Source organism: Macaca fascicularis, chromosome 5 (assembly GCF_037993035.2).
Source record: "Macaca fascicularis isolate 582-1 chromosome 5, T2T-MFA8v1.1".
Lineage (NCBI taxonomy): Eukaryota > Metazoa > Chordata > Mammalia > Primates > Cercopithecidae > Macaca > Macaca fascicularis.
The window spans coordinates 117,662,061-117,724,930 of record NC_088379.1 but is presented as its reverse complement, the minus strand read 5'-3'; the positions used below and the strand labels follow the sequence as shown (position 1 = coordinate 117,724,930).

The window sequence follows — 62,870 nt, the reverse complement described above, 5'->3', positions numbered from 1 at the left end:
AACACAACAGACTAAAGGTGTAGGTATTCCCCCAATTTGTTTTTGTTTTTGTTTTGAGACGGAGTCTTGCTCTGTCGCCCAGCCTGGAGTGCAGTGGCGGGATCTCGGCTCACTGCAAGCTCCTCCTCCCGGGTTCACGCCATTCTCCTGCCTCAGCCTCCTGAGTAGCTGGGACTACAGGCGCCCGCCACCACGCCCGGTTAATTTTTTTCTATTTGTAATAGAGACGGGGTTTCACCGTGTTAGCCAGGATAGCCTCTATCTCCTCACCTCGTGATCCGCGCTAACACCTAGGCCTCTCAAAGTGTTGGGATTACAGGCGTGAGCCACTGCTCCCGGTCAGTATTCCCCCAAGTTTTAAGCCATTTTAGTCAATGAGTTTATGATTTAAATTAGTGATTTTCATACAGCACTCTGAAGACTAAGGTTTTTGGAAGTGACTCAGGTACCATGGAGGGCAAGGTGAGAAAAGAATGAATTCTATAGTAGATGCTACATTGTGCTGCTCAAATCCTCCCTTCAGAACCGAAGGGTTTATTTTGATAGCTGCTGGGAGTGCCGCTTGATAATCCCCAGCTGTCAGTTCTCCCTGGGAATTGCTTTTGCAGAAGAAAGCTGTCTTCTCCCAGCATGAAGCAACTCTGAGGGATCATCCTAGCTTCAGACCATAGAGTTGTGGCCCTGTTGTGACTGTATTGCCTAACCCCCTCCGTCCAGTCTTGCGTCTTTTACTTTCCTTACAGGTGCCAATCCCAGAGCACTCCCTAGTAGATTTTCTGCATGCTAATTTCTTCCAAGTCTGCTTCCCAGGGAATTTTGACCTACCGCAAAATCAATCATAGCAGCTCTTTTATCATATAAATGATATTTAGGTATCCTATATGTGATATTTGTGTAAGATTTTATGTAAACTAAATTTAAAAATCTTTGAAAGCCACTGATCTATTAAACAAATGCTTCACCTCATACAAAAAATCATCATTAGAGTTTTGCGAAAGACGATTTTATTTAGGTTCATCTCTCCAAAGTGATACCCAGGGAGGGTGTTTTCCTTTTGTAACTGTTTCTTCTTAACCTTTGTTTGTATCTTCTGTTTACATACATACTCTTGTGCCCTTTAAGACAGAAAATATATTAAAAAGTTATGACATAAGGTCCTTCAGAGGTAGCCTGCTGTGGCTACCTGGTGCTGTGGTCTCATGGAAAAACTAATCATGACTATTTTTAGAATTTTATACCTAAACAATGAAGAAAACATTAACAAAAACAATCATGACAGACCAGGGAAGGGCATTCAGTAGATGGTACATATTTTCAAATATGGATAATGTCATTACATATCCTGCTACTCCCAGAAAAATCTCTTAAAGTTTTTGTCTTAACTGTGGTATTAGTAAGTACATTGTATATAAAATTTTCTTAAACAACCTCACATTAAAAATATACTATAAACTAGCCTCTTATCATACTGGGGGAAACCAATAGCAAAAAAGGTCCATGGTTTTATGATAGAAGTTACTGTTTTCGGTGGTGTTTTGGAAAACTGGCAAGGAAATTTCCAACTGAGTCGATGAAAGATTAAATGATAAACTTTAATTGCTGAAAAGAAAACTCAAATTTAATAAACATAAATGTGTTTTGGATCCCTAGCAGGCTTCTGCAGAGTTTATTAGATAATTCTAACTTACACAATAGTCAAGGCAACAGAAAGAAGAAAAATATAGCTTGGAGGCAGAGATTGGTCTTGATCTTGGTTTTCCCACTTTTCGTTTCCCGGGAAGCCATACACGTCAGGTCTTGGCATTCTGTTCCGGCAATAGGGATGAGGAAAAAAGATAACCTCTGTTCACCCTCAGGTGTGTTGTTGCTTTGGTCATTCCAAACTGGATGTGGCAGCCATTAACTGATAAGTAGAACATGTGATAGGGAGTGGGAAGAGACACTCAGAAGGTAGAGTTGTAAAAGAGTATTATTTATTAGAAAGAATAACAAAGTATAGACATGTCATTTAACACATATGTCTGGGCTACTAGGACAATGTAATAGTGAATTTCTTCTGCAGCCTAAAATACCACGCTTAAATACTTGAGAATTTCTGCTCACAAAAAAGCTTAAGAGTTTTTTTTTTTTTTTTTTTTTTTTTTTTTTAATTAAAATGTAGGCCAGGCGTGGTGGCTCATGCCTGTAATCCCAGCACTTTGGGAGGCCGAGGCGGGCAGATCACGAGGTCAAGAGATCATCCTGGCCAACATGGTGAAACCTCATCTCTACTACAAATACAAAAATTAGCTGGGCATGTGCCTGTAATCCCAACTACTCCTGCTGAGGCAAGAGAATTGCTTGAACCCAGGAGGCGGAGGTTGCAGTGAGCCAAGATCGTGCCACAGTCCTCCAGCCTGGCAACAGAGCGAGACTTCACCTCAAAAAACAAAACAAAAAATTAAAATGTAGTAAATAAAGTTCTTTTAAAAAATACTGAACACATGTGAAGTTTTGGTAGTATCAGTGACCATACGTATTGCAAAATATCCTTTTTGGAAAAATAGTGAATCAACAAAACACAACACTGAAAATACATTTTCTCCTAAAATACATGAGTGTATAGTGGAAATACTGTATATATATTTCCAAATAACAGCAATATTCTTTTACCAAAAGTGAATAACTTTACAAATTATTATGTATACATCAATCCATGCTCTTTGTGCACAGTAAGTATATTTTTGGAGTAAAAGAACTTCAAAGTACAACAACTCTAGATCTTTTTTGTTAGTGGTCTATATGGAGACCATGAGTAGATGGAGTGGGTTTACTTATTTGATAAATATTTTGAAGGCCTATTATGTCCCAGGCATTGTGTTAGGCACTAGCAATGCAATGACAGACATGTTCTCTTTCCTTGTGAAGCCTATTGATTAATGGAAGAAGCTGATAAATAAGCTATTGCAATATAGCATGAGAAGTGCTGACCTGGGAAGTACAGGGTTGCACATAATGAGAAACCAAGCTATAATGAAGAACCAAAACTGGATTTAAAGGAGTCAGAGAAGTTTCCCTGGAGGACATGATGTCTCACTTGAGATCTTAAGGCTATGTGGATGTTGGCCAATCTGGTGGGGAGCAGTTAAAGAAGGTAAAGCATGTACAAAGTTCTAGAAGTAAGAAAGCATGTCTCATTAAAGAAACTGGGGAAAAGTTCAGTATAGTTGAGTCTTGGAAATGGAGAGTGGCAGTATAGACAGATGAGGTATGCAATAACCAGTACGTGAAGAGCCTTGTAAAACATATTAAGGCATAAGGACTTTATCATAATGAAAACAGAAAGCCACTGAAGATTTAGGTCAAGGATATCAGAATCATATTAGAATAATGCTTTAGAAAGATCTGTAACTAAAAAGTGGAAAATGAAGGTAGGGAGGCTAATCAGGATTCTCAGCATGCCAGGTGAGATGATGGTAGAATGGACTAAGTTAGTGATGCTAGGAATGGAGAGAAGTAGAAAGATTAAATTTTTAGAAGTAAAATAGACTTGGTAATTGGTTACATGTAGGTAGTGTAGGAAATACAGAGTCAAGGATGTCACCTACAACTCCTGCTTGATCTGTTAGGGAAAGGATTGTGTCATTTGCTGAAATGAGAAGCAGGAATTAAAGATTTGGGGGAAGGATCTGAGCTCTTGTTTGGACATGCTGCATCTCGGGTACTATGGGATAACCAAGTGCAAATAAATATTGGGCAAGCAATTGAACATATGAGTCTTACATTCTGTACAGTGCTCTGATCTAGAGATGCAAATTGGGGAGCTGTTAGGGTGCAAATGGTAACTCTGCAGCCATGGGAGTGGTGACATTGCCAAGTTGCTGTGTGGAGTGATGTGAGAGCAGGCTGTTGGACTGAACTCCCAACGCATACCAAAAATTAAATGTTGGGTAGAGAAACAGGAGTTGCAAATGACCTCAAATCCACCAATACTCCTGAAGCCATAGTTTGTAAATAAGTTTATATTCTTTTTGGCCAACTCTATTACCAGGCATGAAAATCTTATTTAATTTTTTCTTGTTTTTTTTGAGATGGAGTTTCGCTCTTGTTGCCCAGGTTGGAGTGCAATGGCACAATCTCGGCTCATCACAAACTCTGGCTGCCGGGTTGAAGTGATTCTCCTGCCTCAGCCTCCTGAGTAGGTGGGATTACAGGCAACTGCCACCACGCCCAGCAAATTTTGTATTTTTTTTTTTTTTAGCAAAGACGGGGTTTCTCCATATAGGTCAGGCTGGTTTCAAACTCCCGACCTCAGGTGATCTGCCCACTTCGGCCTCCCAAAGTGCTGGAATTACAGGTGTGAGCCACCACCCCGGTCGTCTTGATTTTTTGCTTCTTCTCCCTTTAATTGTAAAGTCATAAATTGGCAATGAGAGCATTGAAAAAGCCTGAAACTAATAAACATTTGTGAAGTAACTATTAAAACATCATCTATGAACCACACAAATAGCCTTTGATTGCTCCATACCTGGCTTTGACTATTTTGAGCTTTCTATATTACAACAGATCTTTACTTACACTGTAATTTTTCCTCTATCAATCTGCAACTTTCACCTTTCCTGATTGCCTGGAGAGTCTTTAGTGGATCTGCAGCTTGGTAACAGCCTAGAGAGATTTTCTGTGGTCAAAACATGATTAAACAGAGATTTGTTGGTCAGAAGACAACCATGGACCATAATACCCACAAGGGAAAGATCCAGATGCAGTTTTGGGTGGGGGATTTACCTCATATGCTTTATTTCACAAAATGTGTTCTGTTCCTTACTTTCATATCTGTAGGAACAGACATGTGAATGTGGCCTCTAGGGTGTGCTCATGTATGTTTAACAGCTGGCTTTGAAGGGAAAATAAAAGATCTGATTTGTAGTGTTTACTAATTTTTTTGGTGTAAATACTCCCACCATGCCCAATTTCAAACTACCAACTAGACAGCACTGAAGCCAGAAAAAATGTTCACAGTTGGCTCTTGTAAGCCGGTGCAAGCTCGCTCCAGCACACTACTGGACTAAGAATGATCTGCCTGTAGCCAGGAATGGGAAAATACCTTGCCCATGACAACTTAAGGTATAAGAGAACAGAATTCTACAAAATACAGTCTTTACTTTAAGAAAAATGGATTTACTCATCTACAGTCTGTTTATCTGTAGACTTTGATCTTTTTTTTTTAATTACAGGCTGGCCATATGAGTATGCATTATATAATAACCTTAGCATTGTAACTTCTATTTCTTTATTCATAAGCAATAACAGTTTCTAAAACTGGCTTGTATTTGTGATGAGAATAATTTTCAATCTAATTCCTTTTTCTTTTTTTGAGACGGACTCTTACTCTGTTGCCCAGGCTGGAGTGCAGCGGCTCGATCTCGGCTCACTGCAAGCTCCGCCTCCCGGGTTCACGCCATTCTCCTGCCTCAGCCTCCTGAGTAGCTGGGACTACAGGCGCCCCCCAGCACGCCTGGCTAAGTTTTTGTATTTTTAGTAGAGACGGGGTTTCACCATGTTAGCCAGGATGGTCTTGATCTCCTGACCTCGTGATCCACCCACCTTGGCTTCCCAAAGTGCTGGGATTACAGGTGTGAGCCACTGCGCCTGGCCCAATCTAATTCTTTATACCATGAACCAAATAAATTACCAGTTTTATTTCAGGATATTAGTATAATCTGCATTCTATTTCATAAAAGAAAATATTTTATTTCCATTACATAGGCAAAGTTTGTTTTTTCTCATATCAAAGGCAAATATTTGATGGTATACTGTACTAACAACCAATAATAATATATGTAGAAAGAATAACAGCAAAATATCTTATTTCTTTATATAATTTAATATATACCCTATTAACACCAGTGTGCTGATGCATAGTATTGATAGTATACTAAATAGTTACTATTAAAAATTACTTTAAAAATGTTTTCAACATTAGGTACTGGTGGAACCAGAGCTATTATTTTGTACATAGTATTGTTGATGTGTTCCAAAGGAAAAGTAAAATTTCCAGTAGCATTAGAAAAAAATGTACTTATATTTTATGGAGATATACAAAATCTCATGACGTCTACTGAAAACCTCACAATTCTACTGTGCACTAATAAAAACACCTTTTCAAACAACTTGCACTTATACTGAGTTCATAAAGGTTACTATAAAAATATTGCAAACGCAATAAAAACACAATGATATCGTACAAAGTCTTTTGCTTTTTAAAAGTCAAATTTCAAAAGGCCTGTATTTATATAAATGCACAATACTTTTTAGTGACCCCGACTAACATTTTTGTTTAGGGTTATCTGATTTTAGAAATCTAAGTTGAATGTTCTTCCTTATTTTCTGCTTCAGAATGAGAAGACACTGAGAATGCACAGAGTTTTAGAAATAAGATTTGGTAAAAGCTTTAAAAAGTGGAATAGTGAGCACTCTACATGTTTTACTTGTTGCCCTACCAAAGATAAAAATGCCTGACTGCCCCAATTTTCTGAAATTTAACTTGAATTCTAAATGATCTTAACTACCTCTTTCCTTTATAGTCTTTGAGATGAAAGTGTAAAGATTTTAGGTTCTCTAACAAAATCCAAAATATCACTAAAGCCATTCCCCATTTTCAAATATTTAAAGAAATGCAAATTTCAATATAAAACCTAAAAATGCTGAATTAAGACACCTTAATAACATGGCTAGCCAATTGCTGACATGACTTTAGTCTTAGAAAAATATTATCAAAATTGGCTAAGTTCCAAATTTAAGCATTTAGTTTTATACTGTTAATATTGCACTTTCTGATATAGATATCAAAGAAAAATGATCTGATTTTTTCTTGAAAACAACAGTAAAATATAATTTGTTTTTGTGAAAAAATCCATGTCAAGATAGGAAATACATTGTTTTAAAACTTAGAATAATTGTTATGAAAGAACTATAAAATTACAAATTTCTAAAAAATATATACTGAAAATGTCTCTCTAGGAAAAAATATGCAACTTGTTAGACACAAGAAAATATGGCATTAGCATAGGGTGAAGTCAACTAGGCTATGAGACTTTAAAAACTCACAAAAAGTAGCACCAAATTGTCTGAAACTTCAAATGATATACTAAAGTAGGTCTAGGTCCAAATGTTACATTTTAAAAAAGTTATATTTAACCTGGGAACTTTCCCCAGCAATAATAAATATATTATTTTCAACCCTTAGAAAACATTCTATCTTTACTGATTCTCATCACAATCTTAAGGTAGTGTATGCTAATTATCATTTACCTTAGTTTAGGCTGGGTAGGGACAACTGAAATCCAAATATTTCCCAAATAATATGGGATTATTTGGTGGGGAGGGTTAGTGGGGAGCAGTTTTCTAAGTGAAACTTACTTGTAGCTTATTTCATCCTTTTTCTTCTAAAATGTTTTATTGGAACTCTTTGTAAGAACTAGATTGCTTGATTTGAATTCCATGTCCTGTTATTTTCCCTGTTCACTTTCTGGTGGTGTTAGTTAAGATTTGGTATGAGGATAGAGGTGTATAAAGGGGACAGAGATCATAGTAGTGAAACAAGAGTTTTGAATAAGCTAATGTATATTCAAAATATATATTCAACCCTGTTATGATCAAGAGTTTAGTTTTAAGTAACATCCATGTATAAATTTACTTACAAAACATCCAGCACACAATTTGAAACAAGGCAAACTTTTTCGGTTGTCAAAAAATGAAACATATAACTTCTTCAATTACATATATGGCTACCAAATGTCAAACAATTCCATTCAGCCATGTTTTACTGTTGCACATAAATAATAACAAGGCAAAGAACAGAAACTAGTCCAAGGGCTTGCAGGCCAAGGAACCACAGCATAACCCAAAAGAAAATGACTATTACTGGTTCCACAATTCGTTCACCAAAATACATCCTTGTGAAGCCCATGTTGATAAGGTTTTTGTTCAGTTCACCAAAAAGTGTTCCCATTTTCTTGTAGTCATCTCCAACAGGCTCACCAGTGTGGTTTTGTGAATCTTCAACATCCTTAAAAAAAAAAAAAAAAAAAAAGACAAAACATGAACATAACATGAGAAATATGTAAAGGTCTTTAAGAACCTTAGTTCTTCATCTCCCAAAGTGCTGGGCATACTTGTGATAATTATTCTATAAGTACCTGTTAACTTAATACAATGGGAATGTTCTTTTTGATCCTGGAACTGCACAAAAATGGCTGCTTAAGTGAAGAACCATGTTTGTATTTCTCTTGTGAGTGACCATGATTTCAGAACACCCTTTTCTGCCACTGTCCTGTTTTATGAGGCAAGGCCTGATTGCTCTGTCCTGGTAAGATTCTTTTTTAGACGGTTTATTTGACTCTAAGACTTTAAGAAACCGAGCCTCAGCTGACCAAAGCACGTTTGCTGTTACTATAGAGCAACCCTCAGCCACTACTGCTGTGATCTTTGTCTTAAGCTCAGCTAAGCAGACTTCAGAGCAGGCCCTTGCATAGTTTCCTGTTCATTATACAGACACCCTAAGTGGCTCTTACTAATTTCATCAGGAGAAACAAATAGTTTTAATAAATTTTTTTTTTTTTTTTTTTTTTTTTTTTTTTTTACAATAAGACCAAATGTCTACCCAGTAGGTAGTATCCCAGAAAATGTCTACATGCACCCAATTATACATACCAAAAGTATTATTTCTATTATCTTCCAGTCGTATTACAATTAAGGCCAAGACAGTAAGCTACTGTCTCTTGGCTTCAAACCGACTCTTTGGAATTCTGCAAGCATTTGTGTCTCCCTGTTAGGCTCTGCCAATACAGGGACCAGCGTGATACTTCACAAGTAGAGAAGGAAGAAGGAATTTGCTGTTTCCTTCAGATGGGTTTCTTAATTCTGTTAAGTCTCACTCTAGCAACAATTCTTCACTCTGACAGCAACAGTGCCTGCTAGTAGTAGCAGCTGATTGCAATTTGGAGGTTTTCCAACACTTGTAGAACCAATCTCAATGTGCTTTCTTGAGATGCCAGCACCTATTACTGGGTGCTTCGTCCTCAGATACCTGGTTCCCAGGTCTACAGGCTCCCTCCTCTGAACTCAGAGAAATCAGCACCAGGCAAGCAGTGACCTTGGCCTCCCAAAGTGTTGGAATTACAGTCATGAGCCACCGCACCCGGCTATTTTAAAAATTACTTTTGGATTTTCACTTATATCAGAAAAAGACAGAAAAACAAAATGTTGTAGAGTTATCTAGGGAGTTCACGTCCAGGCTGCAACACTTAAACTAGCTGAGTGACATGACCTTAGCCAAATTACTTCACTTTTTCTGAACTTCAGCTTTCTAATCCATAAAATGATTTATGTGATCCTTTTTTGATACTGATAGTTTTCTCTTAAGTTATAATTTGTGGATCTTTTTTTTTAAAAAAATTGATTTCTAAATTATTTTTTTCTTCACTGATATATTACAATTGGGTCAATTTTATGTTTCTTGTACTGTGATATATGATCTATAACAATATACTACATTTTTTTAAAAAAAAACCTTGTTCTTGCCTAACATTAAAGCTTTCTTTTCTTTAGGGTAGAACTTGAAGAGTCCTCGATTTAGTATGTAATTCTGCTGATCCCTCATCCCTCTCTGTTTCTCCAGTGTTTAGCATGTTGATACTGGTTCTGGCCCTTTTATTCTTCATTTTTTACTAAAATTCTTAAAAATCTTTTTTTTTTTTTTTTTTTTTTTTTTACTCTTCCCAATTTCTTGTAATCTATGCACTCACTGTACTTTGGGGTTTTTTTGTTGTTACTGAAGCTTTTTAAGACTTTTTTTTTTCAGTATTTTTGTGGTTTTAGTACGAAGAAAGTACCCTAATCTGGATATGGTAGGTACTGTCTGAAGGTTTAAATTCTTTGTAAAATAAATAAAATCTACAAATGCTTGTGGGTTTTTCAGGGGAAGAAGGAGGTGTTGCAACACTTAAATCAAAATAGAGAGTTAGTAAATCAGGCCAGGTGAGGAGACGGCAATGCTCACATTATCTCAGATCTTGAGAACAGCTGGTGGGATTGAGACTGGAAGTTGAAGACCCAGTAAGGACAGGTCTGGGAAAGCTGTGGCTGTCGCCACCTGCTTCTTCTTTTTTTTAATTACAAAAAATTTTACACACAAAACTAGAGAAAATAGTATAATAAACCTACATACCTATCAACCAGATTCAGTAATTTCTAAAACTTTGCCACCTTACTGAAATACTTCTTAATCTGGGCAATCTAACAAAGAAGAAAAACGTTTAAAAAAATCACTAGACTAATGCCTAAAAGTAACATATCTTCACAAATGAAGTTCTGTAGAAACATCAAATATATCCAGCAATGAATTGGATAGGGGGTTCAAACAACCCTAAAGGAAGACATTTAAGAATGTGGAAAGGGTATCAGTTTCCAGGCAGGCAAAAGAAAAAAAAAAAAAAAAAGAATGTGGAGAAGGAAAATAAGCACTATTCTTCAATCAGTGAGATTATAGTCAATCTCATTCCAGTATTTTATGTATCTAGGCTATCCTCTCAAATAACACAGTTCTAAAGGATACAAAGACTGGTGTGTTGGTAAATGTTTAACAATGGGCTTTGTTGGGGGTTGGGGGAAGCTCTATTTTACAGTGTTTGCCAATTCTGTTGTGATTTCCAGTTTCTGTAGTGTTAGTACTTCCACTGTGGCCAATTTCAAACTATTAACAGCCAATTCACAAAGTTCCTGAACATTTAACAACTTGCTCTTTGAGGACTGGTAGGAGCCAGCACCAGCACTTCACTGTAGGAATAAGAGATACCTGAAATAAGTTGAGGTAAAGAACTGCATGGTTACAGTTGATGAGTTTGATCCCTCCCTTCTTTCTGTCAATTGGTGCGTTTCTATGTTTTTTTTTTTAAGTTTACAAAATTGACAAGCTGAGATAATTAAGTAGAATTAACTCATTACAAATGTATTGCAATTGGGTAAATTGTATTAAGAAAGGACTATATTATGACTTGAGTTATGAGATACAATGAAATGCATGTGGTGTCACAAAACTACCACAAGTAACAGCATATTGCTTTTTCTGGATTGTCTCATGAGCTATCAAAAGGTCATCCAATTCAATTATTTTTAGAAGTTCTTATTTACAATAAAATTTAAACCATCTGGCTGATTTGTGAGGAAGAGGGCTCTCTTGATGCTCCCTAGGTTAGTGAATGGCACCATCATCCATATACCAGATCCAAAGGTCAGAACTCTAAGGCATTCTTGACCCCCTCCCTCTTTCTCTTCCTCATGACCCACATCGAGGTCATCACCATATCCTCTTTGTTTTACCTTCTAAACATTACTTTAAAGTGTATACACTATTCCATCTACTGCTATAATCCTAAGAATCTACTAAGATCTCTTGACTATTCCAATAGTTTCCTAACACTGCTATTGCACAAGTCCATTAGCTCCCCTATAATCTATATACCACAATGTAGCCAGAGTGGTTCTTTCCAAGTGCAAATTCAATCATGCCACCTCCATCCTGCTTTTAAGATCAAGGCCAAAATCTTTAACATGATCTATGAAGCCCTGCTTAGTCTGGCTTCTATCTGAGTCTCTGGTCTCATTCTGTCATCAGCCTTCCTCTGTCTGTTTTCAGCCACATAGGTCTTTCAGCTCTTGCTCACCACAAGGATTTGCACATACTATTTTCTCTGCTTAAAAAATTATTTCCTCTCTCCTTTGCTTAGTTAAGGCATCCTCTTCTTTTGGTCTTAGCTTAAGCTTCAACTCAGTCTCACGGCATCAGATAATACTCTTTCAATGCATTCTAACTCAATGCCAATGTGTGTTATTATTTGATTAATGTCTACCTGTACTATAAGCTTCATGAAGTAGGAGCAGTATTTATTTTTGCTGGCCACCGATAGCCTCTGATATGAATATGTAGCAAAGGCTATGTCCTGGGAATAGCAGCATATAGAAACATCTCAATAAATATTTGTCGAATAAACAGGAAGAATTTATCATGTGTCTTTCTGGCAGGCATTAGAGAAGTATTTGATAGAGTCTCTACTTTGCTCCTTTTTTTTTTTTTTGGCCAAACAAAAGATGGGCACTATTTTCCAAAATATTATTTACTACAGTAATCTGAAAACCATGTATATATTTTTATGGGATTAGCAGTATTTCTGTTGTGGATATTACTCAGCATCTAGTCTTCTTTCCTCTTGCCTATTAGAACCTTAAATCCAGCCTTCATTCTTCAGGTGAAGTGAATTCTACCTACTCAGTTCCAGAGATGATTCTAAGAATAATTTTCTCTTTACTAGAGCTAGTTTTGGAAAGTATGTGATTCACTTTGGAACAATGACTTTTGCATGTCTTTTGAAAAAATTATTCCTAGCTCTTCTGGGTCATCTTTGGAAAGTTATTCTTATTTTCTTTTATTTCTCCACATATACTCCTCAAGTAAAGAGAACTTGTGTTTAATATTAGTTTTCTATTGCTTCCATAAGAATTATAAATGTAATGGTTTAAACCAACATAAACGTATTATTTTATAGTTCTATTAGAAGTCATTTTTGCAGGACTGAATTTCTTTCTAGAGGCTCAAAAGAATCTATTTCCGTACTTTTCCAGTTGCTAGAGCTGCCCGTATTCCTTGGCTTCTGGGCCTCTTCTTTTATCTTCAAAGCTAGCAGTACTGCACCTCTTTGACCATTCTTCAGTAGTTAACATTTTCCTCTGACCATAGTGAGAAAAAGTTCTTTTTTTAAAATTTATTTTACAAATGTATCAGTCTGCAATGAATTGAAAAACAAAAACCTAGCTTTTCACCACATTTTGAGAAAACACTGGTATAACGAACACCTGTATTTTTTACTGCCTATATTTAATTGTTGTTAACAAACAGAGAAATACAGAATTCTTCATAGAGAAATACTGTATAAAGAGGACATAAAATTAGGGGCCTCAAAAGTTTTAATTTTAAATTATTTCTTTAGCTCTTTTTAAAATCATTTCAACTTTTATTTTAGATACAGGGGGTACATGTGCAGGTTTGTTACAAGGGTATACTGCATGATGCTGAGGTTTGGGGTATATATTCCATCACTCAGGTAGTGAGCATAGTACCCAATAGGTAGTTTTTCAACCCACACTCCACTTTCTTCCTCCTCCCTCTGGTAGTCCCCAGTGTCTACTGTTGCCATCCTTATGTCCATGAGTACCCAATGTTTAGCTCCTACTTATAAGTGAGAACACGTGGTATTTGGTTTTCTGTTTCTGCATTAATTTGGTTAGGACAGTGGTCTCCAGCTATATCCATGTTGACTGCTGCAAAGGATATGATTTTGTTCTTCAGGCTGTGCAGTATTACATAGTGTGTGTGTGTGTGTGTGTGTGTGTGTGTGTATATATATATATATATATATATCACATTTTCTTTATGCAATCCACCATTGATGGGCACCTAGGTTGATTCTGTCTTTGCTATTGACAGTAGTACTATGATGAACATATGAGAGCACGTGTCTTTTTGTAAAACAATTTATTTTCTTTGGGTATATATGTAGTAATAGGATAGATGGGTCAAATGGTAGCTCTGTTTGAAGTTCTTTGAAAAATCTCCAAACTGCTTTCCACAGTGGCTGAACTAATTCATATTCCCATCAATAATGTATAAGCATTCCCTTTTCTCCACAGCCTCGCCAGCATCTGTTGTTTTTTGACTTTTTAATAACAGCCATTATTATGCCTAGCATAGTATTTTCTTATAAAATTATTTCTTTATATATCTATGTTCTGTCACTAGCTTTGAACCCGCTAAGGGTATTAAGGGCAATAAACATGTCTTACAAATTTTACATTAGTACTTTGTATATTGCACTGTGCCTGGTCCATCATAGTCTCATAATAAGTATTCGTTGAAGGAAAAATGGAAATATTCTACAATAACATACTATGCAAAAAGCCCACAAAAATTTAAAACAAAGAAAACTTAAATGTAATATCAATATTCATTGTATTCTCCCATGAGCATAGTTGTGAAATTTTTCAAATATTTATAAATTCTGGACTAAATTACAGAAAATGAGAGCTGCTAGCTAAAACTTACATGCTCAGTATAATTCCTAACCCACTGTGTTTTAAGGGCAGACACTAATATGAACAGATGAGTTCTTAGGGGTCTGATTCTCTGTCAAGATGCCTGTAATTTTCAGAGTAATAGTACTGGTAGTGTTATTAATGGTAGAATAGGAAAGCTAACCCAAGTGCCTCCTATGTAACATGCACTGTGTTTTATGTGCATTATCTTGTTTGATCTTTGCAACAATCTGTAAAGGAGGCACTATTATTTCCCCCCATTTATAGATAAGGAAACTGTAAAGTTTAAGAGGAATTAAATGTCTGGACATTGACCTATACTTAGTAATTGAAGGATCTATGACATGAACCTAGATATTCTTACTCCAGGGGACCCACCATTAATCCCTACACTGTACACCCTCCAGTTATTATTACATTAGTAACTAGCATCTAGTTAATGCTGCTTAGTTTTCAGAGAAATTTTTATGTACTCCACCTCTGAAAAAATAAGCTATATAAATACACTTTTACTTTACACAGAATGAATACATTTTACACAGCAAAATGAATATTACTTTTTTCCTTTACATCTTTTCTCACAGTTTACAGAATACCTAAAAGTATTCAAGCAGAAAAGTTGTTCAAATTTTTATTTTCGTCTTGTACAAAAATTTAAACTATGTAAAGCTATTTGCAGCAGGTTAGTACATTTTCACAGCTTTTAAAAGTAGTAATGAATTCAGATTCAAATGTGAAAAAAAAAGACTCGGCAAGAATGAAGAGATACGTGGTTGGCAGAATTGCAGTAAGACAACAAACAAAAAACCTCCCCTACAAACAATAAGCAAACCCATAAGACTTCACTAAACCAGTACATGAGTGCAGAAATACAGATGGAGCTTTTTTCCTGTTCTAACGTTAATCACCTTTGTCTTTGCCAAAATTTATTCTTTGTATGTGAGGTCCCAATGGAAAAACATTTGTCAAATGTAGTTTCCTTTGTGGTTTCACAGAGAGTACTGACTGTGACATGCACATGAAGAGTGTTCTCACCAAAACAGTGACATTCTTTTTTTTGTCCATGATTAAAGACATACGTAAAAATAGAGGGGTGTTCTAATTGATTCAAAATCCTTCTTAAAAGATACCCAAAATTAATCATGAGAAATTAAAGGCAAACCCGTAAGTAATCACTGGATTTTTGAGAAGCATCTTCAAAGATAATTAAATCACAGTCTCTTACTTTAGAAATTAGGAATGAAGAGGTTAAGTACCATAGCCCATTAACAAAAAACCAAGGCTTTGGTAGCAAACAGGACAGATTCAAATCCTGCTCTGTCATGTATCAGCTGTGTGACATTGGGCAAATTACTTAACCACTGACTCTCAGTTTCTTCACCCATAGAATGTGTATAATAATACCTACTTTATAGAGTTGTTGTGATAAGAAAACAGATAAAAGCTTTTTGAATAAGCACTCAATATATGGTAATTATTATTACTATATTTTTGGCAGAATTTGTATCTCGTGATTTTTACTGCTATTCTCTATTGTACCATGCTGCCTGAGATAATTAATGCCTTAGTGATCATCTTTCTCATGATAATTAAGTTCAGTTGTATTTTTTTCAAGTGTTATGACAATTTAATTATATAGAAATTGAAGTGGGATGTTTTCTATTGAACATCCCTACCCACAGAACAATCTGTGCACATTAATATTGGTAGAACCTGTTTACTCACTTTGGAAATGGCACAAGTTACATTCTATAAACAGGCTTTTGCTGAGTGAGTTGACAATTTAAGATTCACCAACTGTCTTCCTGTGTCCAGTATTACATGTTGTTGTGTTAATGCATATCATTACATATGCAGTACTGAAAGTCTGCTGTTTTTGCCTGCCTAGTATATATACCATATATTCTACTTGATTTAACTTTGGGGAAGCCATACTTTACCTGCTCTTAGTCCATGTGTTGGTTGAAGATGTCTCCATTCCCCAGCTCCAAGCCTGACCAATAAGAACATTTCATTTTCTTTCCTTTTTTTTGAGACAGAGTCTCGCTTTGTCGCCCATGTTGGAATGCCACAGTGTGATCTCGGCTCACTGCAACCTCTGCCTCCCGGGTTCAAGCGATTCTCCTGCCTCAGCCTCCTGAGTAGCTGGGATTACAGGCGCCCGCCACCGCACCCAGCTAATTTTTGTATTTTTAGTAGAGACAGGGATTCACCATGTTGGCCAGGCTGGTCTCAGAACTCCTGACCTCAGGTTATCCACCCACCTCAGCCTACCAAAGTGCTGGGAGTACAGGCGTGAGCTACCACGCCTGGCTGAACATTTCATTTTCTTGGGCATGTACTTACTTAATGAATGAGTATGTAATGCAAGACAGGTCAATGAAAGCTCTAGTCAAGACTTTACTGCAACTATTGAAAAAGAGACAGGTTTTTGTTTTTTTTTTGAAAAAAACAAACAAATTATAGTTAGATAGCTGGTGAGATGTAGGCCATATTACTAGGAGGGGAAAAAGCTTGCTAAGAACAAAGCCAACATAAAGTAAAGCCAAGAAATGGATAGAGACAGTTTCATTGACACAATTTCAGTACTCGGATATAGCTAGCATATCTACTTTTGGTCTTTTTCATAACATGAGCCAATAAATTCCTATTTTCCAAAATCTAGTACGAGTTGGATTTTTGTCACTTGAAACCAAGAGTTCTGACTATAGATGATGATAATAATAATAGCTACCACTAATCAGAATTTACCCATATGCTAGATATTGTGGTAAACACTTTACACATTCAGCCAGGGACTAGTAGCTTGGAGATTCCCACTCTGGCAACTGACAGAGAAATGCCTTGGGCATATACACAGTTTTTCAGACTGCCAGGGATGACTGTGATGTCATTTTAAAGCCTGGCTTCCAAGGAGTAAGGGGTCAGAATAGTTTATTGTTCAATTGGTGTTTGGTCAGATGTTGAATTTAAGCCCCTTGTGCCATTGAGGCTATTGTCCTGTGTTGATGGGTCTATGTACAGCACGGAGAATGCTTTCAAGTCTACCCCATATCCTACTATAATTGCTCCTGAGTGGGTGTAGCCTAGCACATGAGCCCTGCTTTCTCAATTCTCACAGTTGACTTTGATCCCAGGAAGGCTATTCTTGGCTCTTTCCCTGGTTCTCTCTTTAAAACTTCTGGCTGCTGTGTTGTTTTGATGGTGCCACTAGTAATATGTTTTGATATATTATGGCGCTATCAGCCTCCTTTTAATTGCTCTTCACCAAGCTCTGTATTGCTTTCAACAACAAATTTAGTCATGAAGTTCTCCATTCCCTTTCCCAATTAAACAAAGTCCTCTCAGGGAAATCTATGGAGCTCTTCACTCATAAGATCTGCATTTCCTCCTGGGCAGGGCTCCTGCACCATTGCACTAGTTTTCCCTGGGGTGACACCCTGCTGTAAAATTACACACTTGAGGTTGGGGAGCAGCCCCTGGTTTTCCTGGGTTACCTCTCCTGGGAGGGAACCTCTGCCCTACAATGAGTGCAGGGAGGGGAAGGCTGGGCCTCTGTGTTCTCGACTTGCTGTGCCTCACTTAGAGACTGGTTGGGGGAACACAGACTTGGTCCTCTCAGCTATGCCTACCTGGAATTGAGATTCCACAACACAGAGCTAGGAGGAGGAGGGGCAGAGAGCTGAGAAACACCAGAGGCCTACTCCTCCAGGGCGAAACTGTAGTCTGAGATTTAGTATATTTTCTTGAATGAATAATTCTCTATTTGCTGAATACCTCGAGGATGGTTCTTAGAGACTTTAAAAGATTGCTTTATTTTGTTTTGCTTAATAATTTTCAACAGTTAAATTGCTGCTTTGCATTCCTTACCTCATTGTTCTGGAAACCCTACCTTGGTTATTTCTGGACATTACTTTTGATGGTGAACTGTGGGACAACTTCTGTGAGGCTGAATCAGAGGATGCTATATGGTAGGTAGCTAGTTCTCTGGAATGAGTACTGGGACCGTAAGCACCTTCAAGAGTGTTTATTATTCTTCACATGTCCTGTGATCAAATTCTCAGTATAAAAGTTTGACTTATGAGGATCCATTTAATCAGGCAGTTCTTACTAACATTAAAAAAAGGCTTTAAATGTACACTTGAAGATTAAATGAATTAAAAAATGGCTCCCTTTTTCTCCTTCTTCACTAAATTTTCACAAATATCATCAAGTAGGCAATTTTCCGTCATTATGCAGTAGTCTGCCAAGTACTTTAGCTGGTAATTAACTCATTTTTTCATTAAGCCTAAAGAAAGTTAACCAGAAACCCAAATCTCAGAATAGTCCTGTTTTTTCCTTAGTTGCTTTCAATACATTAAATGTCACTCTCAAACCTATTTTTTAGAAAAACTTTTAGCACAATTAAAATACTTTCTATCATTATATATAACTCTCTGGAGAAGTTCTTTAAAAATGTAGAACTATAAAAAGTAAATCAAGAATGCTCTGCGAACATTAAAATGGTCTCCTCTTCTATGGCCCACATTAAATCTCTGGCAGGGCAGGGCATAGTGGCTCACACCTATAATCTCAGCACTTTGGGAGGCTGAGGTGGGCAGATCATTTGAGTTCAGGAGTTCAAGACCAGCCTGGGCAACACAGTGAGACCCTAACTGTACAAAAAAATACAGAAATTAGTGGGGTATGGTGGTGGGCGCCTGTAGTCCCAGCTGCTCAGGAGGCTGAGGTAGGAAAACAGCTTGAGCCCAGGAGGCCGAGGCTGCAGTGCACCACTGCACTCTAGCCTGGGTGACAAGGCCAGACCTTGCCTCAAAACAAACAAAATATCTGGCAGCCCAGAAAGAAAAAAAAACAGCAAATATAAACATATTAATGTACAAATGAACAAATAAAACTATGCTGTCATTTATATTCAGCATAACATTTATGATTATTTTGCTTTAAAAACTCTTTACTCTCTAGAACCAATTCAACAAACATTTTTTCTGGTACCTATAAAGCATTAAATAAGACTACATCCTTAACTTTGAGAAAGCTAATAATCTAGTGTGGAGGTTAACATTTATAAACAAATACATATATTTTAAGGCAAAATGTGATCACCATTTAAGAGCTGCAAAATGCTTGGCATTTAGTTCAAGAAAGGTCAATTTGGTCAAAAACTAAATCAAAAGAATTGGCAAAAACCCCACTAATGCACTGCTTTCAAGTATGTAAATGATGCTGTAAAAAATGATATGGTGGCCGGGCGCGGTGGCTCAAGCCTGTAATCCCAGCACTTTGGGAGGCCGAGACGGGCGGATCACGAGGTCAGGAGATCGAGACCATCCTGGCTAACACGGTGAAACCCCGTCTCTACTAAAAAATACAAAAATCTAGCCGGGCGAGGTGGCGGGCGCCTGTAGTCCCAGCTGCTCGGGAGGCTGAGGCAGGAGAATGGCGTAAACCTGGGAGGCGGAGCTTGCAGTGAGCTGAGATCCGGCCACTGCAGTCCAGCCTGGGCAACAGAGCAAGACTCCGTCTCAAAAAAAAAAAAAAAAAAAAAAAAAATGATATGGTGTGTTTAACCGCTTTAGTATTATTATGTAAAAGGATAGCTGGTTATAGCTGTCCTATACCACGAACTGATTCTGTGGTTTACAAAACATCTTCACTTCAGAATTTAGTCACCTGCAAAGACTCATTTCTTGCTTTTTATTCCTCTTTATCTCAAAGGCTGTCCCTATGTAGATATGCTCTGAAATATGTAAGCCTTGAAAACAACAATGCTTAAATGAAATTTTTAACTTATTTCATGACACATTTATTAATTTAAAAAATGAACATTAATTGAATAGTATGTGCTGGGCAATGTTTTCAGTACTATGATCTTCAAAACATAAAGGAAATTGAGGAAGAAAGATTACATAATTTAGTCAAGATCTATTAGTAATTGGTGGAATCTAGACACATTCAGGCAATCTGGCTCTAAAGCCTATGTTCTAAAGCCTACATTATATGCTTCATTATAAATATAAAATCAGCCTTGTGATGATTCACATTCTAATTGTTTCAATGTATCAGTTTTTAAAAGCAGTTCAGTTATACTTGTCTTGATTCACTTATATTCAGCAAAAATAATCCTTTTTTTTTTTTTTTTGAGATGGAGTCCTGCTCTGTCACCCAGGCTGGAGTGCAGTGGCACGATCTCGGCTCACTGCAACCTCCACCTCCAGGGTTCATGCCATTCTCCTGCCTCAGCCTCCTGAGTAGCTGGGACTACAGGTGCCCGCCACCATGCCCAGCTAATTTTTTATATTTTTAGTAGAGAAGGGGTGTCACTGTGTTAGCCAGGATGGTCTAGATCTTCTGACCTCGTGATTCACCTGCCTCGGCCTCCCAAAGTGCTGGGATCACAGGCGTGACCCATCGCGCCCAGCCATAAACTCAAGATTTTACAATCTTCATAACAAAACAAACGATGATACTTAGAACTGAATCACTTGGGCCTTTCTCTCCTTATCTCCTCCCAGTTCAAAATGCTTGCATCTTTTAATAGCCAGCATTATCTTAGATCTGCAGTTGGCTCATCACACTCAAGCCTTAGCACAATCTTCTTTGTAGTTTTTATTTTTCTGGAAAATTGGCTTAGCTTGCTCCCCATAGCCACTCTGTTTCCTGTCATAACACCGCTTTCCCTGGGCATACAGAGAATCATCACCCTTCTTGTACTGTGTCATTTTGTGGGGTTGGTGCTTGCCACACTTCATACAGAAGTCCAGTGGGTTTTAGGAATGTTTACCATGTTTGTGGGGGTGCTATCGGCACAAAAAGAAAGTAAAAATAATAATTTTAAAATGGTTTTGTGGTTTTTGCATTTTTTTCCTGTACAATAACAGCTTCTTGTTTTATACACACATCTGGCTCACTATAGTATAGCACCTGGTCTCAATTGTCATACTTACTATTTGACCAGGATTTTAAAAATTTCATCTTTTCTTAAAAATAAAAAACAAAACCAATCTCTAACCTTTAATCCCATTCCTACCCCCAGAAGAAAAGAAAAACTACAGAAGTTGGCACAAAGACTAAGCACAGTGAGCACTTCAAAGGTGGGCTTTTTTTTTTTTTTCCCTATTTCTAACTGTATCCAGTTGAGAGAGAAAATGTATCATATTTGGCCAAAAAATAACTGCTTGCTTTCCCCTGAAATTTTCTTGCCTTAATACTATAGTTGTCCCCCTTACCCAGTTTCTCTTTTCCCAGTTTCAGTTAGCTATAGTCAGCTGTGGTCTGAAAATATTAAATGGAAAATTTCAGAAATAAATAATTTGTTAAGTTTTAAATTGTGGGCCATTTTGAGTATAGCGATGAAATCTCACACCATCTTGCTCTATCCTGCTTGGGACATGACTCAAGCTTTTGTCCAGCGTATCCATGCTGTTGACACAATCCACCCATTAGTCGCTTAGTAGTCACCTCAATTATTAGATTGACAGATCACAAGAAGGGTGAGTATGATACAATAAGATTATTTTGAGAGAAAGAGAGACCACATTCATACAACTTTTATTACAGTGTATTATTATAATTGTTCTAATTTATTCTTATTGTTAATCTCTTACTGTGTCTTTACTTATAAATGAAATGTAATCATAGCTATGTACACATAGGAAAAACAGTATATATAGGGTTCAGTACTATTATCAATTTCAGCATCCACTGGGGGTCTTCGAATGTATCCCCTGCAGATAAGGGGGGACTACTGTATGTGCTTAATGACTAAGAACGATGAACTTCTAACATGAGCAGAATGTGCTCCAATGATCATGGAAAGGCGGCCTTTCTAGAAAACATAATTTTAAACTAAATTTAGTTATAGAGAGACCGAAAGAAGGAAGAAGAATGACAGAAAGAAATTAGTTTGGAGTGAGTCTCAGAGGGATTTTAGACTAAAAAATATTTTCCCAACAAACAACTGGAATTTTGTTCCACTTAATCCACTCCACCATCCCACTCAACCTCTCCAAAGAAAGGCTTTTTGAAAAATGCCTTGTTACCTTCTTATAAAAGGTCAGGAGTCTCACATTTGTGAAACACAAGTAAGACACAGTATCATACAGGAAAAGAAGATAAACAAATACATGACAATACACACCAAGAAAGAAGCAGAATTTTAAAAGCCTCTGGATTAGTTATATATTTAGTCCTTTTGGCTTCTATTTTCTCCTTGCAGTTGAGAATACATAGTGTCTACCATTTCAACTATGAATTCATAGCTATGTTTTCTCCCCATGCCCTGACTTCCTACAGTCTCCAATTTCCCTGTTTCTTTTAGGCTGCTAAGTGTTATTGGTAAAAATTGTGTTGAGATGCTTCACTATAAAATTATGTTGTCTCAATGTTCCTGGTACTCCTTCCATACTCCCAAATCCTTTCAGTCACCTCTTGATAATTGTCCATCCAATTCCTGAAGGTTGTTTTGGATCTTTCTCACTCTTTTGTTGTCTCTTTCTTAGAGGTGTTGCCATTTCTTTTTAAGATTAGCATTTACTCATAATCCCAACTCCTCTTATTCATGCATCTAAGTACAAAAATAGATTTTACACTGTAACATATACCTTTTCATTCCTTAAGCAAAATATAGATCCTGATTGGAACTGGATTAGTTTGTGTGTTTGATGAGTCACTTCCTTTTAGGACAAAATGAAGAAAAGCAATAATATTCAAAATCAGAGGCACCAGAAAGAATCTGAGGCACTAACTAGATGAGGACTAATTCTTAAAAACATTGAATGTATCACTGATGCCGCTCTTCTAGTAGTTTGGCCAGCATCTGTTGAAAGAATTATCAACATTTATGATTTTTTTTTTTTTTTTTTGAGACGGAGTCTTGCTCTGTCACCCAGGCTGGAGTGCAGTGGCGCAATCTCGGCTCACTGCAAGCTCCGCCTCCCGGGTTCACCCCATTCTCCCGGCTCAGCCTCCCGAGTAGCTGGGACTACAGGTGCCCGCCACCGCGCCTGGCTAATTTTTTTTTGTATTTTTAGTAGAGACGGGGTTTCACCGTGGTCTCGATCTCCTGACCTTGTGATCCGCCCGCCTCGGCCTCCCAAAGTGCTGGGATTACAGGCGTGAGCCACTACGCCCGGCTAACATTTATGATTTTTGTAAATACTTCTTTTAAATTAAATTTTAGGATAGGAGTTTTAAGTTTGTACCTAGTCCAAGGTAAAGCTATATGGAAGATTGAAGACTATTTTGCTTATGCTGTTGTATCTTTTCCATATTATATTTAAAGAGTTGAACATGTAGGCATGACTAATAGAAGTATCAAAGGCTGGGTGCCAGGGCTCACGCCTGTAATCCCAGCACTCTGGGAGGCCGAGGCAGGCGGATTACTTGAGGTCAGGAGTTCAAGACCAGACTGACCAATATGCTGAAACTCGTCTCTACTAAAAATACAAAATTAAGCCAGGTGTGGGGGCGCACGCCTGTAATCCCAGCTACTTGGAAGGCTGAGGTGGAAGAATCGCTTGAATCTGGGAGGTGGAAGTTTCAATGAGCTGAGATTGCGCCATTGCACTCCAGCCTGGGCAACAGGAGCCAAACACTGTCTCAAATTAAAAAAATAAATTCAAATATAGGAACCATCCTTGTTAGAACTAAGTTTCTTTTAAAATTAATTTATCAATAATTTCTTAGTAAGATCTATGATGGAATTTTGTCTCATAGCAAAGTTAACAGTACTTACAAATCTGACAATTTTTCAAAAAGCTATGAAAATGCCATTCATATATATTAATTGTTTGGGAGTTTATTGTTTCCTGTACAATAACAGCTTGTTTTATACATTCCACTTTCTGTCAAACCCATTGACTTGGCTGATTTTTTTCTTTGCAGTTCTGAAATAACTACTGCTGGACAATTCTTATTAAATGAAGTATCTATTAAGCTATCAATCATTTGAACTAAGTAGGGAAAAAAGTTTAATTGCTTTTCATTATTTATAGGACTAAAGAGTCTGTAGGAATCTAGTCTTGTAGATAAAGAAATGTGTGTGAATCTGTGACATTTCTTGTGAAAAAACTCTTTGAAAAACAGTATATCTACATAAAGTCACCTTATTTCATAACGAAGTATATTAGTTGTTTTAATTTTAGGTGAATGGTGATATAGTGAAAATTATTAGAAGTTTTATGCTTACTGTAATACAGTTTGTGCTTACATACCAAAGTTATGATCCTCTCCTCTCAGCAAGTTTTGCACCTGCATTTTATGCAAGATGTGCTGTGCCCTACTTGTGGCAAGCCTGAACAGACCTGACTGATTTGCCAGACTGATTGCTGCTTACTTTCAGGAAGCCACACACTGGTTCTTGATGTCTGTCATGTCCTCCTTGAGAATCTTTGATTACTAAGCTTCAACTCAGCTAAATCACAATCCTTGATTCACAGAATAGGCTAGCTTGCAAAATAAACTCTTTAGTCAATTTAGTTCAATTCAACAAATAATTATTGAATGCTTACCAAGAGTAAGGTTAAGTGCTGTAGGGTATACAAAATAATAACCCATATTCCCTGCTATTAAGCTACTTAGTATATAAAGATATGTACCCAAATTACCATATAAAACACTGCTGCACTATCCCTTCCTAATTAAAATGACCCATATTTTCATAAAGATTCACAGTTTTCTTCTTATCTTTCAGAACATCACTTCTCAGCTCAGGCAACTCTTCAGATTTCTAGACTAGAATGCTCAACTACATATTCAACATTTCTATATGAATGTCTTATAGGAACCTCAAATTCAACATGCCCAGTACCAAATTCATAATCATCTGCTCTAAAATTGGTCTTCCTCCAGTATCCTCCGCCTCAATAAATGGCACAACCTGCAGTGCAAGCCAGAAGCCTACTAGTCATTCTAGGTGTCTTCATCTCCCTTTTTCTCTTTGGTCTACTTCCGTTGGCCCATTCCCTTCTGAGTTTATAGTTAGAACTCCTCAGGGGCTTATCTAGAGGGCATCTTATCTTTTTACTCTATGTTCTCTTCTGATGGAGAGTTCATCTTCTCTAATGATTTTTATTAATACGTATATAGTTTATATGCTGAAGACCCAATTTTTAAATCATACCTTGGCCAAGAGAAAATTATTAGTATTTTTAATATCTTCAGAAAAAAATCCTTCTAATTTTGATCTTTTTCCATCTTCCTTTGCTTACAGCCATTTGTTCAATGAACTATTAAACACATATATTCCAAGCATTAGCTCCACACAAAATCACAGTCGGGTGGGTGCTATTAGAGTCTAGAGGTCTAACTGACTCCAGAGGACTTCCCCCAAATCAGCCAGCCAGGATTTGAAGGCAGTAGTCTGACAACAAATTCTGAGTTCATTCCAATAAACTGTAGTACAGTTTATAGGAAAATTTCTTTTTCAGAAAACATGCTTTGCCGTAAATAACTTACATTCTCCATCTCAACCTCACCCCTTCACATCAAATAATCAAATTTCTAAATCTCTTATTGTAAAGGAGTTGAACCAGGTATTAAAAGGAAAGCAGAATAAACAAATTCATTGTAAGGTGTGAGTATACAATCTTCATTAAGAAATGTACTTTTAAAAAACATTTTTAAAAAATTTCCCAGGACTTTGGGAGGCTGAGGCGGGCAGATCACAAGGTCAGGAGATCAAGACCATCCTGGCTAACACAGTGAAACCCTGTCTCTAATTAAAAAAAAAAGAAAAAAAAAATTAGCCAGGCGTGGTGGCAGGGCTGTAGTCCCAGCTACTTGAGAGAGGCTGAGGCAGAAGAATGGCGTGAACCCGGGAGGCGGAGCTTGCAGTGAGCCGAGATCACACCTCTGCACTCCAGCCTGGGCGACAGAGCAACACTCCGTCTCCAAAAAAAAAAAAAAAAAAAAAAAAAAAATTTCTGAGCACATAGTAGGTGTATATATTCGTGGGGCACACAAGATATTTTGATATAGGTATACAATGTGAAATTAGCACATCATGGAAAATGGGGTATCCATCCCCTCAAGCATTTAATTTTGTGTTACAAACAATCCAATTACACTCTTTTAGTTATTTTAAAATGTACAATTATTTTGACAACAATCACTCTGTTGTACCATCAAATACTAGGTCTCATTCATTCATTCCATTCTTTTTGTAACCATTAACCATCCTCACTTCCCCCTCACGCCCCACTACCCTTCCCAGCTTCTGGTAGCCATCCTTCTACTCTCTACCTTCATGAGTTCAATTATTTTGATTTTTAGATCTCACAAATAAGTGAGAATATGCGACGTTTGTCTTCCTGTGCCTGGCTTATTTCACTTAACATAATGACCTCCAGTTCCATCCATGTTGTTGCAAAAGACGACCTCACTCTTTTTAATGGCTGACTAGTACTCCCTTGGGTATAAGTACCACATTTTCTTTATCCATTCATCTGTTAATGGACAATTAGGTTGCTTCCAAATCTTAGCTATTGTGAACACTGCTATAACAAATATGAGAGTGCAGATATCTCTTTGAGATACTAATTTCCTTTCTTTTGGGGATATACCCAGCAGTGGGATTGATAGACTGTATGGAAGCTCGATTTTTTAGTTTTTTGAGGAATCTCCAAACTGTTCTCCATAGTGGTCATACTAAAGTACATTCCCACCAACAGTGTATGAGGCTTCCCTTTTCTCCACATCCTCACTAGTTTTTTTTTTTAATTGCCTGTCTTTTGGATAAAAAACATTTCAACTGGTGTGAGATGATATATCACTGTAGTTTTGATTTGCATTTCTCTGATGCTCAGTGATGTTGAGCATCTTTTCATATGCCTGTTTGCCATTTGTATGTCTTATTTTTGTTTTTGCTTTTGAGACAGGGTCTCATTCTGTCATCCAGGCTGGAGTGTGGTGGTGTGATCACAGCTTACTGAAGACTTGAAGGAACTCCTAGGCTCAGGTGATTCTCCCACCTCAGCCTCCCAAATAGCTGAGCCCATGCCTGGCTAGTTTTCTTGTATTTTTTGTAGAGATGGGGTTTCACCATATTGCCCAGGCTGGTCTCAAACTCCTGAGTTCAAGTGATTGGCCTGCCTTGGCCTCCCAGCGTGTTGGGATTACAGGCATGAACCACGGCACCTGGCCTGTATGTCTTTTTTTGAGGAATGTCTATTTAAATCTTTTGCCCACGTTAAAATTGAATTATTAGACTTTTTTCCTATAGAATCATTTGAGTTCCTTATATATTCTGGTTATTAATCCCTTGTCAGATAGGTAGTTTACAAATATTTTCTCCCATTCTGTGGGTTGTATCTTCACTTGGTTGACTGTTTCTTTAGCTGTGCAGAAGCTTTTTTTTTTTCAGTTTATTTTAATTTTTATCATTATACTTTAAGTTCTAGGGTACATGTGCACAACGTGCAGGTTTGTTACGTATCTATACATGTGCCATGTTGGTGTGCTGCACCCATTAACTTGTCATTTACATTAGGTATATCTCCTAATGCTATCCCTCCTCCCTCCCCCCATCCCACAATAGGTCCCGGTGTGTGATGTTCCCCACCCTATGTCTAAGTGTTCTCATTGTTCAATTCCCACCTATGAGTGAGAACATGCGGTGTTTGGTTTTCTGTCCTTGTGACAGTTTGCTCAGAATGATGGTTTCCAGCTTCATCCATATCCTTACAAAGGACATGAACTCATCCTTTTTTTTTTAAATTATATTTTAAGTTCTAGGATACATGTGCGCAACGTGCAGGCTACATATGTATACATGTGCCATGTTGGTGTGCTGCACCCATTAACTAGTCATTTACACTAGGTATATCCCCGAATGCTATCCCTTCCCCCTCCCCCCACCTCACAACAGGCCCCAGTGTGTGATGTTGCCAACCCTGTGTCCAAGTGCTCTCATTGTTCAATTCCCACCTATGAGTGAGAATATGAGGTATTTAGTTTTCTGTCCTTGCAACAGTTTGCTCAGAATGATGGTTTCCAGCTTCATCCATGTCCCTACAAAGATGATGAACTCACCCTTTTTTATGGCTGCATAGTATTCCATGGTGTATATGTGTCACATTTTTTTTTTTATCCAGTCTATCATTGATGAACATTTGGGTTGGTTCCAAGTCTTTGCTATTGTGAATAGTGCTGCAATAAACATATGTGTGCATGTGTCGTTATAGCAGCATGATTTATAATCCTTTGGGTATATACCCAGTAATGGGATCACTGGGTCAAATGGCATTTCTAGTTCTAGATCCTTGAGGAATCACCACACTGTCTTCCACAATGGTTGAACTAGCTTACAGTCCCAACAGTGTAAAAGTGTTCCTATTTCTCCACATCCTCTTCAGCACCAGTTGTTTCCTGACTTTTTAATGATTGCCATTCTAACTGGTGTGAGATGGTATCTCATTGTGGTTTTGATTTGCATTTCTCTGATGGCCAGTGATGATGAGCATTTTTTCCTGTGTCCGTTGGCTGCACAAATGTCTTCTTTTGAGAAGTGTCTGTTCATATCCTTTGCCCACTTTTTGATGGGGTTGATTTTTTCTTGTAAATTTGTTTAAGTTCTTTGTAGATTCTGGATATTAGCCCTTTGTCAGATGGGTAGATTGTAAAATTTTTCTCCCATTCTGTAGGTTGCCTGTTCACTCTGATGGTAGTTTCTTTTGCTGTGCAGTAGCCCTTTAGTTTAATTAGATCCCATTTGTCAATTTTGGCTTTTGTTGCCATTGCTTTTGGTGTTTTAGTCATGAAGTCCTTGCCCATGCTTATGTCCTGAATGGTATTACCTAAGTTTTCTTCTAGGGTTTTTATGGTTTTAGGTCTAACATTTAAGTCTTTAATCCATCTTGAATTAATTTTTGTATAACGTGTAAGGAAGGGATCCAGTTTCAAAAGCTTTCTACATATGGCTAGCCAGTTTTCCCAGCACCATTTATTAAATAGAGAATCCTTTCCCTATTGCTTGTTTGTGTCAGGTTTGTCAAAAATCAGATGGTTGTAGAGGTGTGGTATTATTTCTGAGGGCTCTGTTCTGTTCCATTGGTCATCTCTGTTTTTGTACCAGTACCATGCTGTTTTGGTTACTGTAGCCTTGTAGTATAGTTTGAAGTCAGGTAGCGTGATGCCTCCAGCTTTGTTCTTTTGGCTTAGGATTGTCTTGGCAATGCGGGCCTCTTTTTTGGTTTCATATGAACTTTAAAATAGTTTTTTCCAATTCTGTGAAGAAAGGCATTGGTAGCTTGATAGGGATGTCACTTAATCTATAAGTTACCTTGGGCATTATGGCCATTTTCATGATATTGATTCTTCCTATCCATGACCATGGAATGTTCTCATTTGTTTGTGTCCTCTTTTATTTCCTTGAGCAGTGGTTTGTAGTTCTCCTTGAAGAGGTCCTTCACATCACTTGTAAGTTGGATTCCTAGGTATTTAATTCTCTTTGAAGCAATTGTGAATGGGAGTTCACTCATGATTTGGCTGTTTGTCTGTTATTGGTGTATAGGAATGCTTGTGATTTTTGCACATTGGTTTTGTATCCTGAGACTTTGCTGAAGTTGCTTATCAGCTTAAGGAGATTTTGGGCTGAGACAATGGGGTTTTCTAAATATATAATCACGTCATCTGCAAACAGGGGCAATTTGACTTCCTCTTTTCCTAATTTATTTCTTTCTCTTGCCTGATTGCCCTTCCAACACTTTGCTGAATAGCAGTGGTGAGAGAGGGCACCCCTGTCTTGTACCAGTTTTCAAAGGGAATGCTTCTGGTTTTTGCCCATTCAGTATGATATTGGCTGTGGGTTTGTCATAAATAGCTCTTATTATTTTGAGATACTTCCCATCAATACCTAGTTTATTAGAGAGTTTTTAGCATGAAGCTGTTGAATTTTGTCGCAGGCCTTTTCTCCATCTATTGAGATAATCATGTGGTTTTTGTCTTTGGTTCTGTTTATATGATGGATTATGCTTATTGATTTGCATATGTTGAACCAGCCTTGCATCCCAGGGATGAAGCCAACTTGATCGTGCTGGATAAGCTTTTTGATGTGCCACTGGATTCGATTTGCCAGTATTTTATTGAGGATTTTTGAATCGATGTTCATTGGGGATATAGGTCTAAAATTCTCTTTTTGTTGTATTTCTGCCAGGCTTTGGTAACAGGATGATGCTTGCCTCATAAAATGAGTTAGGGAGGATTCCCTCTTTTTCTATTGACTGGAATAGTTTCAGAAAGAATGGTACCAGCCCCTCTTTGTACCTCTCGTAGAATTTAGCTGTGAATCCGTCTGGTCCTGGACTTTGGTTGGTTGGTAGGCTATTAATTATTGCCTCAATTTCAGAGCCTGTTATTGGTCTATTCAGAGATTCAACTTCTTCCTGGTTTAGTCTTGGGAGAGTGTATGTGTCCAGAAATTTATCTGTTTCTTCTAGATTTTCTAGTTTACTTGCATAGAGGTGTTTATAGTATTCTCTAATGGTAGTCTGTATTTCTGTGGGGTCGGTGGTGATATCCCCTGTATAATTTTTTACTGCATCTACTTGATTCTTCTCTTTTCTTCTTTATTAGTCTTGCTAGAGGTCTATCAATTTTGTTGATCTTTTCAAAAAACCAGCTCCTGGATTCATTGATTTTTTGAAGGGTTTTTTGTGTGTCTATCTCCTTCAGTTCTACTCTGATCTTAGTTATTTCTTGCCTTCTGCTAGCTTTTGAATGTGTTTGCTCTTGCTTCTCTAGTTCTTTTAATTGATGTTAGGGTGTCAAGTTTAGATCTTTCCTTGTGGGCATTTAGCTTTCTCTTGTGGGCATTTAGTGCTATAAATTTCCCTCTACACACTGCTTTAAATGTGTCCCAGAGATTCTGGTATGTTGTGTCTTTGTTCCCATTGGTTTCAAAGAACATCTTTATTTCTTCGCAGAAGCTTTTTAACTTGATGTGATCCCATTTGTACATTTTTGCTTTAGTTGCCTGTACTTGTGGTATTACTCAAGAATTTTTTGTCCAAACCAATGTCCTGGAGCTTTTCCCCAATGTTTTCTTGTAGTAGTTTCATAGTCTGAGGTGTTTCAGTATTAATTCATTTTGATTTGATTTTTGTATATGGCAAGCGATAGGGATGTAGTTTCATTCTTCTGCATATGGATATCCAGTTTTCCTACAGCATCATTTATTGAAAATACTGTCTTTTCCCTAGTGTATATTCTTGGCACCCTTGTTGAAAATGTGTTTACTGTGGGTGTGTGGATTTGTTTCTGGGCTCTTTATTCTGTTCCACTGATTTATGTGTCTGTTTCTATGCCAGTACCACACTGTTTTGGTTACTAAAGCTCCGTAGTATAATATGAAGTCAGGCAATGTGTTTCCTCCAGTTTTGTTCTTTTTGCTCAGGATAGCTTTGGCTATTCTGGATCTTCTGTGATTCTAAATAAATTTTGGGATTGTTTTTTCTATTTCTGTGATGAATGTCATTGGTATTTTGATAGAGACTGCATTGAATCTGTAGATTGCTTTGGGTAGTATGGACATTTCAACAATATTGATTCTTGCAATCCATGAACATGCAATATCTTTCCATTTTTTGGTGTCCTCTTCAATTTCGTTCGTCAGTGTTATACATTTTCCATTGTAGACATCTTTTACTTATTTGGTTAAATGTGTTAATGTATTCTTAGGTATTTAATTTTATTTGTAGCTATTGTAAATGGGATAAGTTTTAAAAATTTTCTTTTTCAGACTGTTCACTGTTGGTATAGAGAAATGCTACCGATTTTTTTTTTTTTTTTTTTTTTTGAGATGGAGGTTTGCTCTGTTGCCCAGGCTGGAGTACAGCGGCGTGATCTTGGCTCACTGCAACCTCTGCCTCCTGGGTTCAAGTGATTCTCTTGTCTTGGCCTCCGAGTAGCTGGGGTTACAGGCATGCATCACCATGCCCAGCTAATTTTTATATTTTTTAGTAGAGATGGGGTTTCACCATGTTGACCAGACTGGTCTTAAACTCCTGACCTCAAGTGATCTGCCCACCTCGGCCTCCCAAAGTGCTGGGATTACAGGCATGAGCCATTGTGCCCAGCCAGAAATGCTACTGATTCTTGTGTGTTGGTTTTGTATTATGCAACTTTATTGAATTTATCAGTTCTAATAGTTTTTTGATGGAGTCCTTAGGTTTTTCCAAATATAACATCATATCATATACAAACAAGTATAATTTGAATTCTTCCTTTCCAATCTGGATGCCCTTTGTATCTTTCTCTTGTTTGATTGCTCTAGCTAGGACTTCCATTACTAAGTTGAATAACACTGGTGACCAGTGGACATCCCCCTTTCATGTTCTACATCTTAGAGGAAGGGCTTTCAGTTTTTTTCCATTCAGTATGATGCTAGCTGTGGGTCTGTCGTATGTGGCTTTTATTATATTGAGGTATTTTCTTTCTATATCCAGTTTTTTAGTGTTTTTTTTTTAAATCATGAAGGATGTTGAATTTTATCAAATGCTTTTTCAGCATCAATTGAAATGATCATATGGTTTTTATCCTTCATTCTGTTGATACATCACATTGATCATCATGTTGAACTATCCTTGCATCCCTGGGATAAATCGCACTTGGTCATGATGAATAACGTTTTTAGTATATTGTTTGGTTTGCTAATATTTTCTTGAGAATTTGTACATCAATAGTCATCAGAGATATTGGTCTGCAGTTTTCTTTCTTTGATGTGTCTTTGTCTGGCTTTGGTATAATAAATGCACCTTTTAAAAGAGGAAATTTGCTAACTGAAATAAGTCCATAGTTAGTTTACTTTTTCCTTCTATCTTTCCACAAAGAATTTGCATTTGCTTACAGTAGGAGCAAATAAAATAGCAACAAAATATAGAGAACTGGAAGTGGGGATTGTGAGAAAGAATTGAGAATCTAGATTGAAGACAGGTATGTTATCATAATTACTAAGACTGGGACTTAAATTGCTCTACCCTACTAAAGAGTCAAAGCAAACAGAGGGGCACAGTCAAGTAGATAATTCTCACTTCCTTTGGGTCTTTGCTCAACTATTACCTCAGTGAGCTCTTCCATGACCACTTTATTTAAAAGTGAAATAAGCCAGGCACAGAAGGACAAATATTACATATTCTCACTCATATGTGGGAGTTAAAAAGGTTGATTTTTTTGGAGACAGAGTAGAATGACAGTTAACAGAGCTGGGAAGTATGTATGTATGGGGGGAAAGGGGGTGATAAAGCACAATCATACAGTAAGAAAAAATCTAGTGTTCAATAGCACAGTTAGGTGACTGCAGTTAACAGCGATATATTGTATAGTTCAAAAAAGCTAGAAGAGAATATTTGAATGTTCCCAACACAAAGAAATAATAAATGTTTGAGATGATGGATATCCTAAATACACTGATTTAATCATTACACAATGCATGCTTCAAAATATCACATGTACCCCATAAATATGTTCAAATATTATATATCAATAGCAATGAAAAAATAAGAATAACAATAAAAATAGCAATCCTAGTTCATATCCACACTCCCTGTCTACCTTCCTGCTTTTTTTTCATAGTGCATATAACCCAATGATTTACTTGTTGGCTGATATACTTGTTCATTTATGCATTGTCTCTCTTTCCCTACTACAACACAAGATTAATTAGAAATGAAATGTGGCCTGTTTTTATTTGTTTCCTTATATCTTGACTTAGATCAGTGCCTGGAAAAACAGTAGGAGCTCATTAAATTTTTGAAATGAATGGGTTAAAAGCTATCAAGAAAGTACCTGCTAGCCAGAAAAATAAATAATAATAAATACAGAAACATTTATATAATACAATTATTACAATCAGTTATTAAAACAATTTATGTTCAATATTATGTAAAAGGAGAAAGTATCTTCAGTATATAGCAAGATTGTTAGAGCAACTTGAGGTTGAAAATCATAGCCAAATATAGAGTGCCCAAAGACTTTGATTTCCAAATAGCGAATCATTTAAACTCCAAGAAGAAAATATTATCATCCAGAAATGGCAGAATCATTATACCTTTTTCAGTATATTACTGTTAAATAAACCATAATAATAAATTATAATTAATAAAATAAATAACAAATGACAAAGTTTGGTATCTATTTTTTTATGTAATTTTTCTCAAGGGTTTTACATTGGATATTTTTATTGATGCCAAAGATAGTCATGCTAATTGGTTAATTCCTTATGGAAAAAAATCATTTTGTTCCTGCCCTTCTTTAAATTTAAAAGCTTAAATGAAATGTGCCTCTACATTGCTGTGAAACTCTTGAATAGACAAAGTTGTCTCTGAACAAGTGACCACTCAACACACGGAGAAAATATGCTAGGATGACATGAACAAGCAATTGGGATTTCTGTGCTAAATAAAATCTAGACATAGATATGGAATCCTTTGAGCAGCAATCTTGTTCTCACCAAATTTTTTTTGTAAATGTTTGCGGTTTTTGGGAGTGATCTCAGATTCAGGTTAGTTTTAGTTGTATAATAACTCAACAGAAGAATGTCAAAAAGAAATCAATTTTTACTTTTTTTCATGTAAATTATGCACTTTCACATGTACACTGAATGTATGCATTCAACAGTACTAGAAAAGAAGACTGGAATATAATTAATATTTTCTAACATCACATGACACTCTAAAGAGACATACATAGCCCTGCTATCCAAAACTTAATCTACTGTGTGTAGCAAATTTTAGAAATTATCTTTGTCTATTACTAAATTTTCTTTCTCTATTTATCTATTTAGAATAAGCAAAAAAAATTATTGGGTGTCTCTACGGCATTGTTTAGAACATTGTTAGTCTTCATGGTCTTTGAGTTATTTTAAAGTCTATAAATTACAGATAATTGAGAGCAATGCAAAAATATTCTTATCTATAGGAATAAATTCTGTTCCAGTTAAGGTTCAATTGACTTCCCTCTCTCTGCCTGTGGAAAAAGCCAGTTTTGAAATCCATTTCAACGTATCTTCTCCATAAATGTTTTTAGTTCTTTGATTTCTTCTTTGAAAAGGTTGTAACATTTACTGGGTTCCCTCTAAATCATGAGTTACATAAAATATTTACCACGTGTTCCTTTTATGTTTAATGAGAGCCATACTTTTTACCTTTTTGAAAATTATAATTTCAATTTCAATTGTCACAATTGAAATGGCTGATAAGAATTTTATTCACTATCTTTCTACTAGCTCTGGGCTTCATTGACTATCTGGGTTTCTTACTATCCTATTTTCAAAAAAACAAAAAACAGAACTCAAAATTTAGAGCAATACAAGTTAATATGCCCAGTTTCTATATGTGTTAGCCTTTTACCTTCTTTATATTGTGATATTTTTAAATACAGCATTTCAAGGACTACATCCTTGCCTACAATTTTACAAATGTTTCACAGAAATCTTTTAAGCTCAATGCACAACTAACATCACTAGTTCCTCTTCTGTTAATTCTGATAAAAGGACATGTTCCTGTTATACACAAAGTCCAAGTTTCTCCCTCTTGAAAACTAATTTCAGTCATGGTAATTTCACCTGGGAAGTCACACTTCTTCAGCAAAAACATCAATTGAGTTTTTACTAGCAAGTATGTTTTTCAATAGAAGTTTTGACAGATTCATCTCTAGTAGCTCAGAGATGCCCAAATAATTTTCTGAAACATTTGCCATATAATGTAATCTCTGTCCTCATGGGGATTGGGCACACACTCTACATTTTAGAGTGTGCCTGTGGAGAGGTCAGTGAAGAGTGGCAGAGAATAAACATATTAACTAACAAGGAAGATAATTTCAACTAGCAAGAAGAGCTATGAGGAAAAGAAAACAGGCTAGTGGAAGAGAGGATTATGGGGTGGGAGGTTCTTTCCACAAAGTAGTCAGAGCTGAACTTTCGGAGGGAGTAATAGATATGCTGGGATATGAAGCTCTGCCAAGGGAAGATCTGGGGGAAGAGTTCCAGGTACATCACCTGAGATAGAATTGATCTGTCTGTGCTACTGCAGTGATCGTGACTGTCATCCATAATAACAAATATAACCTAAACTAGTACATATTAAGTTCTACAAAGTGACACTCATACCATGTGTGATGCATTCTAATAATTTCCATATTATCCTATCCTGTTTAAAATCCACTAAATTGATTTCATGGCCAAACACTAGCTTGGTAGTTTAGGGCTTTTAAGCATGGGTTTGAATCTCAACTCTGCAACTTACTAGCTGCTATTACTTTCACTGTTACTTAACCTCCTTGCTCTGCAATTTGTACATGTTAAAGTAGGGGCAATAATAGTATCTGTTCATAAGGTTTGATATCATATTTCCTTCTAGAAATACTGAACTAACTTATACCTCTAATTTTTAGTGTATTTTATACACTATATCTCATATAGCCATATAGTATTTTATACACTATATCTCTAAACCCACACCTTTCATCTTTTTAATCTTTGACAATTTGATAGGTGAAAAATCATTCCTAATTGTTTTAATTTGCAATTCTTTTCTTTCTAGTGAGGCTGGACATATTTTCCTATTTATCGGACTCTATAAGAAGTTGCAGTTTTCATTTTCTACAAAACATTAAAAAAGATATAATTAAATGTAAAAATTTACTACCTATATAAGGCTTCATCTAATAACAGCATTATATTATATAATTTATAACTTCTTTATCATTATAACTTGTTTGTCATTTATCAGTAAATGAAAAATTATAGCATTGTTTTATACTTACCTCCCACTAAACTACATAGAACCAATAAAAGAAAAAAGATTTTTTTGAGGGGATGGATAAAAACCAATGAGACTATCAACTAGAACTTAGTCTTTGAAATGATTATAAACTGAAAAATATCAAAATTTGCATTCATTTTTCATTTTAACTACCGGGATTCAGTATTTTTAAAATTATAAGTCATAATTGCAAATACACAAATGAAACCACCAGGTAGTCAAAAAGATACACTCAATTTCCGTAATATCTAACAGACGTATTGGAACAACTGCCTATTGTAGTGAAAGAAATGGTTATACAATGGAAAAATAATTAAATAAGAGAAGGGCTTTTCATAAACTAATGATATATAATAGTGGGCCACGAATTCAAGAATATGCCTAACTGAAGCCTCTTTTTTTGGGGAGGGGGTCTGGGGGTGGGGCAGTGGGCGCAGAGTTTTGCTCTGTCGCCCAGGCTGGAGTACAGTGGCTGATCTCAGCTCACTGCAACCTCTGCCTCCTGGGTTCAAGCGATTCTTCTACCTCAGCCTCCTGAGTAGCTGGGATTACAGATGTTCACCACCACACCCGGCTAATTTTTGTATTTTTCTGTAGAGGTGGGGTTTCGCCATGTTGGCCAGGCTGGTCTCGAACTCCTGGCCTCAGGTGACCCGCCGCCTCAGCCTCCCAAAGTGCTGGGATTACAGGCATGAGCCACTGTGCCCTGTCCAAGCCTCTTTTTGATTTCAAACTGCAGGTTAAGAAATTTCTACATTTTATACTTTTTCAAAAACCTCCTTTTTTTAATAAAAAAATATGAAATCTCTGGTGACATTACTTAGTACCTTGTACATGCAGGACAATATGCTAGATGCTACTACAAGATGGGTGAACTTATTCGTTAAAAGTAGCCAGGGTGGGCATGGTGGCTCATGCCTGTAATCCCAGCCCTGTGAAAGGCCGAGGCAGGCAGATTGCTTGAGGCCAGAAGTTCATAACCAGCCTGGGCAACATGGCAAAACTCCATCTCTACTAAAAATACAAAAAGTCAGGCATGGTGGTACGCACCTGTAGTCCCAGGAACTTGGTAGGCTGAGGCAAAACAATTGCTTGAACCTGGGAAATGGAGGCTGCAGTAAGCTGAGATCCTACCATTGCACTCCTGCTTGGGCAACAGAGGAAAACTCTGTCTCAAAAATAAACAGAAATAAATTTTAAAAAATAAAGTATCAAACTTAGGGAAAAAAAGTAGTCAAAATCAAGTATCTCTCCTGAAAAATGACTTTCCTTCTCAATTCTCAATTTCTGGCAGTGAAAATTTCACTTCTGTTGCTATTACCTCTAAAACTCATGGAATAAGAAATCCTCAATTCAGTCAGACTGATGGAATTTGCAGTCACGCAACATCAAACTTAAATTCCCTACCTCTGTAGACCATCTGCAGACATTTAAGTAAAACTTTAATCGAGGATTAAATTTTTGTTTAATCAAAACAAAAATTAAATTATTTTGGATTAATTGGAAGAGGAAATAAAAGAAATTCTCAAACACAGATATTTAAAAAGTTACATGAAAATAAATATAGTAAAAACCACAATGGGAATTTAACTTTCTTAACATTATGTTTAGATATTAAGTATTAATAATAATTTTATCCTTTATTTTCCATAAAGTTAAAAACATTTGTACCATGCTTTCCTTTTGATTAGAACCCTGATAAGCTGCAGTTGTTGCCACAAGAAAATAGCAAGAAATAAAGCCAATCACTTTCTTTTCCTATGCCAAGATTAGACTCAGCTGCCAATGAAGTTAAATGGTTGTGGGGAGGGGGGAACACTGGGTATGGAGAAAAAGATCAGAAGATACAAAGTATCTTCTGCATCAGGTTAGTTAGAAACTCAGCTGATCTGCTCAAAAGAAGCTACACTTCAAGTATCTTATTAATTCTCTTAAACACACAAACACAATGCAATAAAACATAACTAACTAGTAGAAACAAGGTTTTTGGAGATAGGTGGCTGTTACTGCAAGATAAGATTATGACTCCAGAAAAGACAGAAAATGAGGATAGTTTTGCTAAGTCTTAAAGAACACATGAATGGAGACACAGAATTTCTACATATTTTGGTTACAGCAAGACTGATGCCATGGTACTTTCAGTTTTTCCCTTTAATCTTGCCTTATCACTTCTTTTGAATAGGAAACTGAGAATAGTTTGTACAGAGAAGGTGGGTATTTTTCCTTTCAAGGATTAGTGAGCAACAAGGGGAAAAAAAACCAACTAGAGATCTACATAAAAAAACAACATAATTTAGGTTGACAGGTTTAATTTTTTCTTTAGAGATTGTGAAACAATGTATTTAATGTTTAGAAAAGACAATCTTAACACTTTGTTCAATAAATATTCTATAAATTTGAGAATTACATGTACTAAAAACACAGTTCTATGATGTGTTAGTTGAGGGAAATAAGAGGAGGAAAATCAGAGAAAAAGATGAAAAATAGAAAAGGTGAGGGAAAAATAAGGAGCAAATATTTATTGAGGGCCTACCTCCCATGTGTTAAGGCATTTTACATACAAAATGAGACTGAATCTTCATAAAAACTTTAAGAGGTGGGTAGCATTATACCCATTACCAATAAGGAAACTGAATCTCTGAGGGATTAAGTAATCAGGATCATGGGGGCTAATAAAGTAGTAAAACCAGGATTCAAAATTAGATCTGTCATACTTCAAACCCCTTTTCGTTGTTTCATAATGCTCAGCTTCTGTAAAGACGTGGAAGAGGTAGGGGAAGATGTATGCAGAAGAAGAGAAAGTGGTCGAGATGGGTGGAGAAGGATAAAACACATGGGAGAATGAGACTCAACAGGGACAGAAAGTAGGTGGTTGGTAGGAAAGAAAGGCAGAAAAGGAAAGTGCGAGAAAGCAAAATACAGCAAGTTGCATTTGAGGAGTTGCTAGAAGAGACGGAGAGAAAAGGGATCATTTAGAAGTCTGTTTAAAATACAGGTTTCAAGCAAATAAACAATTTTAAACTATCTATTGGAGTATCTATTATCAGAGTAATTACTTTTGACAACTCAAAGGACTGTAACCCTTACATATTTTGAGTATTGTTTCTCAACTTTGGCACTATTGAAATTTTGTGCCTGACAATACTTCGCTGTAGGGGACTATAGCATTATAGGATGTTTAGCAGCATTCCTGGCCTTTTCATATTAGATGTCAGTACCACCCCCTTAGTCTCAACAATAAAAAAATGTCCAGACATTGTCAAATGCCCCCTGTGGACAAAACGCCCCCAGTTGAGAACCACTGATTTAGAAGTTCCAGTCGGGATGATTTAAAAAAATGAACAAAAGATGCCTATCAAATGCAAAATTATTCCCTGAGTTACTCTAGTGACTGGATGTCCTTAGGAACAAGATGAGATTAAGTTAGGGCAGAATTCATCTAAGCTCATAGCACTTGTTACAATATTGCTTGCAAACTGCTTTTAAAATATGTGAAAGGAAGTGAGTATAAACTAACATTTAGTTTTGAACTACACAATCTAAAGAAGGGCAGAAAATTTGTCAGACTGTTCTTCCATCATGTAATGTGCTTTTTGTATTTATGAAACAAAAAACACTAGCTTTGGTGTTCAGAAACCTGGGTTCTAGTCTGCTCTAGCATGAGTTAGCTGTAGGACCTACAGCAAATAATGTGGCCTAGGGAACAACTATTGGCTTCTCATATTTTACCAAGAGTTTAAATATACACTTCTAAGAAAATAGTTAAACAACTTCATATGTATGTATTACTGATACTATGTTGAAGGGCAAGTGTGGTAAACACAGTATATTGACTTGCTTATTCTCCATTCCCTTGCCAAAATGTGGTCCATGGGCACAGCATCAGTATCACTTAGGAGCTTGTAGAGATGCAAAATCTCAGATCTCACTCCAAACCAGCTGAATCAAAATCTGCATTTAATAAGAGATGATTCCTATGCACATTAAAGTTGAGGAATACTTGTGTCAGTTTCCATTGCTATAAAAAAATCAGACACAGATAATACAGCACTGGATAATTTATAAAGAAGAGAGGTTTATTTGGCTCATGGGTCTGCAGGCTGTACAAGAAACATAGTGCTGGCATCTGCTTCTGGTAAGGGCTTTAGGAAGCTTACAAGCATGGTGGAAGGTGAAGGGAGAGTAGGCAGTGTCACATGGCAAGAAGGAGGGAGAGAGGGAGGGAGGGAGAGAGAGAGGGAGAGAGAGTAAGAGATCCCAGATTCTTTTAAACAACCAGATCTCGTGTGAACTAAGTGGGTGACAATTTACCTATCATCAAAGGGATAGCACTAAACCATTTATGAGGGATCTACCCCCATGATCCAAACACCTTCCACGAGACCCCACCTCTAACACTGTAGATCACACTTTAGTATGAGATTTGGAGGCCACAAACATCCAAACTATATTAACACTGTTCTATTCTGCTTTTCTCCTAAGGTGTTTTTCTAATTGCAAAGGCTGGAAAACTTAAAATTGCCTTTCTCAGATTTTGTTTCAGTTAGGACTTTGGTTCAAAATTAGGTCTAACAGCTAACACTCACATGCTAGCTATATGCCAGAAACTGCTCTAAGTACATCTCACATATTATTAACTCATATAAAACTTCCAATAATCCTACGAAGTTGATACAATTATTCCCATTATACAGATGCAGAAACTGAAGCCCAGAGAGGTTACTTGCCTAAAGTTACAGTCAATAAAAGGCAAACCCAGATATCCCTGATCTAGAATCTGTACTGTTAATCATATTTCTACTGATAGATAAAAAGGCATGGGCCCCCTCACTGACCCCCCATTTTGTTTCTTTTTTACAGCTCATCTCATGGAACACACTTTGGCAAATGCTGTTACAGAAGTTCCTTCATTTATTTACTTAAATTTATCTATGAGCCAGCATTGTTCTGAAAGTTCTAGGCATTGCAAAAGGCAAGAAATAGAAATGAGACATTATCATTTGAAAGGAAGCAAAATCATTCTTATCTATAAAATGGATAATTATATACCTAGAAGATCAAGTCTAAGAGATACTAGTATTTATTAGTACCAGTATAAAAATTTAGAAAGGTGGCCAGTTAAAAATGAAATACATAAAAGCCAATATCTAGACACCAGAAATAAAATATGATATGGAAAAAATCCTTTTCATAATACCAACAAAAATAAAAAACTTAATATAGATTTTAATATAATGCTTAATATTATAAAAGATTATACAGCATGATTTATAAAAGAAAGCTTGAAGCAACTTCAATGTGCGGTGTTAGGGGAACGAATTATTTGGCAGTCCTAAAGAGAGTTTTCACATAGAATTTCCATAACATGGGAAAATGACAGAACCTTTTGTAAAAGAAGACACAAAATTCTATTTATATTAAAACATGTTAAAAATACGTGTGTGGCTGGACACAGAGGCTCAGACCTGTAATCCCAGTACTTTGGGAGGCTGAGATGGGAGGATTGCTCGAGGCCAGTAGTTTGAGATTAGCCTGAGCAACATAGCAAAACCCTATCTCAAAAAAAAAAAAAAAAGTGTGTATATATGCATATACACATAGACAAATGAATATACTGTAGTAATACCAAATGTTTCATATTTGATATCAAAATATTATTCAGAGTGGGATTTCAAAGGCTTTTTTCTTCTTTAGATCTTTTTATAGTTCTAATTTTCCAAAGCACACATTACTTTTATCATCATAAAGATGTTAAAACTTGAGTTAATAATTCTAAAGTCAATCTAAGGATAATGGGACTTCCCTATTCTCTAGGTAAGAGGGTCATGTTAGGTTATTTCAGATTGTAAGTGTACATTGTGCCACATCTAGTCAGATGCTATTGACATTTAAGATTATATAATAATGGACTGGAAATGTTTAGCCTTCCAGCTATGCATCAAGGCACAGAAATTTTTAGGTAAAGCCACCTGGCATTCACCCTCATGAACATACTTGGATCATCTCTCATGCACACTATTACCAACATATATATGGAATAGCTATGTCCTGTCTCTTCAGTTCTTTGGTCATTCCTTGAAATTCCTTCTTTCCCTTGCTTCTCTCTCTTTAGACACCCGATCCTACTTCAAACCTGGCACAGTTTCTTCATCTACGGGACTTGATTCATTCTCCCAATGCCTTCTTTCTTAAGTGACTTGATTTTAACCAGGCCTCCTTTGTCAGTCACCCTACCTGGAAAGACTCAGGCCAGAAGGACAGAGGGGAACCTTCTTTTTTTGCTCAAATGGAGTAGCATCTAAGGACAAATTGTAAAAAATGATGCAGACAATATCTTAACTAGTAATAAAACACCTATGTTAATACTAGCATTTCAGTATTATATGAAATAAATAACAAAATAAAGATACATTTTGTTCTGGTATTATAATAACAAGCTGATCAAACAGCCTTCCAGGTTGAGGAAAAGGAATGAACCTTTCAGATAGAAGTGGAAAGAAAAATCAGTGAAGGAAGGGATGTATGTGGAGGAGGCTTTAGCTTGAGAAATAGCCCAAGAAAGAAACCTCCATCAAATTATCAGGAAAGGGCAAACTCTGTGAGGGGAATAGAAATAGAAAGGGACTTAGTACAGAAAAGTAGGTGTTGACAAAATCACTGAAAGAGTTAGAGGAGCACAAGTCAGGTGCCTCTGGAGTTACCGAGTTCAAGAGCATACAACCATAGCTCTTTTCCGGGTTAGAAGGAGCGCCTCTGCTAGCTCCTGCCTCTAATTTCCTCTCAATATCCATGAGGCTATCCATGACTCTGGAACACCAAGTGAGCGTGCCAAGCAGAAAAGACGGCAGGAAGATGGCCTCTGTCTCATTTCTAGCTAATTAGTTTTGGTTCTGTTTCTGTTTATATCATGGTTTTCATGGAAAAGTTCACCTTAAGTTCTAAATCATTAACTTAGAAACCAATCTTTCAAAAATATTCCATTTGTAATCTGGCGTCCTTGTATCCTTAAAACCACCAAGAAGACAAACAAAAATCATCTCCTTAAATAAAAGCTAAATAAAACGAGTCCTTGGGATATGTTCCATTGTTGTTAATTACATTTCTCCCTCAAATATCTTTACACATGTAACGCATAACAGTTTTACATTTACAGGACTTGAAAAAAAACAGCAAGGCTTTATATAATATTACCAAGAAACGATTTATCAGAAAAGTTTGCTTTTTACACCAGTGGGTTGGGTTGCACCAAGTTTTTGCTTATTTTTGGCTTCTTGACAAATTCTTCTTTGCTGCTAATGTAGTAGGTAATGCCTATCTCAGAAGTGATTTTTAATTATTGTGTATGGGGGCTTCGAATACATTAATAAATCTTGAGGCAAAAAGAGAATGATAAAAATAACACTTCAAAAGAGTACAGGAAAATGAAAAATGAACTTTCATGACATTCAATGAAGGAGCAGGTATGCAAAGTGATATCTGTTTTCTAAGATATACATTTCATTTTTTGTTTTATCCTTTTACTTTGTAACATAAGCAATTTTGGAAAGACCACAGCTATTAGTGATGTCTACATAATCATACTAATGAAGTGCACAGAAGCTTAAATGAAGTATTTTATATGCTCCCTTACAACCATTTGAAAATTTACTTTGGAAACCCCTGCTCAAATGCACCCCCTCCCCACCCCCAAAGGAATTCTTGTGCTGTCTTCTTCACTTTTCCAGTTGAGCAATTTAAGCTAGAGGAAACCAAGCCCTTGAGCAACTGAGTACAGTTAACGGGAAAAACCACTAGGAAGGCAATCAGAAGAACTAGCTACCAAATTATTTGCTTGAGTCATTTTCTCTTATATTGTCACAGATGAAAAATTACACTCCACGTGGTGAACAAACCTAACGCTAAGGCATATTTTGTGTGCTGCACAGTGTTACTCTGTTTCCTAAGTAACCTATTGAAACAATATAAGGTATACATCTATTAACGCATTTAGTGATGATACTGGAATTTGTGAAATGTGACAGAAAGGATAGATGAAGAAAGATGAGGAGAGACAGGTATTAATTGTTCTAACAGTACAGGCTGTAATAAAGGCCAATAATCATTTGAATTCCTGCGCCTTAACGTGATTCTAAAGATTGGCTTACCTCAGGTATTTGGAAAGTCTAAATACTGTATTTGCTGTAGAAAATTCATCCAACATACAATTCAATTTTAAAATTAAACCTTTTGTCTAATCTTTAAGATATCTGATGTTATAATGCCCATTATCACACTTTATTTAAATGAGATCAAACTCAGCGAGTTTAAAAAATAACCCAACTTCTCTCTTCCCTTATTATGGCTGGCCTCTTATACTTCTTTCTCTTTAGTATAATGCTAACCGAAAGCAATATTCTTGCCTCTCCACTTCTTAACTGAAGCTTTGATCTCATCTGTGTTTATGTGAAGAACTCGCTCTGGGAGAGTCCCTGTCAAGACATCCATTGTAACACCCGCTCCTACTCATGCTTTCAGCGCTGCCCTTGGACGGAATCCACCCACACCTTCCAGACACGCTAGGTTGGGCTCGGAAACGCAAGATGGAGGGCGGGAGGGGAGTCCCGGCGCAAGGCACGGACTCGAAGTTGAAAAAGAAGTGTTTACAAGTGAGGCTTTTAAATAAATCACCACTATGGAGGGCATTTCCTCCGAGCCCTGGGCGCCGGCCTGAGAATCCTCTGCCGGACGCCAGGGGACTGGCCACACTGACCCCGTCAGACACGCGACCCCGCGGCTGGCGCTGGCGTCCGCACTCGCGCGACCCCGCGGTTCCTCCCGGGAGCGCCGTCTAACCGCTCCCGGCGGCGGCTTCCCAGAGAGCCGCGGAGCCAGTGCCCCACGCGGGGCAGAGCTGCGGCGCGGCCCACTGGCCTGATCCCTTCCCTCCACCGCTGGGCGGGGCTCGCGGCCCCAGACCCTGACGCTCCGCCGCCGCCCCTCCCCGCGCTCACCTGCTCGTTCTCTTTCGGCCGCTGTCCGCGCCGCCGCGGGCTCGCATCGGGATCCCGCTCGGTCCCTGCCGCCGCCTGCTCCGCCAGCGCGTCCCCGTCCTCGTCGCGCTCCCCGCCGTCGCCGCCCCGCAGCAGCTCCCTGGCTGAGCACATCCCGCCACCAACTCCTGCCGCCCGGGACAGCCGCCGGAGGACCACGCCGCGACGCACTAGGGAGCGCCGCCGCCCGAGGGCTGCCCTGCGATCTGCCGCACCCGCAGCTGACAGGAGCCTCCGGAGCGCGCCCCGCCGGCCTGGGCGCCTGAAGTACCAGCCCGGCCCCTCCTGTCACTGGCTCGCCCAACCCCCGGCTGTCGGGGCGGAGCCATACAGGGGAGGGGCCAAGACAGGGGGCGGGGCCAACGGGGTGTGTTGGGGGGGATGTGTGTGAGAGATTGAGAGGCCGACAGACTGAGAGAAGAAGGGGGTTGTGTGAAAAACTATGGACATAGACTGCATGAGGGAGATTGTACACGATGAGAGAGGCTGTGTGTATGTATGAGGGACATTGTGCGTGTGTAAGAAACCATTAGAGAGTGTGAGACAGACGTTGAGCGTCATTTGTGTGTGTAAGAGAGATTCTATAGAAAAGAAACTGCATATAAGAGATTGTATGCACTTTGGGAGGCCGAGGCGGGAGGATTGGTTGAGCCCAGGAGTTGGAGACCAGCCTGGGCAACCCCGTCTCTACTAAAAATACAATTAGCCAGGCGTGGTGGTGGCATTTTGATTCCAGCTACTCAGGAGGCTGAGGTGGGAGGATTTCTTCAGCCCGGGAAGTCGAGGCTGCAGTGAGCAGAGATCACACCACTGCACTCCAGCCTGGGTGACAGAGCCAGACCCTATCTCAAAGAGAGAGAGAAAGAGAGAGAGAAAGAAAGAGAGAGAGAGTGTATGTGTATGCAAGAGACTGTGTGAGAGAGAGACTGTATGAGGGAACAACAGAACACAGAGAGATCAAGTGTGAAAGAGAAACTAGTGTGAGAGAGCCAGTAGATATATTTAAGAGTGCATTTGTGTAAGAGATGAGTGTGTGTGGGTTTGCATGTGAGAGAGAAACACACATACACCCAGTTACACTCTCCAGCAGGGTCCCCCTGTTCTTGCCTGAGTAGCTGCCCATCCTTTTCAAGGAACACACATTTCACTGTCCCTCTTGTTCCTTTAGCCTCCTTTCCTAGTGTCTCACTGAAGGTCTGTGTATTTGTCCCTTTCTGTTGAGTGCTTCCTAGTGTGTGTAGTTTATTGGAGCCTTGGGTCGTTTGATGGTGTATCCAATGGTGTATCTTTCTATAACTGGGTAAGAATACATCTTTCTTAGTGGGTGGTAAGGGGAATATATCCAATTTGTAATTCTTTTTTGTACTACCCCATCCATTTTGTTCAAGGAAAATGGAGGGGTGTTTAAATAAAATATACTTTTTTCTGTGTATGCCTTATCTGTACATTGAGAAAGCGATGGGTTATTGTATAGGTAAAATATCAGAAAAGTAAATATGGAAAGTAAACATGTGTACACATGAAGAAGAGTAAGAGTTATTTGGGACCTTCTATTAAAATGTTTTCAGGCCCAGAAAAGGAATTAAAATAGGCAGAATCCCATAGGCTTATTTTTAAGACCTGTTTCCTGTTTTTTGTAGTCAGGAGACTCTCAGTCTTTCTCACACACCCACAATCTTTCATACCCACAATCTCTCTCATACACACATGATTTCACATACATATAGTTTGTCTCATATATATACAACCTCTCGCACACACCATCTCTCACACATAGTTTCTCACACACGCCCTCTCTAATTGTCTCTTCCACAAACAGTCTCTAGGGGCCAGAAAATATGCTATTGGATATCAAAAATTAGAAAGAAAATGAATCTGGCTCATTCCCTTTCTTAAAAGTCTTTAAAACCCCAGAAGAGAGTATTTAATATTATATACGTATAATCAGAAACAAATGTCACCATGGGAACCCAGTAGCCTCTCTGATGACCTCATTATTTTTCCCCTAAAGACAACATTTTCATTCTTGGAATTTTGGTTTGTCTATTAGTAGTGTTTCTTATAAAAACCAACTTTTTTTTTGGCTGGGCACAGTGGCTCACACCTGTAATCCCAGCACTTTGGGAGGCCAAGGCAGGCGGATCACAAGGTCAAGAGATGGAGACCATCCTGGCCAACATAGTGAAACCCCATCTCTACTACAAATACAAAAATTAGCTTGGTGTTGTGGCACACGCCTGTAGCCCCAGTTACTCAGGAGGCTGAGGCAGGAGAATCACTTGAACCCGGGAGGCAGAGGTTGAGTGAACCGAGATCACGCCACTACACTCCAGCCTGGCGACAGAGCGAGACTGTCTTAAAAAACAAAAAAATAAAAAATAAAAATCAACTTTTTTGGATAAAACTTTAGAATTATATACAGCAAACCAGAGAACATCAGCTCTTTATTGCCAACCCCATGAACTAAGGCACATTTTGAAGTTCTCTCTCTTGGCATTTGATTGGTAACTTGATAAGTCAAACAACTATTCACTCTTCAATCAGGCTAAAGTGAGCAGAAATTCTGTATATATAAAAAGATTCAGAAGGCACAGAATATTTATATAGCTGGGCAGGTACAATACAGAAGTTAGCTTTGTTCAGCTTAGGGGACAAGTCTTAAAAAGTCCTTTAGAGTATACTGTCTGGTCTTTTGTAGATTCTGACTTCTTGATTCTTTGAGAAGTGTATTCATTCAGTTTTTTAGCAGGTATTTATTCAACGCTAATAGGCCTTGGGTCCACTCTAAGTCCCTATTCTCTTATTGAACGCTACTAGGCTGTAGGCCCAAGTCTAGGTCCCTATTCTTGTGAAGCTTCATTTTAATCCAATTCTTGTGTTATTTTCTTGGCAGAAGTCAAGAACTTTCACCAAAGAGTAGCCAGAATCCTTAGATCTCCACCTAGCAGTGAACCTTTTTTTTTTTTTTTTTTTTTTCTAATATCATTTACCTTTAGTTTAGTGAGTGAGTTCTTCTTTAAACTGTTACTCTTTTGTTCATAGAGTCTGGTTTTTCCTGGAGATCTGGAGAACCACCTCTTTAAATAAATCTAGCGTTTTACACAAAAGACATTATCCAGATTACATCCTAATCTTATGGGAGACAAGAGCTATTTTCACTCTGCTGCACGATGTGAAAAATATACACATAAAGCTAGCACTGCCAGTTTCCCAAGGGAAATATAAGATTGTTATTACCTAGGCAACTATAACATGTTGCTCTCAAATCATACGTAGTTTTTTTGTTTGTTTGTTTGTTTGTTTGTTTTTTGACAGAGTCTCACTCTTCCGCCCAGGCTGGAGTACAGTAGCGTGATCACAGCTTACTGCAACCTCCGCCTCCCAGGCTCAGGTGATCCTCGTGCCCTGCCTCAGCTCTCTAAGTAGCTGGGACTACAGGTATGTGCCACCATGCCAGGCTAATTTTTCTATCTTTGTAGAGATGGGATTTTTGTCATGTTGGCCAGGCTGGTCTCGAACTCCTGCGCACAGGTGATCCACTCACCTTGGCCTCCCAAAGTCAAATCATATGGAGTTGTGACTTTATTAGTGTGTTTTGTGCTTTCCCAGAAATTAATAAGTGGCAAGAAACAGATGCATGTCTAAGGAATGGCCTGTCTAGTGCAAATGTGGTTTGTGCAGTTGCTATGGGAACAAGGACTTTTAATTCTTCACTTTCATGCCTTTATTATTTTTAATGTTCTTCTTATTTCATTTGTACATCTTTCCAGAGGGAGAAACGAGCAAATCAGAGAGTTCTGGACTCAATTGCTAATATAATCTTAGAAAAACAAATGCAGTTATTTGTGGAAACTACCCAAAACTTCATTTGTTGGTTTGATTTTTGACACGCTATAATGTTATTCTAAGCTTCCTTATATGCTTTAATTTTTCTCCTATGATTTTCATCTGCTTCCTTTCTATTTAGCATGGCACAGGGAATTATTTTTGAGATGTTTGGAATATGAACCAAAATTCCAGGAAACTGTATGGTTCTTGCACAATTTATGTAAATTTAGAGGAAAGGAAACTTGGAGAACCCTCACTTCCTTTAGTGTTCTTTCAGTTTAAGGAAGCTCTATTAGCTAAAACAATGCTCTATTAATGCTCTCTTTCCTTCCCAGACAGTCCATTCTGATGGGGAGAAGGAAAAATGTGCTCTTTCTGTTGGAATTAATTTTTGTTTTATTTTTTGAGACGTTTAGAGTCTTGCTCTGTAACCCAGGCTGGAGTGCAGTAGTGTAATCTCAGATCACTGCAAACTCCACCTCTTGGGTTCAACTGATTCTCCTGCCTCAGCCTCCCAAGTAGCTGGGATTACAGGCATGTACCATCACACTGGCTAATTTTTGTATTTTTAGTAGAGACGGTGTTTCACCATGCTGGCCAGGCTGTTCTCAAACTCCTGACCTCACGTGATTTGCCCACCTCAGTCTCCCAAAGTGCTGGGATTACAGGTGTGAGCCACTACGCTTGGGTTGGAATTAATTTTTATTCTCTCTGCTCTATTAACGTTCTCCAGTGTGATTTTGCTGCATTCAAATGTACTGCTGAGTTCTCTCCTTACAGTAGGAAGGTAGATTAACAGTTGTTTTATTAAAAAAAAAAATAAAGTATTGAGAAGGCTATTTAAAATTGCTAGAGAAGTGGAAATATAGACAATTATTGAGCACTATTTAATATCTGTTAGTAATTTTTAAAATGTTGAATAAAACCTGATGTAAACAATATTTTAGAGAGATGGTTAAACTCAGGCATTGCTAGGAGCTCTGAAAACTGATAGCATTCTTTTGGCAGTACATACTCAGAACCACAGAGATATCTGTACCTTTTGGCCTACTAACTCCAGTACTAGGAAAGGATTAAAAAAGGGGTGGGGTGGGGGACAGAGAGATGTTGTCCCAAGGGTACAAAGTTTCAGTTATATAGGAAGAGTAACTTTTTGAGATCTATTGCATAGCATAGTGACCATCGTTAATAATAATGCATATTTCAAAACTGCTAAAAGGGTAGACTTTGAATGTTCTTACTACAAAAAAAAAAAAAAAAAAGATGATATGTGAGCTGATGGGTAACTTAATTATCTAGATATAATCTTTCCACAATGTATATATATATAGAAACATCACATTGAACCTTGTAAATGTATACAATTATTATTTCAAATAAAAATGAAAATTAAAAAACAAAAAGGGAAAAGGGTTGTTTGCATAAAGATGTTCAAGGCATAATTAGTGTGAAAAGCTGAAAGTAGCCTAAATGTCTTCCTGTAAGAAAATGCCTAAGTAAACTGTGGTATACCAACATAAATATGTAAAGCCTTAAAATGGTAAAAATTTTGTATCAATGTGATAAACATTTAAATGTAATGCTAAGTGAAAAAGCGCAGATTGATAGGAACAGAGCCACTCAGTTATCCTGTACCCCAGGAGCTAGGCAAGTACAAAGAGTAATTCAGGACTTAGCTTCTCAGCTTAGGAAATAAGTCTCACAGAGGTGAAATTATGTGAACAAAAAGATCAAATTTGGAAGAGAAAATTTTAAAATGGCTTTTTGGACAATGTGACTCTGGGGGATGTGTTTCTTTGTAAAATTAATTTTAATGTTGTAATTTAAAAATAAATCATTTAAAAAGATCTATATCTGTTTTTCTTGTAAAATGGGATTGCTGGCACCCAAAGTCTGGTTGATTCAACTTCATAGCTGAAAGTTCTATTACCTTTTGTTGAATTATTTAGTTCTTGAATGGGTTTGGATCTTTTATTCATGCTGTTCTCAATAATTTAGAATCTTAGAGTTGGAAGGAATCTAAGAGGCAGTTTAGAGCAAGCTATCACCCAATGTAGAGATCCCTTCTATAACATTTCTGGTAGATGGTCACCCTTCTTCTGCTTGAAGGCCTTCAACTATGGGAAACTCATTACTTCATGATACTGCCCATTCAATTACCAAATAACTAATACTAATTGTTAGAAAGTTTATTGCATCTACTGAATTGAATCTGTATCCTTATGTCCTCTGCCTCTTGGTCCTAATTCATTTCTGAAGTACAAAAGAATAAATTAATCTCTTTTTTTTTTTTTTTGGTGACAGTCCTTTCAATTATTTTTTTGTTGTTGTTTGTTTGTTTTGAGACGGAGTCTAGTTCTGTTGCCCAGGCTGGAGTGCAGTGGCATGATCTCCGCTCACTGCAACCTCCGCCTCCTGAGTTCAAGCGATTCTCCTGCCTCAGCCTCCTGAGTAGCTGGGACTACAGTTGCCCGCCACCATGCCGAACTAATTTTTGTAATTTTAGTCAAGACGGGGGTTTCACTGTGTTGGCCAGGCTGGTCTGGAACTCCTGACCTCGTGATCCACCTCAGCCTTCCAAAGTGCTGGGATTACAGGTGTAAGCCACCGCACCTGGCCTCAAACATTTTTTAAAAGTGATTTTGTCTTCTCTTATACTTTATTCTTTTTACTGTTATTTATGGGTAAGTGTTGGGGTTTGGTATTGTTATCTGTACCTACTTTTTTCTTTTAGGCAAAGCACATTTGTTACTGACAGATGAGCAGTAAGGTGTACCTACTTCTTTGTTAACAATACCCCAGCTTTTCTTATTGACCAATCTCTCTCCCACTCCCAGCTGTGATTGGAATGGAGAATATGGCTTTTACTAAGTGAATTAAATGCATTTTACTCTCCCCACCTCCCATGGCCACTGTGATTGGTTCAAGAATAGGCAGAAGTCAGGCCAATCAGGACCAATAAGACTCAATTTGGGGACTTTTGTTTGTATTATAAGAAAAGTATTGTCTACAGGATTGGCCTGTGGTGGTATGAGCTTGGAACTGCAGAAGGACCACCATATAGGGCATAAGAATGAAGTCAACCCAGCAGAATATGTGATTGAGAGATGAATATTTTTAGCTAGCTACTCCAAATATTAGAGCTACACCTGTATGCTTTTTTCAGTTATGTTAGCCCATAAATCTATCACCATAATGTTGTCCCCAGTTTTTTTTTCATAAGCAGTGTTGAGTTAGCTCTTCATCACTTACTAAAGGAATCAGAATGATATAAGCTCTAAACTGGGATACAGGAGAAATGACTAGTTCTGCCACTCTCAGGCTGCAGAAATTTGTGCAGTTTATTTAAAATCTCTGCTATTGAATTTCATAGTGAGTAAAATGAACAGGCTGAACCAGACAATTTGAAAAAGCTCTCTCTCCTTTAAAATTCGATGATTTCGGCCGGGTGCCGTGGCTCATGCCTGTAATCCCAGCACTTTGGGAGGCCGAGGCGGGCAGATCAAGAGATCAGGTGATCCAGACCATCCTGGCTAACACAGTGAAACCCTGTCTCTACTGAAAACACAGAAAAATTAGCCGGGCGTGGTGGCGGCCGCCTGTAGTCCCAGCTACTCGGGGTGGGGGCTAAGGCAGGAGAATGGCGTGAACCCGGGAGGCAGAGCTTTGCAGTGAGCGGAGATCGCGCCACTGTACTCCTTGTCTGGGTGACAGAGCGAGACTCCGTCTCAAAAAAAAAAATTCTATGATTTCTATATGACTTTTCTCCTAGATCCAACCTGAGTGCCTTGGCTGCTGTTCTTTTCATTTATTCCAATTAGTCAAGTTGTTCTGATTGGAGATACTAATTCTCAAAAGCGAAAGGATAGAAGGAATTTTTCTTATGCTGTGTCTTAATCATCATAATGAAATTATCTAAGGTTATTTTTGCCAACGCCTCCCCAAAGATTTTTAACATGTTTTGATGCACATATAAGTTGTTCTATTATAATTCCAAGGTATCTATTATTTTAACACTCCGCAATGAGAAAAACCCTCTTTACTCAGTGAAAATTAGGTCTATTACATTTTTGCCTCCACATTTTTATTCTCAAAAAATTCACACCTTCAGAAAGGTTGCAATAGTACAGTGAATATTCACAGAGTCCAATTGTTAATATTTTTCTACATTTGCTTTCCTGTATGTGTTTTCCTGGCTAAGCCTATTGAGTTGTTTTTAAATTGAAATGGGGTCTCTGTCACTCAGGCTGGAATGCAGCAGTGCAATCTCAGCTCACTGCCACCTCTGCCTCCCAGGCTGAAGCAATTCTCATGCCTCAGTTTCTCGAGTACTTGGGACTACAGGCAGGTGCCACCATGCCCAGCTAATTTTTTGTGCTTTCAGTGGAGATGGAGTCTCACCATGTTGTCCAGGCTGGTCTCCAACTCCTGAGCTCAAGTTATCTGCCTGCCTCAGCCTCCCAAACTGCTGAGATTTTAGGCGTGAATCACCAGACCTGGCCTTCAATGAGTTTGTAAAAATGGTATATATGAAGAGAATCAAGAAATTCTGGAAGGAATGCTACTTTTCTCTGGGAACATTTAGAAGGATCTGGAGAAATGAAGGTGCAACAGTGTAGCAGTTAACAATTCTAAGACTTGAGACCTGACTTTGCCCCTAGATTCCAATCCTGGCTCTTTCTAATCCTCAGGTTTTTTATTTGCAAAATAACGGGTATTATTGGTATCTAAGTTTATACTAAAAATATATTGGTTAGCATTAATATTATGTGAATGGAGCTGATAGCATGAGGTATGCTTAGCTTTTTCATTGCATATGGGAAATCTGTTATCTATGCTCTGCAAATGAGCTTGGATCTTGGGTTTCCTCACATAGTAAATAACTCAGTGGTTGACTTAAAAGGGACTGAAAAAAGCTGAAACAGAAATTAAAGAATTCTGTACGTATCTCCAGCTGGGCAAGAAATCAGACCCCAAATAGTATCTGCCAATACGATACTAGCAGATGTAATCCTAGATACGGAGAGGCAGATGGGTTTCATCTCATGTTCCAGTTACTGGTAGTAACTGCGTGGCACACTGTATTTTCACAAGAAAGCTTGTGAAAATTTATTGGGAAAGAATGACTGCTGTGGAATAGGAGATACGAGTGATGGCACGGTGTCATATTGCTGTGGTCTGAATGTATCCTCTAAAATTCATGAAACTTTTGGCCAATGTGATAGTGTTAAGAGGTAGGGCCTTTAGGAAGTAATAAAGTCATGAAGGCAAAGCTCTCGTGGATGAGATTAGGCTCTTATAAAAGGGCTTGAGGGAGTGGATTTCTTCTCTTCTCCTCTTCCGCCATGTGAGGACATAGTGTTCATCCCCCTTTGCCCTTCCTCCTTCTGCCAAATGAGAACATAGTGTTCAAGGTGCTACCTTGGAAGCAGAGACTGCATCCTCAGAAGACAACGAACCTGCCAATTCCTTGATCTTGGATTTTTGTTGGTCCATTTTTGCACTTCTATAAAGACATACCCGAGGCCAGGTAATTTCTAAAGAAAGAGGTTTAATTGGTTCTGTGGACTGTACAGGAAGCATGGCACTGGCATTTGCTCTGGGTGGGGGCCTCAGGAAGCTTACAATCATGGTGGAAGGCAAAGGGGGAGCAGGCACATCACATAGAGCAGAGGCAAAAGAGAAAAGGGGGAGGTCCCAGACTCTGTTAAACAACCAGATCTCATGTGAATGTAGTGAGAACTCACCCATCACCAAGGCGATGGTGCTAAGCCATTCATGAGGAATCCACCCCTATGACCCAATCACCTCCCCCAGGCCCCATCTCCAACATCAGGGATTACATTTCAACATGAGATTCAGAGGGGACAAAAATCCAAACAATAGCAGACTTTCTCACTTCAAGAACTGTGAGATACAAATTTCTATTATTTATGAATTACCCAGTCTCAGATATTTTGTTATAGCAGCACAAATGGACTAAGACATATGCATTTGCCAATTCTGGTCTAGGTGTAAAAGGCAAAGAAGGAAAGTTTCAATAATACGTGCATATATCTGTCTTAGCATTTACCACATCATAGCAGCTCCTTTGTTTATGTGCTCCTCTCTCCAATTAAACTACAGGTTTCTGGATGGGAGATCTACTACTATCCCTGTGTTTTACAAAGTGCCCAGTATGTAGTTGGAACATAATCAGTGTGAGAGCTGATTCAGCTATAACTAAATTCTAATTAGGTTCAGATCGAAAGTCCTTACTCTGTAAAACTCATCCCATTTCTATGTTTATTTTGAAGCCTCCTGCTCTGCTTAATTTCTAATTGAAAATATCTTGGGAGAAGTCTAATATTGTCTTAAGTAAACTAAGTGCAAAAAGATGTTTGCCAAACTTTGATCAATATAGAGAAAGAGCAATATGAGATTAGCCTGTGATTTCTCAGCCGTTTTTCAGACCTCATGAAGGACACAACTTAGGTAGGGAATGGGGAAACGTGAGGACACTGGAGACATAAACTTTAGGCCATCTGTGAATAGTAATCAGCTCCCACCTGCTTCTGCAGCCCATTAGAAACTGAAAAACAAAATCCAAATTGAGTGATTTCTTGTCTTCTTAAATATTTATAGGCAGTCCTTAATTCTTAATTTCTGAAATTTTGTCAAACTTGGACCTTTCCACATCATTGACACTCCCAAATAAAATGTGTACTATGGTGTTCAGGAGCTGGAGAATAATTATTCTCCATTATATTTTATTATCTCTATTAATATTTTATTCTCCAATAAATATTCACCATTACAGGAAGTTGGTTAATTGCTCAGTTTTGACCTTGTTGCCTTCTTTTTCTGAATAGTGACAGTGTAACTATTTAATTAAATTTTGTCATAAGATTTTTTTGGCCGGGCACGGTGGCTCAAGCCTGTAATTCCAGCACTTTGGGAGGCCGAGACGGGCGGATCATGAGGTCAGGAGATCGAGACCATCCTGGCTAAAACAGTGAAACCCCGTCTCTACTAAAAAATACAAAAAACTAGCCGGACGCGGTGGCGGGCGCCTGTAGTCCCAGCTACTCGGGAGGCTGAGGCAGGAGAATGGCGTGAACCCGGGAGGCGGAGCTTGCAGTGAGCTGAGATCCGGCCACTGCACTCCAGCCTGGGTGACAGAGCAAGACTCCGTCTCAAAAAAAAAAAAAAAAGATTTTTTTGGGGGGAGTGGGGACAGGGTTTGGCTCTGTTACCCAGGGTGGAGTGCAGTGGCATGATCTCAGCTTACTGCGACCTCTGCCTCCAAGGCTCAAGCCATCCTCCTGCCACAGCCTCCAGAGAAGCTGGGACAACAGACGCACACTACCACGCCTGCCTAATTTTTTGTATTTTTTGTAGAGATGGGGCTTCTCCATATTGCCAGGCTGGTCTCAAACTCCTGAGCCCAAGCAATCTACCCACCTCAGCCTCCTAAAACGCTGGGATTACAGGCATGAACCACTGCACCCAACCAAATTTTGTCATAAATTTTATAGATATTAAAAAAATGCTATAAAAATAATTCGGTTGAAATGTATGTAAGAGGTATAGGCCTCATAATCTTAATGACAGTTGAGCAAAGGTCATATCCTTAGGGATGTCTCTAATGGCACAATTTTGGAATCAGCAACACACTGTTGAGCTTTAACTTTCTTATCTGTGTAGTTTGTCAGGCAAGATAATAAACTTAAAGGGTTGATACAAACTGCTAGACATATATTTTCCAAGTACCTGTATAAGATTACCTAAAGGATGTTATAGTTTTTAGCTCTCTGACAATGTACACATTTGACTCTTACATAGATTTATCAAAATTCATTTAATTAAAAAGTAGATTACTGCTTATACTTACTTTCCATGATAGTTGCCTTTTTCTCAAATTGTACTTGAGTCATCTTAAGTTTCTCCTCCTTTAATAATATTTTGTTGTTCCATATCTCTGTCTCTTAACAACTTTATCTATCTAGAACACAGTTAAGAACAAGAAACTAAGCAAAAGGCTTTCTGAATGACTTTTGAATTGCCTTGAGCATTGTAGTTCATCTACTCAGAAAAAAAAAAACCAAAAAAAACTGCTTCTTGGGTCCTCACCCAGTCAGTTTATTCATAATCTATTAACAATTCTAACAATCTTGGTGCAAAAGAGACACCTATGCATTGTTTAAGTTCTGTATGCAAGGCACTGTATATGAAGCAGCACAGAGAATATTAAGAAACCCTTCTTGTCCTCAGGGGCTTAAGCCCTAATAGGACATACAAAGCATGTACACAACTAAGAGTAAAACAATGCAGAATAAAGAAAGTCTCAGAGGGAGTTACAAATGAAGGCGCATATTGCTTAGAAGAGAGGGAGATTACTCAGTTCTCTAACTTCCTTCCATACCTACAGTATACAGAAATAGCACATTTAGAAGAGGACACTGCTATAGGCAGGTATGCTGTCAGCAGCTACTGTTACTGCTGACAACTTCCATTTACACATCACATCAAGAGAGAACATAATTACTTGAGAAAGCAGATACCTGAACTTCAAATATCGAAGAGCCCCTTAGTGTAAGGGCAAGCTCTAAAATGTTTTGAGGACATCAATGAATAATATAATAATCAATATAATAATGATCATAGACTTTTAGAATTAAAGTTATTTTAGAGGTCATCTAGGGTACACATTTTATTGACACTTAGAAAGAGTAAATGACTTGCCTAACATGGTCTGAGGGTGTCATCCTTGACTCCTTTAATTTCTCTCTCCCTCACCTTTTCTACCCCTTCCACCTCCTTTCCTCTTCGAATCAATCACTTTGTCTTTTCGCCTCCATTTTTCTCAAATTTATCTTCCCCTTTCCATCTCAATTTTCACTGCTTTTTATCAGAACTTCATTACCTCTTGCCTGCCATTGTTCCATAGGTTCCTAACTCATTCTTCTTCTTCCATTTCTGTCTTTTTTCTATTTCCATTTCTTATCTTCTTAAATCTATATTCCACTTATCTGGCCAAAGTCATCTGACTGAAATGTAAATCTGATGGAAACACTCATTGACTTTATACCACAATAGCTCTCCACTGCCTGCAAACTAAACTTCAAACTCTTACCCATCCATTTCCCACTTTCTACCATCAACTACTGATGTTATTTGTATAATTTAGGGGGACTCAGAACATTGCCCCTTCTTCCTCCTCATTATCTCTTCAAATTCACTTGACTAATATCTCAAACTTTGGGACTCATCTCAGATATCTCCTCCAGGAAACCGAGGCTAAGTTAGGAGCTCTTTCACTCTCCAGGATAGATTTTCATTACATCCTATTATATTTTTACTTCATTGTACTTTAATGTATTTGGCTCCATTCTTTGAATGTAGACTCTTTGGCAGACCATATTTTATTCATCTTTGTATGCCAAAGCCTATCTTAGATGCTTGCTATAGACTGAATGTTTGTGTACTCCCCAAATTCAAAGCTGACACCTAATCCCTTGTGTGATGGTATTTGGAGGTGGGGACTTTGGGAGGTGATTAGTTCATGGGTGCAGAATCCTCATAAGTGGTATCTGTGCCCTTATAAAAGAAACACCAGAGAACTCCTTTGCCCCTTCCACCCCATGAGGGCACAATGAGAAGATGGCTGTCTATGAACCAAGAAGCAGGTCCAACCAGACACTGAATGTGCCGGTCCCTTGATCTTAGACTTCCCAGCCTCCAGAACTGTGAGAAATAAGTGCCTGTTATCTATAAGCCACCTATTCTATGGTATTCTGTTATAGCAGCCTGAATGAGCTAAGACAGTACTCAATATTACGATATATTAGATTCTCAATAAATGTGTGTCGAATGCATGCACAGCTATCAAAGTAACACTGCCTGAATACTAATAGTCAGACAAGTGTTCTTCCCCTTATACTCCCCGTTCCTGAAACTAGCCATGAATCAAATTACCTGGGAAGGTTTTAAAAAGCACAGATTTCTGGGCTTCATTCCTGTTGTAGTAAGTCAGAATCTTTTCTTTGTATTTTTATGAAGTTTCCCAGGTGATTCTTAAGGGTCAGCCAAGCACCTGTGCTCAGGCCAGAGTCTGTAAATCATTGGACAGTGCTTCCTTTCATGAACCTTTAAGAATAATCACATTTGGCTGGGCACAGTGGCTCATGCCTGTAATCCCAGCACATTGGGAGGCCAAGGTGGGTGGATCACCTGAGGTCAGGAGTTCAAGACAAGCCTGGCCAACATGGTGAAATCCTGTCTCTACTAAAAATACAAAAATTAGCTGGGCATGGTGGTGCACGCCTGTAATCCCAGCTACTTGGGAAGCTGAGGCAGGAGAATTTCTTGAACCTGGGAGGTGGAGGCTGCAATGAGCTGAGATTGTGCCACTGCACTCCAGTCTGGGTAACAGAAAGAGACTCTGTTTAAAAAAAAAAAATCACATTTAAGAAGTCAAAGCAATGATATGTAATTGATTTTAGAAAGATCTGCATTAGATTAAATTTGGTTAAATTTGTTTTAAATGTGTTTTAAATATGAGTTAAAGGATAAACTCCCAGCTCTCCAGAAAACTCTGCACTCTATAGTAATTCATTTACTAATGGTTTTGGAGAGCCAATATTTTATTTTTTATATCACTCAATTATTTATTTTTCTTCCTTTCCTAGCTCCTCTGAAATGGATTTTATTTCTTATATTAGCTTCCTTAGTGTGACCATTTCTCAATATCTTTTGCTCCTTTCTCCATTTATAGTTAAGAAATCTCTATTCCTTTATTCCTCAAGTCTCTTTTTGTAATGAAATGTACCTTTTCAGTCTTTGCTTTCTAAAACTCATGATACTTCATTCAACCCCTCTGTGGGTTATCTGAGTCTCTGCAATGTACCTAAAGATTTCCATTTACAAAAGAAGTGAGTCCTGGGTTTCTTCTTTCCATCACATTGAGTTGATCAGTTTCTGTGGCTTGTTAGGGCTCGGCTGAGGATAGGAGGTAGTGTGGGTGGGAGTTTGGCTGACTCCACAGTTTTCCATATGCACTGTGTGCTCCTTGTGCTTGAGCAGGAAGCTGGTCTCCACTGACAGACCTGGGAGCAGGAAAACAGCCACTGTGTAGGTGGTTTTGAAGAAACCTCCCTCTGTTTTTCCTGTACCCGGCTGGTTTAAGTTTTTGAATGGTGGTGCTAAAGTGACCTTCAAGTTTTGCCTTTGATTCAATAGGATTTCAGGCTTGTGTTAAAGATTGCCTGTGGTTTTGGACCTGTATTTTAATGCATTTTACAAGACAATTTATCTCCAGTTTTGGTTTTCCATGGGATACATTTTGTACAAGTGTTTATTGTTTTTAATTTTGATTATGCAATTTGATATAAATCCAATGATCTCTCAATGAAATTTTATACTACTTTCATTGTGGGGGAGGAAAATGAATTTGTTATAATTTTCATTAGTATTATGATTTATGTGATGTGAAGTTACATTCTAGATGAAAGACACAAAACACGTTATTTTCTAGAAAATTTCTTAAAGTTTATAGTTTTCAGATCACCAAAAATATTGACTACTTTAACATTTTCATCTTCCATTGTTATTATTTTTGCTTTTATTTTTGCTAACTAGCAAAACATATTTGTTTAGATTCTCGTTGTTCACAGGTGCTTAAAATCTAACTGATATGATATAGCATTTACACAAAGAATATGTTTTGGAGTTGAGAAAATGTCAAAATTAGTTAATGGAACATCTTTATGGTCTTCAAAGATTTATATTCTGAAGGCACATCTTCATTCTGCCTTGTCCCAGCAAATTAGCTGATTAATGTAAGGATAGAAGGGCAATTTCAGGTAGAAACCCTAAGATTGTTTGTTAACCTGTCGCTGCGTCCTCCTGAGCATATAGAATGGCACAGTCTTCAGTATTTATTAAGTTGGTGAAGTGGTTCACTTTGGTTATTTAATGAAATATCCTTTACCAACTTTTGCTTAACTTTTCCATATATCTCAAGGAAAATCTGCATTGTAATCTTGCATGCTAACTTAAATTATTAGATTTCAAGGTTAAGTCATTTAAACCTATCATTAGTTAGGTTTGAATATCCATAAAGGTCTATGACTGTCTCCAAGGTAGTATTTTATAACATAAGGTAGTGTCTTTTAAAGTATCAGTAGTGGTAGCCATATGTTGTGCTAGTGTCTCTTCTCAATGCTGAAAGCAATTGACAATTTTACATATACATGTTTTATATATACATACTTAAAAATCATATTTTAAAGGTTAAAAATTCTTGATAGCAGCTGGTTTTTAAGTATCACATGTAAAAATGCAAAGTATAGTTTTGGGGTTGTCATTTAAAAATTTATTTCAGATGGAGTCATAGCCCTCACAGTTAGAGCTGTTTCATATTTGAGGGTGGTTCATTATGAACTTCCTTAGATAATTGGTCTCAGCAGACTTGGTATTTTTAATATGTACTAATAAATATTAAATACATTTTTCTGCTCTATTTAAACCCAGAGTGTAACCATTATCACTTATTGTGATAGGCAATTAAGTGATCGTATAAGAGATACCTTTTATGATGTCTAGGAAATATGGCATTTTTGGATATGTCAGGGCTATAGTAGACTGATAGCTAAGTTTAAAGCAGGGATGGTACTTGGTAAATTCATGAACTTTAAGTTCAGCAGTGAAGTGTCCAAGCTCTGCAGTCAGACAGGGTTTTAACTTTGATTTTGTCATTTATCAGCAGTGTAACCTCAGTCAAGTTTTTAAGTTCTGTTTTTCTTGTCTGTAGAATGAGAGTAAGGTATCTACCTTATTGTGGTAATTACATGAAAAAAATGCATGATGTGCTTAACATAGTTACATTTACACTTCAAAGTTACAGACTATATTGTAGATTATAAGCTTGATTATAAACTATCACGATTTTTAATCAATTAAGCTTATATGCTTTTTACAAAAATACTTTGATTTTGAAGGTCTTTTTTTCTAAGTAGGGGGCCTAGAAACCTTTTTACTTAGCAGCATTTCTGATAAAAAAAAATCCGTTTTCAAATTGAATTTATAGGATGGTGGAGCTTGAAAAAAACCTTAAGAACACATCTATTCCACCTGTGCATTTATTGGTGCA

General features: G+C 37.7%; 1 protein-coding gene across 2 annotated transcripts; it reads right to left on the bottom strand.

Moving 5' to 3' along the window:
- Window positions 1–5,709: 5,709 nt before the first annotated feature.
- On the bottom strand, window positions 5,710–46,151 carry FAM241A (family with sequence similarity 241 member A). 2 transcript variants are annotated; one of them, XM_005555695.5, is made up of 2 exons: window positions 45,872–46,151; window positions 5,710–8,047 (listed from the first exon to the last, which is right to left on the bottom strand). In XM_005555695.5, the coding sequence occupies exons 1-2, from the start codon at window positions 46,022–46,024 to the stop codon at window positions 7,802–7,804; spliced, it is 399 nt and encodes a 132-aa protein (XP_005555752.1). In that variant the 5' UTR covers window positions 46,025–46,151; the 3' UTR covers window positions 5,710–7,801. The 2 variants fall into 2 exon arrangements, with proteins under 2 accessions (XP_005555752.1, XP_073897076.1); XM_074040975.1 differs by lacking the exon at window positions 5,710–8,047 and adding an exon at window positions 37,897–38,049.
- Between the last annotated feature and the right edge of the window lie 16,719 nt (window positions 46,152–62,870).

Excerpts from the sequence above, each read along its gene's own strand:
- FAM241A (XM_005555695.5), bottom strand. The coding sequence starts at position 46,024 with ATGTGCTCAGCCAGGGAGCTGCTGCGGGGCGGCGACGGCGGGGAGCGC. Across the intron at positions 8,048-45,871 it reads GGCCGAAAGAGAACGAGCAG|GATGTTGAAGATTCACAAAA; the intron begins GTGAGCGCGGGG and ends TTTTTTTTTAAG.